We start from the raw sequence: 60,948 nt of genomic DNA, 5'->3' as shown, positions 1-60,948 counted from the left end.
TGATATAATATTTAAAATATTATAAAAATGTTATTGTTGTAAATCATTAAATATGAATATAATGTAAGAAAAATGATATTCTCAAAAAAATAGAATTTATATGAGCCATGTGTTAGAAAAATTGATTCCGACCAAGTACGATGCCAAATAATCGAAACCCATATAGTATAAGGCAATGAAAATGTTTTATTCATGGCATTTCAACTTTTTATGATTTACATGTCCCCCTAATATAATCTCTTTATGGGTTAATGAGTTCTTCATAGCATTTTAGAAAATCTAATTTGCTTGCTGACTACTAATCGCAACATTTTAACTCAAGTGGATTTCAGCATGATGAATACAAGTAAATTCAATTGTTATAATTATCAATTAAATAGTGCCCATGAAGCAGAGGAATAAACCAATGAAATTCTCAATTAACTCAAGATGGAATATTGACGTAAAGTTTCAATTAATAGGATAAACTAATGAAATTCTCGTAAAACATAGTCATGTAACTTAATGGAAAAAGAGGTACTGGACGTCAAATTTGATTTTGATGGAATATCTATATCTAAAATATACTCAAGAAATAATGGATGGTAATTAAACAACAAAAACAATTCCATCATCTTACACTAAATTAATAGTTTATTTTACTCAGATGAACACTCTTTTTATTCAATAAAACAAAGCCCATCATCAAACACAAAATTAACATTTTATTTTACTCAGAAACAAACAAACTTATTCTCAAAAACCTGGAAAATTCAAATAACTGTGTTCTTGTCTTGCAAAACTTATGCAACTGGTTTCAGCATATACATTTTATAGACAATATGCATCTAGTTTTAGCACATAGATTTTACAACCATGTTATTCTTCTGTCACACTCAACTTATCCATAAAATGCTTCTCCAATGTCTTATGCTGCATCTGTAACAGTTAGCACAAACCAAAGTGAACTTCATAACTCAATCTAAACTTCGTTCATGTCGGCCTTTGAAATCATACTGCACCAAACAACTATACAACTTACAAACCATACATGTTCACGTTTAAGAATTGATAGTACCGACAAATTAAGTGTGTGGTTTATACCTTTCCTATATATCATGTCACCATTAGTTCTCCAACTGATTTCCACTTTAGCACCCCCATAAAGCTGAATGCAAATCTCCCTTAACAAACAAAGAAATTTTGATAATTAGGAGAGGATGCAAATGAGACATGTTACCTTTACACAGTTGTTTGCCTTTTTTAGTTGCGTACGAAATTGTGACAGTTGAACTCGTTGGTCTAACCAAGTCCAAAACTAAGTTCATACTTTATTTCATAATTAGGACTTGAACCTGAAAGCATTAGTCGCTAAGCATGATCAACCCATCAGCCGGAAACTTTAGACTTGTCCAAGAACACATGCAACAGTATATAAAATTCATAGTAGAGATTAAAAACATCACATTCTTTTCAGAAAACCATACTGCACCAAACAACTATACAAATTACAAACCATACATGTTCACGTTTAAGAATTGCTAGTACCGACAAATTAAGTGTGTGGTTTATACCTTTCCCATGTATCATGTCACCGTTAGTTCTCCAACTAATTTCCATTTTAGCTCCCCCATAAAGCTGGATGCAAATCTCCCTTAACAAACAAAGAAATTTTGATTAGAGGGAAGTACTAAACATTGGAAGAACAATAGTTTTGCTAAAATATGATACAGATTTGTGAATGTCGGAAAAAAATGCGACAGATAAATACTTGTAAGATCGCTTTATAGCATACGTTCTTAAGATAAGTGATACATTCTCAAGTATCTCTTAGTTTACTTGTAAGATAAAAATTTGCAGCTGAAGAAAACTTCCTCAAAGTTGTATTTCCATCTTCATCCATGTAGGCGTAAAATAAAATAAAATAGTTAAAACATTATCAAAAACCACCATATAATTAAGCAGTTAAACTAAAGACTTTCTCATTGTCCAACTATTAGTTGTTTCTAAAACAAATTTAACAATGTACATAATTAGTTTCTTATGAGAAAACACAAATGTTAATTCTAGCATGTACAAAATAATAATATCCATATAAAACACAGATATGAGGGAATTACGTCACAGTGCCTTTTTTGCTTATTGTCTCTAAGTACATCCACCACCTGTGTTAACAATTCAACCCCCAAGAAAATCAATATAGATGAAGCTAATTGTTGCAACAAAAAGAATTAGGAAGAAACATAGTTGTTGCTGCTGCTGTAGTGGAATTAAAATGAAACTGGTCCGAATATTTCATATCAAAAGTTTTATCCAGTTTGGTTAAACCAATGGTACTATCATTCTCATTTTTCGCGTAACTCATCTGAATCAGAAAATTTCCCATCAAATATAAATTCTGAGAGTTTGAAGTTAAGAACCTGTCAATGAAGAACTCTTTCTTCCAACAGCCTTTCATTTCTAGTGCATAATTTTCGGTGATATTGAAGAGGCAATTTGAGACCATCTGATAAAACATACAACATATTAGTATCAAATTGAATCAAACTATCGGCTCGAATATAAAACAGACATGATTACATGAATTGGACTTTACCTGAAAGACACTGAATCGATGCAAAAAACAAATCTAATTTACCTGAAAGAGAAATGAAAAAATAATCAGATAAATAAAGGTTTATGTTAGAGCCAATATAATTGTTAATATCAATAATCAGCTTGTATGGAAATTTAAGACTTTCGAAATGGAACATGAGATAAAAGAGCTACTTGTTGGCTGAATCTCTGCTTACTCCGCTTTCTAAACGGAGCGTAAGATCAAAGAGCTACCTGTCAAAACTGAGCAGAGTTTACTCCGCTTACTCGCCAACTGAATCTCCTGTCGTGTCGCTCGATCTGATTGTTAGTGTCTTCAACGACCTGATAAGAGGAAATCATACATGATAAGATGCTATACACAATTCAAAAGAGCACATACCATAAGTTGTTTATTTCGCCGTTTCGTAACATTTGCAGGGTGGTAAAAATATCTCAAGAAAATGACCAGCCAGCATAAGAAAACAAAAATACATTGTGTAATTGACCGATAAAGCTCAGAAAATGATTTTGCACTAAACTATCATGACATATATTGAAATTGAACCTGGCGAGGAGTTCTGATGAAACACATAACAACATCTTCTTTAAGGGAAGTATTAGAATCTGATCTCACAGGTTTAATATCATTGAATGACGACAGAGTTCCTGATACCATGGAATTCATCTTTCGTTTCTTCAATTCAGAATTCTGCATAGTAAAATATGCATGAAGTAGCATGTATTTAGCATCAATATGCTGCAATCGATCATGAAACGAAGAGATCAAAGAAACTAATTCATTACAACGAAATCAGAAACAATCAATATTAAAATACAATGTAATTAGAAAGTCGAGTTAATTACGCATCAAAAGAAAGCAAGACCCCTTGTAGCACTGATGCACATTATAAATCCAAATAGATCCAAATATATCCCATATCAAGAATAATCATTGTTTGTTCAAATTCCACCGACTCAACACTATGGTAAATCATGGAAGAAGCACTATATTGATAGCGATAATCTCAACCGGAGAACAAAATTGATCAAAATACCTTAGAAGTGATCTCTTTCGTGCCAGCCTGAACAACATTATCAGCAAAAGCAGCAACCAATCACAACTTACCAATCCCCTGAAACAATTCAACACAGCCAACCAATCAATCAACAACCCAACCAAAAACAAACTAACTCAAACAATTCAATCATCTGAGAAACAACAGAGAAATAGTAATTTTGCGAATTGCTCCTCTGAAAATAAGGCGCAGGACTGGATCCAAATCCAACATACTTCCCCCCCTGCGACGGCGGAAGCCCTTCCGGCCGTGAATCATTCTCTGCCATCCTCTTCACGAAAAAACCCTTCTTATTCGCTACAGAAGCCTCCAACTGCGACCGCGTGTAAATATTCTCTATACAATATCATGCAAATAAACTATTAGTTTGTGTCCATGAGAACCATCAACTAAATAATTAACACAATAACACACATTGAGACTATCTGCAAAAACTTAGAACTAATCTTTAAGAGGATGATTCACTACACTATTTGTTCCAACTTATATAGCATAAGCACTTATTGTAGTATAAGCACTTTTTGTAGAGAAAAATGATGATGACGACAGAGATACTCATTAGATCTTTCAACCACAAAAAACCCTAAATACTAAATCAAAACCCTAACTACAAAACTGACATGAAGAATCAAGATCTACTCACTCGGTATCGATTCGGTCTCACCACAGCTACACAATAGTTTTTCACCAAAGAAATTCCTACCCGGTTCAGTTTTCCGAGTTTCAAGTTGCATTGTCAAAAGGTTAGGATCCGTGTCCGACTTCCTTTTTGGGTCACGAAGGCGACGCACTGGAGCCATCAGAAACCCCACCGCAGGCGAATCTTAGCCCTTCCACGTAAGCTAACATCACTAAACCTGAAACAACAAACACTAAATCAAAAACAAAATCGAATCTGTCTGAAACTCAATAATGAAAATGAACAGTAAACATGAGTAAAATTTGAAACCCTAAAAATTAGGAAGGAGGAATGGAAAGTAGAAGACGTGAATGTCTGTAGAAGCTGCGGCAGAGGATGAAGAAAGCAGAAGAGAGAGAAGGAAGAAGAAGGAAAGAAGGAATCACTTGCAGAGAGAAAGAGAGTAAGAAGTGACGTTTTCTTTTTGGTTTTGCAGAGCACATGATTTGCTTTGGCAAATAAAAAGTTGATAAAAAGCAAAATGAAGACATTTAATTGGACCAAATGAAAAAGTGTCATAAAAAGTAATATTTGGACACAAAATAACCCTGAAATTAATAGGTGTTATTTTTTTAACAAAGGGCAGAATTGGATTTTCCAGGTACACTTGTTTTCTTATTTTATAGATATCTTTTTAGTTTAAATAACTATCTTATTTTTTTTTTTGTTTTAAATTGTAAAAACAACTAGTTTTCCCTCACAAATATTTAAGTTGAATAACATATAAAACAAATACAATCAATAAAAAAATAAAAGATAATAAGAAAATGAATAAAAATGTAAAACTAATTAATCATGAAAAAAATTATATTGCAGATATTATTTACTTGCAATTTTACTTACAGTTTTGACACATTTGCATTCATAAAATAATAAGAGAAATATATTTTTCGTCTCCTATATTGTATTCGGTATTTATTTTGGTCTCATAATCATAAAAAACTTTTTTCGGAGTCCCTCAACAATTCAAAGTGTATCATATTTGTTATTTCTATATAATCTATTAGTCAAAGTCATTAATTAAGACTATGACGTGGAATATTTGACGCGTATGTGTCATTATTTATGCCACTGTGTATGTCATATGAAAAATTTGCGACGAAAAATCTAAAAACTTTTTGGTCACTAAGGGTGAAGAAGATGACGAAGCTCATTAGGGGTAACAAAAAAACTCAGATCCATAATTGGCGCCCTCTTCTTAACAAGGTTTTGGTCCTAACAAAAAGACAAGATCCACAATCGATGTCCCTTCTCAATGAGCTTTTGGCCACAACATAAAAACCCTTAATTATAATTTATTTCCATTGTTTCTATTTGATTCCTCTCAAGTTCCATGTGTTTTGTTTCGATTTTGTCATGTTCAACATCCAATTTGAATTTACATATGTGTTAGATTTAAGAACCGAAACAAAGACGAACTAGAACAAATGAAGAAGACAAAGACACTTCTACGAATCAAGAATCGATCAAACTCAGAATGGACGACACCTTTACGAATGAACTTGAACGAGATGAAAGCGTACAACGTATCATAAATGAAATCAAGATATTGATGATAGTTTTCACACGATTAAACATCAATCAATGGAGATCCCCAAACCTTAATTTTAAATTCTTCCCATTTTCATATGGTTATACCTAGAAGGATATTTTACGTTGTCATTGATTTAGGGTTTAAATAATTTTAAATAGATAAATAAATTAATAGAAGTTAACTTGTCAAAATAATTGTTAAAAATAATCATAATATTCAAAACTTGGTTATAATTTATGTTGTTGTATGTTGTATAAATTAAAAATATATTAATGATAAATAATTATTTATCATTCTAAACATAATAATTCTTTCAAAAATTATTAAAGTTTTTTTTCTTCCGAATTTTCTTTTTCGAAGTCCTCCTATTCTTTTCCCTTCAAACGTGCAAACTAAGTCTAAAAATAAAACTATAACGCTTTATCAAAAGAGAGATATTGAGCTTTTGTGATGATTAAACTCCTGTAAAATATTTATACATATTTATTTTGTAATATTAATAGTTATATATATATATATATATATATATTTTTTAAAAATTACAAAATATAAATGAATATTAACTGAAAAAATTCATGTATATTTAGTTAAATATTATTTTTTGTTTAAAATAATATAATAAATTCATTTTAAATTATATTTAATTATATAATATTTTAAATTTATAATAAATTTAAAATAGGGATTAATTTTATGCATCGTCAGTATACAAAGTTTTACATTATCAATCCATCACTACTATTTATAATTATTACTTTATATATAATTAAGAAAAGTCAAATATGATTTAAGATCTCACGGTTACGATTCATTGTCAGTGTAAAAACACTTTACATTGTCGATGTATTCTAATTAAATTTTTTAAAATAATATTATTTAAGTAATATTATACTTCATTTCAATATTATTGTAATATTTTTACTACAATATATGATATATTTACTTAAATAATATTATATTTCATTTCAATTATATTATGTATTTATTTCAATAATATTATGTATTTATTTCAATAATATTATATTTATTTCAATAACATTATATATATTTATTTCAATAATATTTCTTTGAGCAAAAATAACTCGTGGTTAATAGTTTCATTTATGGTCTTCATGGTTTAATTCTAAATCACAAAAGAGATATGTAGAGTAAGAAATATGCTAGAGATTGTATTTTCTTTTGTTGCCTTAGCTTATCATGCTCAAGTAAATTTTAAGATTTCTTTTTCTCCTCTTCCCGAAGTTGCCTTTTATCTAGGTTAGTTGGACTCCCTTAAGGTAGTTGTTATTCCTTGACAGCTCTTACAAGATAAGTTATACACTAGATAGAATCAGCTTAAAAGAGGGCGGTTGTTACCTTAATGATGTCTCATGTCCTATGTATAGAGGTTCAATTAAGTTAGTTTTTCATCTTTTTATTACGTGCGATTTAAGTTTGTTTGTGTGGTATAGAATCTTTAAGCGGTTAGGTTGGGAAGTGGCCATTCCTAGTGATCCTAAAATTTTGTTTGAACTTTTCTCTCTCTTTAAATGGTAGGTCGAAGAGTAGATGTAATTATGCTATGGTTTGGCATGTAACTATTTGATCTAATTGGACAACTATGAATGATACCATTTATTTAGGTTTTTCAACAAATTGGAAAGAAGTGGAGGGAAAAAATATTTTCTTGGCATGGAAGTGATTTCTAGGTAGAAATATGGCGAACACATGCTCTTTCTCTAACTGATTTAGAACCATATCCACTACCTACATATCGAGAATTTTTTGTCTAGGTTATGTTGATGATGATCCTAGTGGCGTGAGATATATAACTTGTTCCTTGTTGCGTTGGGACTTTAGTGCTTTAAATTTTCTCTTTAATTGTTTTGATTTGCCTTTTTAGTAAATCGGATGTCTTTGTTGTGTCTTGTGTTGTCTTTGCTTGTAGTGAGTTTTATTAAGAATATCTTATACTTTTTAATTTCATTCTTTTTGTTTTTGTTAGAATATTTATTTCTTTATTTTATTAATATATTATTTTATCATTAAAACAAAATGAAATCAATTTTGTTTATTCTTCATTTGAATGTTAAAACCATCATTTGTATTCATAAACGCACGTTGGTTAGACTGAAACTTAAAGTGGTTAAACTAGTTATATTTCCAACTAAAAAGTTCTTTGTCATACGAAACCTAACAATTGTTGATTTTTTTGAAAGGCAAATAAAATATATAAATAAAAACGAAATATGCACTAACGGCCAAAGTACATAGAGATCCGCACGAAGAAATGACACAAGAAGTGCCAATCCATGCCAAAATCACCAAAATAACAACACACAACAAAAATCCAAAAAGAACCAACAAAACAATTCGAACCACTAAAAACGAGGGGGTGTCAAACATAGAAAACAAAGAACCTAAATTCAGACAAAGCTAGATCTCTCCAACAAAGCATACCTACAAAACAAAGAACCCATAAAAAACCAACAAGAAAACATTCAAAGGGAGGCCGAAGTCACTCACCCCACTATTGGCTTAAAAACAAGATAGGGTTCTCAAGCCAGACAGTGAAGGTACAAGAGTTCCTCACAGTCCTTCCTAGAAAGCATTTCCAAGCCAAAATAATACTCATGTCTTCCACGTCTTTTGATGTCACCAAAAACCAAAGAAAATGACATTATTCATAAATTTCCAAATTGTCCAGACCACGACATTTCAAATCATCAACAACCCCCGTCTAGTCGTATGTCCTTCACTCATAGGAGTAAACATCTGTAAAAGAGTCAAGACATCCCTTGGTAAAGCCACACACTAGCCCAACCACCTAAAATCCTATACCATACAGAGGAATCGACCTCACAAGTCACAAAAAGAATAGTAGACGACTTAACAAACTGAGAACAAAAAGGCAGAAGTAAGTTCATAAGGTCAATTGGATTCCCCTCTTAAGTAAGTTATCTCGAATAGGAACGTGATCCCTTAGAAGTTGCCAAGAGAAAAATATAACTTTAGAGAGGGCCTAACTAACCCAAATAGAAGGAAGAACTAAGTCAACAGAAGGAACCTGGTGGTCCCGGGGAAGTTGGCAGGAGATAAGAATAGAGTAAGCAGAGGACACGAAATAAACACAATCACTTGAATCATGCCACTTCCAGATATCACTCTCCAATGGAAGTCTAAAACCGTTATTCACAGACTAAAGGTCACTAAACAGATCCACCTCATAGTCAAAGAGAAAAGATCTCTTCCACTTGAGGTCCCAAATCCAGTTCTCCCATTCCCACCTACCGATATTCCCAATATATTTGGAGGTCTGATCATAAATAGAGAATAATCTAGGGAATTTGAGCCGAAGGGGAATATTTCCTGCCCAAGGATCATCCCAAAAGGAGGTAAGGATGCAAGAGCCAACTTTCAGGGAGAGCTCATTCCTGAACTAGTCACAAGTATCATTAGCTTTACTTCCAAGAAAAGAGACTCCTCTCAACCAAGGCGAAATACGACGCAGACAAACAACTCTCCCACCCAAGATGGATGACACAGGGGCTACCCCATAATTGGCAATGAGGATATCATGTCAAATACCAAGCGCCCACAAATAAAATGCCACCTCCACTTACCCAAAAGGGCCAAGTTAACCAACCGAAGGTCACAGACCCCAAGGCTCTCATTCTTCTTAGGCTTGTAGACATCTACCCATTTAACCCAAAAAATTTTAGATTCCCCTTTCACTCCTCCCCAAAGAAACCTCCTTTGGATCTTCAGTATCTTCTTCCAAACCTTGATAGGTGTCATACCCCAAAATTTGCCCATACTATTTCTCTTGTACAAGTTCAAATCAATACACAAAGCTCCTAGACACACTCTCCTACACAAGGCTCTAAAGCTAGGGCTTGGTTCATTCAAAGGAAACTCAGTGAATCAATGGCTCCAAGGCATCTCCTATGGCTCAATATATCTCACACTATCTCTATGACAAGTATCAAGGCTCATGTCAGATAATTGGTCACTCAGTTGTTCAGAAAGTCAACAGTCGATTATCTTGACCTAAAAGTCAATTGTGGTCAAAACGAAGTCAAAACTCCTGATTTTTTGTCAAGATCCTCATATTGAAGTATCATTCACCATTTGATCAATAATTGATCATAGTTCATCAAGAAAAAATAAAAAAATCAACAATTCTAGAGTTCCTAAATTAAAGTGGAAAAATTTGATGCTTTGAGTAAATGGGCCCATCACTTGGTTTCTAAAGAAGTCCATGACCTTATGATATCATTCTATTATTTTTATTATTATTTTATTTATGTTTATCTGAATACCAAATAAACTATTAAAAAATGATGATGAAATAAAAAGATTAAATTATAAGTGAAAGATAAACCTTTCTGAAAAGCCAAGGACTGAGGAGCCGTGTGAAGATTGATAGAGATCTAATTTGGCATAATTTTTAACCAAAATATCAAGATTATATATGATTGGCAAATCAAATCTCAGTGATGCAAATTGGAAATATATGATTCAGTTTTGTAAACCTAAGTGACTGCTATATATGCTTAACAATTCCAAGCCGAGAGGAGGTTTTTTTTTGGCTGCAAGAAAATTCGGCGGAAGCTCCAAAAGCCGCGGAAGCAAGTAACATAAAGGTTGGAATTCAAGACAAATTCAAGGATCCGAAGCATCGAATAAGAACCCTTGAAGGATTCCGAAGCTGTGCAGGCCGTCAATTTGCACCAACACGTTCAGAAGCACGTTGGGAAATCCACGGTTTGCAGTGTTTTAAAATTCGATTTTGATCTCTCTGATTCTTTGCATATGAATGCATATAGGCCTTATATTATTGATTATCATGAAGTTATGAATGTTTCTGGACAACTAATCCTTGTTTTTCATGCCTAAATCGCAACATGCCATGGGTGATGGTTAGGGTTTTGTTTTTAGGGTCTCTTAACATAGGGAAAATTAGACGAAATTATTAGTACCGTTGGTTTTAGAAGATGATTTCCGGTTGGATTATGTCCTTGGGGATGATTTACTATGCGTATTTGTTTGAGTTGAATGTTTGCAGGATGCAGCCACGATACAAAACCGTGGCCATAGGTGTCTGAAATTCCAAAAAATCCAACGAAGAAGACGAAGAGATACAGCGCGTTTTTTTAAAAAAATTTAGGTGGTTCCTACGTTATTATTACGCTACGAGTCAGCTCGGTTAACAGCAAATCGCATATGGTGTAGCGGTAGCAAGGAGCGTCCTGGGTTCTCAAATGCAAGGGCAGGGGTTTGATCCCTGCTTCTTGCACTATTTTTGAAGTATTTTCTTGAATATAATTGCCTGCAGATCCTATACGTACCGTCAGCAAAAGTTCACCATGTGCATTCGCCTCTCCACCATCAGATCTTGCTGGCTTCATATCTAACGTCTGCGAATCTGCGCATCCACCATGGACTATCACGTGTGCGCAACACTGGATTAAAAGCTAAGATTTTTAATTTTTTTTATTTATTATTATATAAACCTATTTATACTTATTTATATGTATTTTTTTTAAATTAATTTTCTTCTAACCTTTTATAATAACAATAATATTTACATATTGTTTAATAATATCTTTTTATAATATATTTACTTATTTTTCTTTTATATCATTTATTTCATTTAAAATAATCACTTAATTTAATTTAATTATTAAAATACTTTTAAAATTCACATGTATTTTATTTAAATGCTAAAAAATTTTCCAAAAATTTATTTTTACTCAATTAAGTCTTTTGCCCCGATTTAATTAATTAGGTCGCAAGACCAATAATTAATTAAATCAATTTATCATTATATCTCATTTGAATTTTAATCAGGATTGATTCTACACTGAAGAATTCTTTTGCCATGCCTTTTTCAGAGTTACCAACAGGGTTTCTCCCGATAACGCGCCACGCCACGTCGAATTCAAAAGTTTTTAATGGTCAGAGTCAATGCTTCAAGGCAAACCTTTGCCTATTAACCCTGTCAGAGTAAATGTCAAGCTAAGTGTCCTTTCTCTATTTTACTTTTAATTTCATTAGTCTATTTTTTATGGTTAATAAAGTTCGCCTTCGAACCTGATAATGCACTCACCCTCCTTTGTTTGCCATTTTTCCTTTTCAGGGATGGTCGAATGCCAAAGCCACGTCGTTGGTAACCCTAAACCCTATTTTTATTTCATGATTTGTTATTATTACTTATGTCAAACCCTGTTGGGATCCGCTGGTTTCATTTTTCCTTCCCCTTTATTGCTTTATATACTGCGTGGTTAGTAATTTAGGGAGTGCAACTCTGAATCAATTAGAATAACTAATTACAAGATAAATAACTGAATCAAACCACGTGATTGTTGCACACACGCACGCTTTTATGGTAATCCTCTCTGTTGCCTTGTTGCCTTGTTGCCTTGTGTGTTTTTTGCAGAATAGCCAGTCCCTCGAATATGAGGATACCTCAGCCATGTTGCCTCGATAAAAGGTCATGAGACCCTAAAATGATGCTGCCTTCGATACACTAACATGACCTCGACCCTCGGAAGTTGCCCACGAATAAGGCTGAGGTATCTTCTGTTGCCTACGAAAAAGGCTATTCTAATCATTCCCTTTAGACTGCCTGCCTTTCTATGGCATGGGTCAGTCTTTGGGCGAATGATATCTCGACGACCCTTCAACCTCCAAACGAAAGGCTTCCCTGCCCTCTTATGGCAAGGATAGACCCTTTCACTCTGAAAGGCTAAAAGAAACTTATCATCTAAGTTTAAGGTAATTGCCCCTAATTGCCTTGCAATGCTCAATTTTCATATTCTTTCTCACAATTCTTCAAAAACTGGCTACGCTCATTTACGAGCTAAAGTCCACTTTTTTTCTTTCATCTACTTTTTCTAAAGACAAACGAGCAAGCAAAGCAATTAAGAGCCCATGGCAAACCATGGATGCAAAGGGTGCCTTACACCTTCCCTTTGCATAAATTACCCCCGAACTTAGATTTCTTTAAAAGGTTTTTTTCTGTTTCTTTTTGCCTTTCCGATTTAGTTTGGATAAAATAAAAGTCGGTGGCGACTCTTGCTTACCGCGACATTTCGATCGATAAAAAGTCAGTTCACCGTATTACAGAACTGGCGACTCTGCTGGGGATTTTTTCGATTAAAAGAGGGGTTACCTTAAAAGTTTAGGATTCACTTAATTGTCTTCTATTGTCTGCTTTGCTTGTTTTATTTTTCAGGGGCGTTTTGGGAATTAAATGATGGACGAATCCTATTCCCGGATTCAAGAACACTTAAGATTAGGAGCGGCATAGTCATGGAGACCCCCCTTGTGCATGCTTGGGGTTGGTCAAAATGAAGTTCGCGCTTGAGTTAGGCCTCCACTGGTTATTATGTACCTCTTTTGCATGAGAGAGGTTTATGCATGTATCTTTGGGTGCGTCGGAGCTCAAGGACCTTTAGTCACCTTTAACCCATCCTGACTTTTAGGAACGTAGTGGGAGGGCTATTCTTGGTGCATGCCAAGTTATGGTCGCTACCCGATACTACAGCTCAGATAGGTTTCTTCCTAAAGTATCATTGTGTGGTATGCATGTACCATGTTCGAGGGTGCTTTAGAGGGGGCTGACAATTCTGAGTCACTTGGTAGAACCCGTTGCTGATATCATCCTTATCCTTAGAAATACCTTTGGGGAAGGGTATCTCACATGATCTAAACTCCATGCAAGCCGAGCCTAAGGAAAATTGTGTGACTTGTGTGACTTATGTGACCTGCGTGACTTGTCTGTGTTTGCTACTAACCTTTGTTTCCTTGCAGGTTTTGTTAAAAGGACTCGTTTGTCCTTACTATCTCACACTATGCGTAATGAACTGCATTCGCATAACATCATGACATCATAAGCATAACATGATTTAACTAACCCTTTCAAGGATCTTAGGAATTTAGGGCGCACAATTTGAGGTGCTCTTATCAAGGACTGAATTCCTATCAAGGGGCAAGTGGATTTATTTTCCTCTGGCCACATACCTTCCAATTCAGAGACTCAACATCTATCAAGGGGCAAGAGGATTTATTTTCCTCTAGCCATGTACCTTCAAATTTAGAAGTTCCCGAATCAGAGGCTATGACCAACTGGATATGGTGAGCTTGATTCCCATAGAAGAACATCCAAAAAAATCAGAGTTCTTCAAACGAAGAAGCGATCAAATCATGTTCCAATGTTGCTAACTAAATTTCCAGAGATCCTTGGAAGTATTGCATCTGCATTCATAACATTGCATCACAGGTTTCCACCACAGGTTTCTTACCACCTCACTGTTTATTTCAGCATCATGAATCTCGAGCAATCAGTCAAAGACCTTCAAGCTCAGAATGCCCAGTTTCAAGATCTGATCCTGAACCTGTCCAAGGGGAAAGATGAACTGAAAGCACTCCTGACCAAGAAGAAGAAGAAGGGTAAGAAGACTCTGGGGAAAAAGCTTAGACCGATCTCGCAACTCAGGGATGCTGAACCCTCTAAAGACAGTGATGAGGATGAGCAAGATGATGATGCTAGTATCAAAACTGATGCAAAAAGTAACCATGATTCTGCCAAACCCTATGAAGAAGAAGAGGACTGTCACCATGAGGATGAACATCCTGATGACAAATACAAGATGTTAGAAGAGCGTCTGAGAAGCGTGGAAATTCAGAAGGTACCTGGGCTGGATTTTGAAGAGCTTGGACTCGTTCTTGGGGTCGTTATTCCTCCAAAATTCAAACCTCCCGCCTTTGCTAAGTATGATGGAGTCTCCTGCCCTAAACTACACTTGAGGTCTTATGTAAGGAAGATTCAACCTCATACTGCTGATAAGAAGCTCTGGATCCACTTTTTCCAAGAGAGCTTATCTGGAACTCAACTCGAATGGTACTATCAACTGGAGAGTACCCACATCCGTACTTGGGAAGATTTGGTTGTTGCTTTCTACAAGCAATACCAATATAATTCCGATCTCGCACCAACTCGAATGCAACTACAAAACATGTCTATGGGCTCTAATGAAAGTTTCAAGGAGTATGCTCAGAAATGGAGAGATTTAGCTGGAAGAGTCAAACCCTCTCTAGCTGACAGAGAATTGGTCGATATGTTCATGAGTACACTGAATGGTCCTTTTTATAGCCATTTGCTGGGAAGTTCATCACCTGGATTCACTGAACTCATACTGATTGGGGAACGTGTAGAGAGTGGCATTCGAAGTGGTAAGATTCAAGTGGCTGCATCCTCAGGTACTACAAAGAAGCATTACAATGGGAGTTCAGATTCCAATGCTGTGTATGGGCAGAAAAGGAGAAATCATGACCAATCTATTGGGGCAATTCTGAGCTCCACACCGGCGCCTCAACAAGGTCGTCAAAACAAACAAGATACACCCAGACGTCAATTCACAAAGATCAATATGTCGCTAGCTCAAGCCTTACAACATCTGCTAAAGGCAAATTTGATCACCCTTAGGGATCCTCCTAAGAATCCTAACACCTCTGCTCCTAGTTATAAGCCTAATGCGAGGTGCGCATATCATTCTAATAGTCCTGGACATGACACAGAGAATTGTTGGCCGTTGAAGAACAAGATCCAAGATATGATCGACGCTGGTGAAATTGAGTTCGACTCTCCTGCAACTCCTAATGTGATCACTGCTCCCATGCCTAATCACAACAAGATTGCTAATGCTGTGGATGGCTAGAAAGATAGACTTTTAGATCATTAGATTTACTTTTGTTTGCAATTCCTATTCTGTTTGTTTAAACATTCGACTTATGATAGACATTATCTGTTTTAATAATTATCATCAGTGCATTGCATATGTTTGTTTTGAATACATTATTTCGTTATCATTCATTTCAAATCACGTATTTACTTTGCATATGTTTTGTGTTTATTCAACTCCTGCTAAGTTGTAAGCCTTTTGAGGGAGGATGACGAAAACGATACCGCGACCTCATACAGTATGCTTTTAAACGGACTATGCTGACGATGTACAGGCATTGTTTCAATTCCTAAACAGTGGAGATATAAGGATGTTAATCCCTCGTCAACCCCTTTGAGCCTAAGGAGTAGAAGTTTCTTTCTTGTACTATTTAAAACCCTTGATCCTAACCAGGGGCAGGGTAGTTCTCAGTTAATTTGGCTGTGCATTCTATTTTAAGAGAACCATTCAGTACACCTTTCAACAAAGGTTTCAATCACAAACGTTCAACCGCACGCATCAAAGAAGTGTTGGAAATGTCAATCAAAAGACAATGACGGTTCATCAATCAAACAAGGCAGTCATTATCTTTCAAAAAGGAAAAAACGAAAAACATATATACAAAGAAAAACATGCTAAGTCAAAAATAAAAAAGATGACTTAGGCAAAAATCAAGGCATCCCGCTGACTGTAAGCTCACAATAGACAGTTCAGGCAAAAGTTAGGGATATCAAAAAAATGAAAACAGAGAAGTCAATAAATTCCTGAACAACACAATGTTGTGACTACCAAAAGGAAGAAGTGACTGCCAGCTCAAAAAATTCTCTTTTGAACCATCATCATTACTAAAGGTGCAAATCCAAAAGTCTCTTGGAACCTGAATGCATAAGTTGAATTAACTGAGCTTAGGACTGAAGATCATCACGAAGAGGGGTGGGTACAATCAAATTTTGAGCCATCATCCTTTGTTTCTTAAACCGTGAACCAAGCCACGTTACAACCTTTGAAAGTCCTAATTGAAGCATGGTTAGTTCGAAAGCATACTGTCACAACAAAAGGTATCCTGACTCCTTAAGGTTTACCAAAAATGTTGAGATGATATTTCGTTTTTACAAACATCACATTATTACAAATCTCATATTTTTTACAAGTATCATGTTTTACATCTCATGCTTTAATGTTTTTCAAAAATCAAGACAAACGTATGCATTGCATCTCATGAATTCATTATTAGACAAATTCTGCTACATAATTTCAAATGTTAGCATCAGAAAGAATTTGCACAGGGTACAACTAATGACTGGAAGTTATCCCGACAGACAAGATTACTCCGAGAATCTCTCAAGGGGGTCAAAAAACAGTCGGGGGCATGATTACTAGGGGCACGTCTCCCATAGTACGCATCTCATAAAGTCCTCGCGAGGCGAATCTTTCCAAAAGTTCCTACTAACTGGGGCAAATCTATGCAAGTCCAGTTCAAACATCTTGATCAATACTCAGTGGCGTGTCCTGAATCGAGTAGTAAGTTACTATGATACTGGGGGCAACTTTCACAGAGCCAGGTTCATAAGATCATATCCCCACAAAGTAATCATTAAGAAGATGTCTTCAAAAGTTCTCGTCCCGACACAGGGTACATCAAGTTACTGATCATCCCCAAGCAAGAATCATAAATCCCCAGCTGTACTTCTTCAAGACAAAATCAAACAACAAAATCACAATGATACAGAGATTTATTTTCTCAAGATACTCCAAATAGCATAAATCACTTTCATACATCATGTGTCATAGTAAATTCATACATAACATACATACGCCTCATTGCCTATGCATAACACTTTCATTCATAAACATTACAATACATGCATCACAACATTGCATAAAACTAATGTTCCCTTTTCAGCCTACTTCTACAATCAAATAAACATTGTCTTCTAGATATAGTGCAGAGATAATCAAATCAAAGATTTAATTCTGACGCTCATTCAAGATGGAGATTTAGTTCTGATACTTAATTTTGGATACCTTCCAAAGATAGCTCAGAGATAATCAACACATATATCTAAATTCTTATACTTAGTTCCGGATATTCTCCAGAGATAGTTCAGAAATGATCAAGACAAAGATTTAGTTCTGACACTTAATTTTGGATATCTTCCAAAGATAGTTCAGAAATGATCAAGACGAAGATTTAATTTTGACACTTAATTTTGGGTATCCTCCAAAGATAGTTCAGAAATAATCAAGATAGAGATTTAATTGTGACAATTATTTCGAAGATAGTTCAGAGATAATCAAGACAACGATTTAGTTCTGATACTTAGTTTCGAGCATCCTCCATGAATAGTTCAAAGGACTTAGGTCTAATTCAGTCACTACGAACAGTACTGACACGATCAATCTCCAATAAACTTTCTCTCAAGGCTTCGATGGCATATTTAAACCCATCTCCGACAAAAGTCCCTACTTCAGCTAGGGCAAATTTCTTGGTATTCTAGTGTTCAATCATCTTCCACCTTCAGATACCGACTGGTGCACAAACCACTCTACATCTTCAGGTTTAAGATAATTGAACAGAGGCAGCTGTCATACCCCAAAATTTGCCCATACTATTTCTCTTGTACAAGTTCAAATCAATACACAAAGCTCCTAGACACACTCTCCTACACAAGGCTCTAAAGCTAGGGCTTGGTTCATTCAAAGGAAACTCAGTGAATCAATGGCTCCAAGGCATCTCCTATGGCTCAATATATCTCACACTATCTCTATGACAAGTATCAAGGCTCATGTCAGATAATTGGTCACTCAGTTGTTCAGAAAGTCAACAGTCGATTATCTTGACCTAAAAGTCAATTGTGGTCAAAACGAAGTCAAAACTCCTGATTTTTTGTCAAGATCCTCATATTGAAGTATCATTCATCATTTGATCAATAATTGATCATAGTTCATCAAGAAAAAAATAAAAAAATCAACAATTCTAGAGTTCCTAAATTAAAGTGGAAAAATTTGATGCTTTGAGTAAATGGGCCCATCACTTGGTTTCTAAAGAAGTCCATGACCTTATGATATCATTCTATTATTTTTATTATTATTTTATTTATGTTTATCTGAATACCAAATAAACTATTAAAAAATGATGATGAAATAAAAAGATTAAATTATAAGTGAAAGATAAACCTTTCTAAAAAGCCAAGGACTGAGGAGCCGTGTGAAGATTGATAGAGATCTAATTTGGCATAATTTTTAACCAAAATATCAAGATTATATATGATTGGCAAATCAAATCTCAGTGATGCAAATTGGAAATATATGATTCAGTTTTGTAAACCTAAGTGACTGCTATATATGCTTAACAATTCCAAGCCGAGAGGAGGTTTTTTTTGGCTGCAAGAAAATTCGGCGGAAGCTCCAAAAGCCGCGGAAGCAAGTAACATAAAGGTTGGAATTCAAGACAAATTCAAGGATCCGAAGCATCGAATAAGAACCCTTGAAGGATTCCGAAGCTGTGCAGGCCGTCAATTTGCACCAACACGTTCAGAAGCACGTTGGGAAATCCACGGTTTGCAGTGTTTTAAAATTCGATTTTGATCTCTCTGATTCTTTGCATATGAATGCATATAGGCCTTATATTATTGATTATCATGAAGTTATGAATGTTTCTGGACAACTAATCCTTGTTTTTCATGCCTAAATCGCAACATGCCATGGATGATGGTTAGGGTTTTGTTTTTAGGGTCTCTTAACATAGGGAAAATTAGACGAAATTATTAGTACCGTTGGTTTTAGAAGATGATTTCCGGTTGGATTATGTCCTTGGGGATGATTTACTATGCGTATTTGTTTGAGTTGAATGTTTGCAGGATGCAGCCACGATACAAAACCGTGGCCATAGGTGTCTGAAATTCCAAAAAATCCAACGAAGAAGACGAAGAGATACAGCGCGTTTTTTTAAAAAAATTTAGGTGGTTCCTACGTTATTATTACGCTACGAGTCAGCTCGGTTAACAGCAAATCGCATATGGTGTAGCGGTAGCAAGGAGCGTCCTGGGTTCTCAAATGCAAGGGCAGGGGTTTGATCCCTGCTTCTTGCACTATTTTTGAAGTATTTTCTTGAATATAATTGCCTGCAGATCCTATACGTACCGTCAGCAAAAGTTCACCACGTGCATTCGCCTCTCCACCATCAGATCTTGCTAGCTTCATATCTAACGTCTGCGAATCTGCGCATCCACCATGGACTATCACGTGTGCGCAACACTGGATTAAAAGCTAAGATTTTTAATTTTTTTTATTTATTATTATATAAACCTATTTATACTTATTTATATGTATTTTTTTTTAATTAATTTTCTTCTAACCTTTTATAATAACAATAATATTTACATATTGTTTAATAATATCTTTTTATAATATATTTACTTATTTTTCTTTTATATCATTTATTTCATTTAAAATAATCACTTAATTTAATTTAATTATTAAAATACTTTTAAAATTCACATGTATTTTATTTAAATGCTAAAAAATTTTCCAAAAATTTATTTTTACTCAATTAAGTCTTTTGCCCCGATTTAATTAATTAGGTCGCAAGACCAATAATTAATTAAATCAATTTATCATTATATCTCATTTGAATTTTAATCAGGATTGATTCTACACTGAAGAATTCTTTTGCCATGCCTTTTTCAGGGTTACCAACAGGGTTTCTCCCGATAACGCGCCACGCCACGTCGAATTCAAAAGTTTTTAATGGTCAGAGTCAATGCTTCAAGGCAAACCTTTGCCTATTAACCCTGTCAGAGTAAATGTCAAGCTAAGTGTCCTTTCTCTATTTTACTTTTAATTTCATTAGTCTATTTTTTATGGTTAATAAAGTTCGCCTTCGAACCTGATAATGCACTCACTCTCCTTTGTTTGCCATTTTTCCTTTTCAGGGATGGTCGAATGCCAAAGCCACGTCGTTGGTAACCCTAAACCCTATTTTTATTTCATGATTTGTTATTATTACTTATGTCAAACCCTGTTGGGATCCGCTGGTTTCATTTTCCCTTCCCCTTTATTGCTTTATATACTGCGTGGTTAGTAATTTAGGGAGTGCAACTCTGAATCAATTAGAATAACTAATTACAAGATAAATAACTGAATCAAACCACGTGATTGTTGCACACACGCACGCTTTTATGGTAATCCTCTCTGTTGCCTTGTTGCCTTGTTGCCTTGTTGCCTTGTGTGTTTTTTGCAGAATAGCCAGTCCCTCGAATATGAGGATACCTCAGCCATGTTGCCTCGATAAAAGGTCATGAGACCCTAAAATGATGCTGCCTTCGATACACTAACATGACCTCGACCCTCGGAAGTTGCCCACGAATAAGGCTGAGGTATCTTCTGTTGCCTACGAAAAAGGCTATTCTAATCATTCCCTTTAGACTGCCTGCCTTTCTATGGCATGGGCCAGTCTTTGGGCGAATGATATCTCGACGACCCTTCAACCTCCAAACGAAAGGCTTCCCTGCCCTCTTATGGCAAGGATAGACCCTTTCACTCTGAAAGGCTAAAAGAAACTTATCATCTAAGTTTAAGGTAATTGCCCCTAATTGCCTTGCAATGCTCAATTTTCATATTCTTTCTCACAATTCTTCAAAAACTGGCTACGCTCATTTACGAGCTAAAGTCCACTTTTTTTCTTTCATCTACTTTTTCTAAAGACAAACGAGCAAGCAAAGCAATTAAGAGCCCATGGCAAACCATGGATGCAAAGAGTGCCTTACACCTTCCCTTTGCATAAATTACCCCCGAACTTAGATTTCTTTAAAAGGTTTTTTTCTGTTTCTTTTTGCCTTTCCGATTTAGTTTGGATAAAATAAAAGTCGGTGGCGACTCTTGCTTACCGCGACATTTCGATCGATAAAAAGTCAGTTCACCGTATTACAATAGGTATCTTTAAAAAAGATAAGAAGAAGATAAGGATGACATTAAGAACGGAATTGAAAATGATCACTCTCCCACACAGAGAAACATACATATACTTCCATGAAATGAGCTTACTAGATGTAAGAATAACTAGAGGTTCCCACGAAGATGTAAGACAGGGATTAGCTCTAACCGCGAGCCCAAGGTACTTAAAAAGAAGCGACTCATGGTTCTAGTGGAGAAACTCATAAGCAAGGTCTAAGAAGGCTTGATCAAAATTAACTCCAATGAGGGAGCTTTTGGTGAAATTCACACGAAGTCCTGAGGCCAGCTCAAAACCACGGAGAATAACCTTGATGGCCCAAAGGTTATCTACAATAGCATCTTCCAAAATAATTGTGTCATCTGCATACTGAAGATGCGAGACCACCAAGTCCGAGGACCCTACTCTAAAACCAGAAAAAAGGTTCAACCTAACAGCCTTAGAAATCAGACCACTCAGACCTTCGGCAACAAGGAGAAAAAGAAAGGGGGCTAGGCGGTCTCCTCTTATGTGCAAAGAGATTCAATGACATCTTATTTTTTTTCATTTTCCATACATACCCTTATCTTATTCCTTCCTTTTTTTTTTGTTTATTTTTTAAAATATAATTAATAATTCATTATTGTTATTATTGTTGATAGAGACATTTCATTTTTTTTTACTTATTAGTGTTGAGAGTTTATGTATCTTTTACGAGCCTGTTTGTTTCAGCCTTTAAAAAAATAGATTTTTTCTTTGAATTTTTAAAAATAAATTTTTTAAAATCGTTTTTCAAAATGTTACAAATCTTTCTATAATAAAACACTAATTTTAACATCTTATAATATAAACATATATTATTGAAGACTAAAACTTAGTCAAAGTCGCAATTTTTTCAAAAAGTTGTATTTTAAAAGTGATTTTTATGAAAATCTATTTGAAATAGTTTCAAAATTAAGTGATTTTTAAAATTTTGATATCCAATTTTTTTCCATAAATAGATGAAATACCTAAAATCACATTTTAAGAATAACTATTCAAACTAAATTTTCATTTGAAACTTTTATAAAAAATTTCTTTGTAAAGTATTTTTAGACAAAATTATATAACCAAACAACATTATAAAACTATTCTATTTCTCTTATCTTTCTCTCTTCTCAAATTCTTTGAACAACCAAACACACTAAAAATGATAGAAAATATAAAACTAAACCACTAATAAACTAATTAAATTATCACGTAAAAAATACCAGCAACAACAAAAAAATCTCACGTCAAGAATGACTTAAGCCATCTATAAGTTTGAGCTTTTGATAGTTTTGTCTCAAATGGCCAACTTGATTCTACGAATATTATAACACCACGTCTTAAAAATTACAATCTATATTGTCACCTTTTTCTTTAATAATCTAGAAACACTATGGTTCAGACCCTGTGGACAAAAGTTTCAACTTTCACTTGTGATTTTCTAATACAATAACAGTTTAAGTAGGGACTTATTAAGTATGAAAAAGACATCTTATATGGAACCATTAATTATGCTCATCTTTAAATTATTATAATTATTATTACTATTTAATCATTCACAACCATTAATCTATAATGCACTCACTATAGCTACCAATTATTAACTAGTAACTACCAAAGAAGCAATAGAACTATCTAAGATAAAAATATTCAACTAAAGAATAAAATCATATAAATAAAAGTTAAATTACAATATTTCAACAACCACCTCAAAATTATGAAACTAAAACAAAAAATCCCCCACACTAATTTTTTCTATTTAATATAATATAAAAATATATAATCCACAATTTAAGATATATATTTTTACATGGTATCATTCATGAGTTGTTGCTCCAAAAACAAGATGGTTTCATCATTCCAAAAAATGTTTGATGAGTCCTCATTTTGTATCCATGGTGTGTTTGGCTCCATGAATTGGAAATCAGTTATTTCTTGAGAGGAGAATAATCCAGATGGGCTTGTGATGCAATCTGAGAAGCTAGGTTGATGAGAAGGTTGATAATAATCTAAATTAGGGTTATCCTTATTATCAAAACTTGTGTAACAATAATTATTATTATCACCCAAATTTGATATTGTTGAGATATTATTCTCAAATGAATCTGAAGATGTGGTTGTGTAACTGTTCTCTAGGGTATAACCTTGTGTCATATGTGGTTGTGAACTCACAAATTCATTGTTTATAGAAGTAATTGTTGGAGTTGAACCCATTGTAGCTTTTACGCCATTATTATTGTTGATGTAGTTGGATGAAGTATTGTTGACGACGGCCTTGGTGGTGGTGGAAGTGGCGGCTGATGCGGCCTGAATGCGCTCTACTAGTCTTGGCATCCAAAGATAACGCATGGTGTCTTTGAATTGCTTGCTATTCACGTCGCATTTGAGTTGTTTGGCTAGCTTTTGCACACGAGTTCTCCAATAATTCTTTATTTCGTTGTCTGTTCTTCCAGGTAAATATTGTGCTATTTTTGACCATCTGATCCAATCAATCAATAAATATGATTTATTAAAATAATGGAAAAAAATGTAAAATCAATCAAATGATACCCAATTTAACTAGAGAAAAAAAAAGGAAAGATATATTTTTCAAATTTTGATTTAGACTAATTCATTTTTACAAAACTGATTACAAGATGAAAATTTTATTGGACTGGTAAACATATTTTTAAATCACATCTCATCTAAGTTATTACTATCTAAGTTATTACTTACCGATTACCCCAACGAGTATGAAGCTCAAGAATCATTAGTTGCTCTTCAAGTGTGATGTTTCCTCGTCTAACATCAGGACGAAGATAGTTTAGCCACCTCAATCGACAACTCTTGCCCGTTCGTTTAAGACCTAATGTAACAAAAGAAGGTAAATTATATTAACAAAGCTTTCAATATATAAATACATATCACAAAGAAAAAGCACCCAAATTTTATATTATAGTACTTTCTATTTCTGAAAAAACACCAATGATATGATTTTTGGTGGAGGTGTATCAATCCATTTTCTTTTTTCCTTTTTTCACAAGTGGGCATAGCAAGCAATTATAACCAACCAATATATTCATAAATTTCAAACTATTATCTAAACAAAATTATCTAAACCTAGCAAACAACATCTACATATGCCATATATCACATTTCACTATCATCATATATATCACATAGAGAGAAAGAAGGTTGAGTATCCATATTGGATATGAGTTAGTACCTGCTAAGTTTGCTAGGGTATTCCAACGACCTTCACCATGAGTAGCAATGTAATTCATGAGGGTTAGATCCTCATCCACCGTCCATGGACCTCTTCTAAGGTCCATCTCATCATCTTCACTACTCATAACAACGTTGTTGTTGTTGTTGTTTCTTCCTTTTACATCCATGGATTAATACAACTCTCAAAACAAAGATATATATGTAGCTTGGTTTGGAGAGAGAAAGAGAGAGAGAAGGAAAGAGAGAGAGAGATTCTTGTTGGATTATTATTACAAGAAAGGTTAAGGGTGAGGGTTTATATAAATAGTCGACATGGATGATGAAATTGCATGCGGGTAATAGGATAAGAAAAATTCAAGAAAACGACAGACTCTATGGTTTGGTGGGGTTTGGGATGAATGGAAAAATAATGATTTTAGTTAAGTAAGGTTTGGAAGATTAATTAATTGCAGTTTGTAAGTATGACTCTTTTGACTTTCTTACCTTGTTTGCGTGCTCATTAGGTTTTTCTTTTCTTGGACTTGGACATGTATATAGCTCCTCACAACTCATGTTTTTTGTTTTTTTGTTTTCTTTCATTACTCACTTTGTCACATTTTATGTGTCATATAAATATATACTATTTTTTAGGCTCTTGTTTGATTACTCACTTTGTGATGTTATTATAATTATAGGGACTTTTTTTTCTTCTTCTCTTTCCATTGGGATGGGTCTGTCTAGCAAGAATAGACTGTTATGATTAAGGTTGTCGAATTCACATTTTCTTTGAAATATTTGATCTTCTTCATCCATAATTTATTGAGTTTAATTTAAATTTATGATTACATAACTTTATTAAGGTGATTTGATATACTTTTATTTTATAATTATCGTAATTTGATATATTGTAAATTGATTACAAACGAGTTATAAACTGGTTATAAGCTAGTTTTAATTAAATTGAAATTAGTTGTTAATTGAATTTTTATTGAAGTGATTATTGCAAATTGAATCGAATTATAAATGTGGTTTGTTTCAGTGCAATTCATGAACCATGAACACTTTTAATTTTTCATAATTTTAGTGTTTAAAAATCGTCGGCCTAGTCAAAGGTGTAACATCTTCGCTAAGAGTATGACATTTTTCTACTCCATTAATTGTTGTGTATATAAGCCCCTTACCATGCGATGTCGTAGTTGCGGTAGCTTCGTGGGAGGCTCCTTGAAGGAGGTCTCTAGTTCCTATTGATTTATAGGTGATTAAACATAGATACAAAGGTCATCTTGTTAGCCAGAGGATGAGAACATGTCTAGATCACCATTGAGGGTAGCTAATGAATGTTCAAGAAAGAGGGGAGCTAATGGTGACCCTTCTATTAGTGACCTCGTTTTTAAGAGACCTCGAAATAAGGGACTAGATTCGAGATGATTAATTTGTAAGGAAAATTTATTCCTACCCCAAGAACCATGTCTATGTTGTTTCTTTCCGGTCTCAATTCTGGAACGTTTATAGAGCTTCAGTCAAGTGTTTCTGAATAAAACTGCATATTTTGTGAGTAAGGCCGAAGTGGTTCGCCGAGAAGAAATGGCATACATGTCTTACCAAATGCGCATGGATATTGTTGTATTGGCTTTTTGAGCTGTATGGAAAGGTAAGGTTCTTTCGCCTAGGTTCCTTTAAAAGGAAAACATATGTGGTCCTTAGTGAGTGTCTTGGTCATCTCGGCGTTGATGTGTGTCTCTATCTCCAGACTAACCATTCCTTGGGTTTCCTATCCTTTGTTCCTTTATACATCTTCTACTAGAATATTTTCTTCATAATTGATATACAATTGTACCCTAGAGAGAAGATCACTCATGCTTCCAGCGCCTTCTAGATGTAATTTTTTTCTAGGAACATGCAGTCTGACCTCAATCATTTTTCAAATAACTAGCATTTTAGACCGTTATTTAATTCTCCTACCTCTATCGCCACCTTTGTGAATCAGTCACTATATTCCTAGAGGGTTTCCTTCTTTTTCTAATGGATCGCGCTGAGGACAACTGTTGTTTTTAGCTGTTGCTTTCATGTAGTGAACTGGATTGTAAATTCATCACACAACTTCTTCTTGAAGTTAATATAGATGTTTAGTAGGGTTTTGAACCACGTCACTGCAATTCCTTTGAGAGTTAGTATGAACTTTTTTGCATTTCAGCGGGTTTCTAGCATGTTGATAGTCGAGTATAATATCGATGTGTTCAATATGCTTGTCCACATCCCCGATTCTGTCGCAATTATGCAGCCTTGAGGGATTTTCAAGAGGCGGCATTGTTCTGGTGACCTGGAAGCCCTCTGATGTTGTGAGGAGGCGTCAATAATAATCTCATGAGCTATAGCTCTAAGATTATCGTCCGACACTACCTCTCGCTGCATGTGGCCATGTAATAGAACTATTTGTTGACTTTCTTCTACTCGCAAGAAATTTTTGGGTAGAAGGTGTGTATTGTTGCTTCTTAAATTGTAGATGCTAATGATGAGTTCATTCGCTCTTTGTATTCCAAGTGAGGTCTTAAGTTGTTGAAAAATTTGGAACATTGCTATTCCATGACCTTGCGTTTGCAATTCAGTTTACTTTGAAGTTTGGCCTTGAAGAAGCTGTTGAAAATGGTTGGAAGGAAGACAAGATCTGAAATGTGTCTCGGTTGATGGTTGGAGGAACAAAAGCTTGAGGATATGAGACGGTCAGAGAAGTTACTAGGACCAAATCAATTCCTCCTATGAGAAGAGATGGAACTTCTTGTGTGGGATGGGGGATCGACACAGGGGCATCAGTCGACAGTCTGACATTATGATGAGCGACTATTTAAGCTGACTTGGAAGATACCATTATTGGGTGGGTGAGTTAACGTAGATTAGGTCGACTGATTGAGTAGTCGGCTCCACAAACGACAATATTATTCCAATGTGGAATAAAAGATGGATGATGTGTGGATACAAAACTCCCAGATGCGACCGTGTTGATCTCTAATATGGTGGAGCAAGTTGTATCTGTGAGGTTAGCACTCCAACGTGCAAATCAGTAATATCAGAGTGGTGAAACTTTACAATAATGAATGATATTATATCACACAGACGAATTTACATACGACGAACAGTTAAAGCCACTCTCAATTGACACGACTTAGAATGAAAAAGATTGTTGGATTGAATCCAATAGTCGGCGGCGAGCAAGTTTTTTGAACACGGTGTGTGACTCTTTGACGAGGTCCAAGTGTCCATAGTACTATTGCAAAGATATATTAAATTGGATTCGACCGGTTTTTATGGACCGTTTGGCTGACCCTGACCCGGACACGTATAAAACTAATATTGTTTATAGTTGGTTGTGATATATGTGCACACAAAAAACCGACCTAAACATGTATAAAACTAAAATTAAAGTTTACAGTTGTGATATATGTGCACAATAAAGATGCGACATTGATTTGTTACATGAGAACCACGTGGTATATATAAAACTAAATAAAGCTTATGTGCTTGCTAGTGTCATGCTACACGATTGTTGCTTCGCTAATTAACATATTTTTACAAATGCAGATGCGCTACATACTTGATGCTTTCATTCTTTTGGTGATGATATTGCAATGCTTTTGTCACTTGTAATGTGAAAACATTAATTTATTTAAGATCTTGTTCACTATGTTCTTAAAGTAAACAGATGTATTTTATGAAGATGAAACAAAAAGATACTTAAAGTAAACACTCTCGTTGGAAAGCTAAGAGAATGTTTATCATAGTTTTAAACAAAAACAAAAACAAAAAACAAAAATTTAATAGTATTTCTTATATATATATTTTGAAATTAGCTATTAAAGAATTTTTAAAAATAAAAATCAAATAATAAACTGGCTAAAATAATTTTTTATAAAAAGTATTTTTAGTATTTTTAACTTTTCATTACAATTTTTTTAATTGATAAAATTTTATAAATAATTTTAATAAAAATTATATTAAGATTTTTCTTAAAGTGTGACTTTTCTCTCATTTGAGAGTTTTGTTAAAGTAAATTATATTAACATTTCCTAATTGTATTTCAGTTAAGTTAGTTATTTAAGTTTATATTGGTTTGTTGTTTCAAGCAACCTATTTTGTATAAATATCTTGTGATCATTCAATACAGGGTTAAGATAAATATTTAATGCAATATCATACTTAAATTGTATTATGGTATCAGTAGTATGAACAACTAAAAGACCATTCTTCTTTTTCACCAATTCTTTCCTTTGAACTTCAACAATAGAGGTTCATGATCATGAAACATACCACATAAAACAACGACAATAACACAATAATGATAACTATCAAAACAATCAGAACACCAACAATCATTCCACAAAGAACTTGACTTTAGTTTTTTTTGTCATTGATGAACTCATACTATCTTCATCCTGCCGAAAATCCTGGTGGAGTTCTTATTTCTCCACCATTATCAAAAAATAACTATGAACATTGAAGTCGTTCGATGAAAAGAGCTCTTTTAAGGAAGAACAATATCAAGTTCATCAATGGCAAACTCACGACACCTCAAGAAGATGATCCTCCCTTTGATACATGGGAAAGTTACAACAACCTAAATCCTAAATCCTAAATCCATGATCCTCTCTTACCATCTAAAACCAGTGAGATATGAAATATGCCATCTATTACTTGAAAGATCTGAATGGCAATTTCAACAATGTCAAATCCTAAATCCTCATGGTTGAGCCTCTTGTTAGTTGAAAATATGGAGTAATGAAACAGTCTATAGGAGGGTGAATAAACCCTTTTAAAACAATTTAAAATTTGACTGATTCTCCAAAATGGATTCTCATAGAGTTTTCAAAAATATATGTGGAAGGTTTAAAACAAAAATGTGAAGATTATACTTTATTAGAACTTGATCATATTATCACTTAATCAATTTACAAATACACAGATGGTTTTGTGATGATAAACAAAAGGTAATCAATCAATTCGGTTGTATATTTCACGAGGTGTGTTTATACAACGATTCAATATCAATGAATTCTCACTTCAATATTTTCTCAAAATTTAATCACCACTAAAGCTCCATTAGGGAGAAATTCTAACAAAACCTAACCTTACGTAATAAATTGTTACAAATTGAATAAGCGATAAACTACGCTAAAAATTGAAAATCTAAGCATACAACATCCTATGAAAAGCTAAATGCAAGAGAGAGAGAGAGAGAGAGAGAGAGAGAGAGAGAGAGAGAGAGAGAGAGAGAGAGAGAGAGAGAGAGAGAGAGAGAGAGAGAGAGAGAGAGAGAGAGAGAGTACACCATGATATATAGTGGTTTGTTGTTCATACTTGCTTTTCCTACTCCAGTCTTTGATAAGTGCTAGATTGTAGTTATTTATGTCTATAGTTTTACGATACTTATCGTCTCTTTTTCCTCAACTAGTGTGTGAATTCGCATGTTTTAGTTAGATTTGTACATATTGTGTATAATTTGTGTTTTTGATTCATATATGTATGGTTTGATAGTTTTTATGTCTTTTTGTAGGTATTCATGCATGGTTGGAGCATTGAGTAATAAAGGCCAAAGGCTAAGCTTCAAGAATGCAAATTTTACAAATTCATCAAAGAAAAAAGCTCAAAATAAGGATGATTAAAATCATCAATTTGGTTGTCATTTTGTCATTTTTAGATAAAACATTGAATAAGCTTTCCAACGCTTCGAACCGGGCACAATTCGGAGTTACGATTCTCAAGTTATGGTGAAAACAAAATTTGGTTTTTTTCTGCTATCACTTAGCGAGCTTAAACTCACTAAGCGAAATCGCCTGGGACAACAACTCGTTAAAAGGGGGCAAAAAACACATTTTTAGGTTACTGTTTTGGGGTATTTGTTCCCAACTCCATCAACCTTCATTTTTTGGTAGAGAGAGGCTTAGAAACATCAAATGGGGTTGCATCTTGATGATCGGAGGTCGAATTTCTCATATATTGTTGTTGACAAACCACAAATAACTCTCTTTTATAGGAACCTGCATAACATCAGAACTCTTCAAATAGTATTCATGAATCCACTTGATCCATAACGAGTCATTACTGATGTCTTCCTTAATCTTTTTGCATTTATGTTTGATTTGGGTTATTATAGACATATATCTCACAAATCTTGATTAAGGATGGATATCTATTAGTTTCTAGATTTTTGAGATAGATTTAGAGCTAATAATCTTTATGGGTGTCGAAGCCTAGCTTCCGTGTTAGTTGTGTCGGTTGAGAGATCGTCGGTACAAATGATATGGATGTCTGCTAAGTTGTTGAGGTTGACTGAGAGATCGTTGCCGAGATGATATAGTAGTTCTCTCTACTTTGGGTTAGAAATGACTTAGGGTGTGAGCGATGCTTGATGATAATGATGAATGTTGTAGGTTGAGTATAACTGGTCGATAGGTTTAAGTTTGTGATAAGTAGATTATATGCATGCTTGATAAGTTTCTTCTCTCTAAAGAATGAATTCTTTATATGTTCATATGTTATATTTTCTGTTTTTACTTAAAACCCATTTAACCCAAGCTCAAGAACTAAGAATCTGTCGAACGAAAATTCAGTAGCACTAATCTCTGTGGACACGATAATTTCCCGGATAAATATTTCCAAATCTTTTGTTGCTTGCCGCTTTACCGCTTCAATAGTCTTCAATGGTTTCCTATAGGAACCTGCTTTGTTCCTTTTTATTTTGACAAATATTGCAAGAGTTCATACAATCACTAATCCACAATAATGCTGAGAAAAATAAATAACCTATCTGGATCTTGACTTGTATACGTTGTAATGCTAAAATCATATGTGTAATCTTTACTCGATTCATGCTTCTCGAGTTTTCCAGTATCACCAATCTGCTCACAGTCTTCGTGTGTGGCAATCGTCCCGTGAACCCACCGATTTCTTGAGCGATGAACTGTATAAAGATTTGAGAAGAAATATGCCTTGTCTATTGCCTACACAATCAATACCAAGGACACCTGAAGAGAAGAACATCATTCTTTTCATTGGAATTTATCAGCACCAATGACAATAATCTCAATCTTCAAGAACGATTCGTTTGAAGACAAATTCTCCCTTAATCAATTACAAATCTCTCATTATCAAGATCTAAAATCAAAATTAGAGGTTGAAGATAAAATAAATTCGTTTACAAGAGTTTATGAACTTTATAAAAGAGAGGATGTGGATTTCACAAAAACACTATGAAAAAATGTTTTAAAGTTGTAAGGTTGTGTAAGTTGTATGTGAAAAATTATGAAAAATATGATTTTATATGTGCTTAAGATTAAACACAAAAATGGATGGAAAACGTTAGTTAGATTCGAGTCAACAACATTCCATGATTTGAGTCAAATGAGCAAGTAGTTCAAGTATTATGAAGTACTACACAAAATTCATCTATCTTTAATAATTGAATAAAGTATAAGAAATTTCTAAAAATGTTTGCCTTTAAAATATTCATCTGTTTTAAGTTTATAATAGTACATAATATTGAAATAATTTTACTTTATGATTGCAATTGGAAAATAAAATTAAATATTTTATAAATCTCACATACAACAGAAAAAATATTTAAAATACAAGTTTTCTTAATCATTTACATGCTTTTTTTTTATTTAATTTATGTAAGTGGAGGAAATGATTTTTTAATTGTGGTGAAAATTTTCTTATAGATTATGGTGAAACTTTTCTAATTTTGATGGAGTATGTGAAAAATCAATATAGATAATTATATATCATGTGTTATCAGCCAATCAAACTTATTTCAATAAAGCAAGTTGTTAAATATGCATTAATATTACAAATCAACATCTATAGAGCAAAGAAAAAAAATGATATACTAAATGATATATCATATTTGAACTCTTTTAAAATTATAATGCCTGATCAATGGATATTAGTTAGACAAAATATTTTTTAACGATTTCTAAATATTTATTTTTGTTATTTTTGTTTAGCCAATCATGTACCACAAAAGATGTTCCAACTTTTAAGGCATGTGTAAATATTTGGATTTATGATAAGAGTTATTATGAAATGTTATTGTTGATAATGATTTTGTATAATTTAATCCTTATTATTATTATTATTATTATTATTATTATTATTATTATTATTATTATTACTATTATTATTATTATTATTTATCTGTATTTTTTTATTGCTATGGCTCAATATTATTTATTATTATTATTTTAATTATTAACATTGTGTCAATTATTAAATAATATATTATTATTAATTATTATTATTATTTTAATTTTTAATATTGTGTCAATTATTAAATAATATATTATTTATTATTTAAATTATTATTTAATATTTATATTATTATTATTGCATTTATAATGATTATTTATTCTTTATGAGAGTCGAATTAGAATTAGGATTTTTACTTAGATTTAACATTGAGTTGACATGTGGCTACGGGTGTCATTATGACAACTTTTAATTTATATATGTTAAAATTAAGATTAAGATAAGATTAAAATTTAACCCCTTCGCTAATTTCCGTTACTAAATTGCATATTTAGTATTATATATATAGAGGGCATATCATATGAGAATGACTTTTTTATATGAGAATGTGAGAATGAATCTGAACCATTGAATTTTAAAATAAATGGCGGAGATTATGTGTGAATATATTTTTCTCTCTCCTCCATTATTAAAATAAATGATGTAGGAGAGAGAAAAAAAATATTCACTCATAATCTCCACCATTTAATTTAATATTATAACACCGTCAATAATTCTTTACCACATATCCGTATAAAAAAAGTTTATTGTTCAATTGAAAATTATTATTATATAGACAATGTATATATAATTTAACATTAATTAGAGAATTATATATATTAAAGGGGTAAAATTTTGAGGTGCATACCGAAATTTTTCTCCAAAAATTCTTTGTTTTTTGTATTTTTTGACAAGGGGTAAAATTGAAATAAGAGAATTTGTTGGGATGTCAGGTAGAATTCTTTACAATTTTCTCTCACAAAATCAAACAAACAAAATTTAATATTTCTTCTTAACTTCTGTTCTCTCAACTTCTCTCTTCTTTATTTCACTTATACCAAACACATTCTAAAAATATTTTTGAATGATAATATTTAATTAAGAGAAATGCTAAGTGTACACTAAAAAGCTACACCTACACCTTATTCATATACCATTATACATACTCTTGTTTTTTTTAATAATTTTTCTTTGTATTTTAATTTTGTGTAACACTAAAATGATTTGAAATATCTACGGTGTAAGCATGGTGTAAGCATTTTGAGTGTAAGCATAGTAATGCTCTTTAATTAATTTATATTTATAATAAGATTATATGTCTAGAAGATTCGAGCTAATATTTCTGTGATTAAGGCTTTATTCATTTTCATAATCATGATTATGCCTATCAAAAGGACGTGTTAGCTAGCTAGTTAGGTTGTTGAATTTGTTTACATTTCATAGGTTACTCTCTCTCAAAAGAGATACTATATGGAATTTCATAAAGTTGATTGAATTTTTCTGCTACAGCTAAAACTTATTCTCCAGAGATATATTTGCTTTAGGAAGAAAAATCACACTTCAAATATTTGTGTGCATGTATGTATTTGCCACTAAGCCCTTATCAGACTTTTATTTATTTATTTATTTATTCTACCATTTAATATAGAATCTATCCATAAAATGGTGGAACGTATATGAACTCAATTAAATAAAGAAAACAAATATTTGAAAGTGTATGTTAGAACTAATGTTACTAACAGTCTTTTTATTTTGTTGAAAGAGGTTATGAAGCTGGGGTCTCTAATCAAATGTTTGATTTACTAGACCAATCCATCACAAATATTTTGGGGAAAATTTTCTATCTCTTAGACATCTCAAAAGTATTTGAGATTGAAAAAATATTTTTTGAATTCTAGAATTCAAAAGCGTATTTTGAGACACATAATTGTGTTAATACGAGAAACATGTGACAATGGATATTTAGAAGAGAGAGGTATGTTAGTTTCACAGCTACAAAATAGAAGACAATTCGGTTCAAAGGGGATTGCATATAATTTTGAGATGCTTTATATGCAATCATGATGTGAAAACTATATATCACTAATTTTTTAGATGCACGTACACCTTTATTTTTGTGGAATTGGATGGAGCGATTGTTTGACATGAACATTGATAGAATTATTTATGAAAGTATATTCAAATTTGCTGGTAGAAGTTGGAGCTATAAAATTTAGCATCTGATCATGACTCTCGTCATAATAATTCTTTAAAAAACTTAACATACAAGAAATGATATCAGGTTTTAAAATGGTAAAATTGACTTTTATAGAGACATTCTTCATGTTAAACAATTGATCTATATGACATCTACTTCTTTCAAATGATACATGTACTCTTCAATTCACGAGTTTACAATTATTAAATATTTTGATATCAAATATTGACCTTCTCTCGCACCTAGAATCATGCAAGTTAAATGATGTTTTTCTAGTCATAATTGGATTAAGTGCAATACAAATGGAGTTTCAAAAGGAAATCCTAAAAAATCAACTTGTGGTGACATATTTAGGGATTGTGAGATATTGGATTGAACTCTAGTATGGCCGAAGGGTAGCTTCTTGGTTCGACAGGGTTAAGCATGAAGTCGAAGGTTGTTCACATGCTTGTGTCGAAGATGCTAGGGTTGTTAGCATGTTAAATTAGGTTTTAGTGTTTAAACCCTAATTTGTTAAGTTAGCTTGTTTATTAAGTTGGCTTGTGTAATGGGCCTTGTGGAAAAAACCCATTAGTTAGTATGTTATGTTTTATTATAAATAGCATACTAGTCTCTCATCATTGCTAAGCTGCAAATCCTAATTTAGGGTGAGAGAGGTTATTTGTTATTCTTGTAAATTTGTAATCTTGTTTTAAGAGAAAGTAAAAGAATAGCAGTTATAACCAATATTTGTGTTCTCCTCTTCTTCCTTGTCCTTTATTCATCCCTTATTTTATACTTTGTTCGTGGCATTGAATTCACAACAAATTGGTGCGGTGAACGTGGAGAAGATGCCTTCAACAAAGTATGAGATTGAAAAGTTCACCAGAGTGAATGATTTCGGTCTGTGGCGCTTGAAGATGAAAGCCCTACTGGTTCAGCAGGGTTGTTTAGAAGCGTTGAAGGGAGAGGCAGCCATGAATGCAGAATTGACGGCAGCGGAGAAGACGGATATGATCGAGAAAGCACACAGCGCAATTTTGTTGAGCCTTGGTGATAAGGTTCTCCGTCAGGTATCAAAGGGTACGACGGCATCAGGGTTATGGGTGAAACTTGAAAGTTTGTATATGACCAAATCGCTGGTAAATCGACTCTACCTGAAGCAAGCTTTGTATTCATTCAAGATGATTGAAGACAAAGTATTGGCTGAGCAGTTGGATATGTTCAACAAGCTGATTCTTGATCTTGAAAATATTGATGTGAAGATCGATGATGAAGATCAAGCGCTGTTACTATTGTGTTCTTTGCCTCGATCACATGCTCACTTCAAAGAAACTCTCTTGTATGGAAGGGAGTCCCTGACGTTTGAAGAAGTTCAATCAGCCTTGTATTCTAAGGACTTGAATGAACGAAAGGAGCATAAACCTTCGACTGTTGGCGAAGGTTTGGCCGTTAAAGGAAAACTCTTACAAAAGGATGGTAAGTTCGACAAGAAGAAAGGCAAAAGTCAGTCGAAGTCTTACAGTGGCGAAGCATCTGGAATTCGATGCTACCATTGTAAGAAGGAGGGTCACACAAGAAAGGTGTGCCCTGAACGCCTGAAATATCATCGAGGTATGTATAATGGCAACGCTGCCATTGTTCAAGATGATTTCGAATCATCTGATGTTCTTGTGGTTTCAAGCAGTGACTCTAAGAAGGAGTGGATTATGGATTCAGGTTGCACTTGGCACATGACTCCAAACAAAGACTTGTTCGAGGAATTATGTGATCAAGATGGTGGATCAGTATTGCTGGGAAACAACAAGGCTTGCAAGATTGCAGGTGTTGGATCTGTGAGATTCAAGCTCCATGATGAGTCAATAAGGTTGTTGATTGAAGTCAGGTATGTTCCTGATTTGAAGAGAAATCTGCTTTCTCTTGGTGAATTCGACAAGAAAGGATATGTTTTCCAAGGAGAGAAAAGTATCCTAAGAGTCATGAAGGGTTCGAAGGAAGTCTTGAGAGGCGTGAAGAAACAAGGCTTGTATACCCTTGAGGCTGAAGTTGTAAGTGGTTCGACAAATGTTGCATCCACGAAACCTTTGTCGAAAACAGAAATCTGGCACATGAGATTGGGCCATGTCAGTGAAAGAGGTCTGGTCAAATTAGGGAAACAAAATCTGCTTGGTGGAGACAAAGTCGAAAAGCTGAAGTTTTGTGAACCCTGTGTACTTGGAAAATCTTGCAGAGTGAAGTTCAACAAAGGCAAACAAAGAACACATGGATCCCTTGATTACATCCATGCTGATCTTTGGGGGCCTGCAAGGTGTCCATGACATTCAGGAGCAAGGTATTTTCTATCCATAGTAGATGATTATTCTAGAAAATTATGGGTATTCATCCAAAAGACTAAGGATGAAACTTTTGAGAATTACAAAAGTTGGAAGACTCTGGTTGAAAATCAGACTGGCAGAAAGGTCAAGAGGTTGAGAACCGACAATGGCCTTGAATTTTGCAATGAGGCATTCGACAGTTTTTGTGTTGCCTCTGGTATTGCAAGGCATAGAACTACTGCAGGTACTCCACAGCAAAATGGTTTGGCTAAAAGGTTTAATCGAACTATTTTGGAGAGAGTCAGATGCATGTTGACTAGTGTGGGGTTAACGAAGGTGTTCTGGGCTGAGGCTGTTTCGACAGCAACATATCTGATAAATAGATGTCCTTCGACAGCGTTAGATATGAAGACACCTGAAGAAGTTTGGTCGGGACATCCACCAGATCTCGACAAACTAAGAGTATTTGGCTGCGTAGCCTATGCTCACATTAGGCAAGACAAGGTCGAACCTAGAGGTCTGAAATGCATGTTCATGGGATACCCAGAAGGAGTCAAAGCTTATAGGCTATGGTGCCTAGAGCCAGGTCACAGGAGGTGTATCACCAGTCGAGATGTAGTTTTCAATGAAGCTGAAATGGCTTTTAAGAAAACTGACGAAGTTGGTCGAAGTACAGAAACATCTGACGAAGAGCTGGAACAGGTAGAGATTCCTGTTGAGGTGGAGCATATTGATGCTGAATTGCATATCCCTGATGAAGTCAAAGAAGAAGCAGAAGATGCTGAGGAAGTTGAGGAAACTGACGATGACTACCTATTGTCGAGAGATAGGTCGAGAAGAGTCATAAAGGCACCTCAGAGGCTTGGGTATGCAGATCTTATAGCTTATGCCTTAATCTCTGCAAGTGAGGTTCTAGACGAAGAACCTAGAGACTACAAGGAAGTTATGAGGAGTCGAAATAAGACTGAATGGTTGAAGGCCATGGATGATGAGATGAAATATCTTCATGATAATCATACTTCGGAACTGATCAAGAAACCTGTTAGGGCAAGGTTAGTCAGCTGTAAATGAATTTTCAAAGTTAAGGAAGGAATTGAAGGAGTGACGTCGAAAAGATACAAGGCAAGGTTAGTTGCAAGGGGTTTCACTCAGAAAGAAGGTGTTGACTTCAATGATGTGTTTTCTCCTGTTGTGAAGCATAGGTCCATTCGAATGTTACTTGCCATGGTAGCACAGTTCGATCTTGAACTGGAACAGATGGATGTGAAGACTGCGTTCTTGTATGGTGATCTAGATGAAACGATCCTGACGAGGCAACCTGAAGGGTATGTCTAAAAGGGGAAGGAAGATTATGTGTGCAAGTTAAAGAGATCTTTGTATGGGCTGAAACAATCTCCTCGACAGTGGAATAGGAGATTCGACAAGTTCATGGCACGCATAAGTTTCCTTAGAAGTCAGTTCGACCACTGCGTTTACTTCAGATTTCGACCTGGTAATTCATTTGTTATTTTGTTGCTTTATGTGGATGATATTCTCATAGCAAGCAACAATGTTGAAGATGTGACGAGGGTGAAGGCTGAACTCAATAAGGAGTTCGATATGAAGGATCTGGGAGCTGCTTCCAGAATTCTTGGAATTGACATTCGAAGAGATAGAAAGAAGTCTAAGTTATGTTTATCTCAAGAGGTATACCTACGGAAGATTCTTGAAAAGTTTGGTATGTCGAATTCGAAGTCAGTTGTGACTCCAACAAACCCTCAATTCAAGCTGAGTATTGATCAGTGTCCCAGTACTGATGTCGAAAGAGCCTATATGAATAGCATCCCATATGCTAGTATAGTTGGTTCTTTGATGTATGCTATGGTCTGTACTAGACCCGACATAGCATACGCAGTAAGTCTTGTAAGTAGGTACATGGCGAATCCTGGAAAGGCTCACTGGCAAGCATTGAAGTGGATTTTAAGGTACATAAATGGGTCTCTGAAAAAAGTCCTAATTTATGGTGGAGCCTTGGGTGAAGATGGTAAAGCAGCAATTGGAGGATATGTCGACTCTGATTATGCAGGTTGTATGGATTCCAGGAAATCTATTTCTGGATATGTTTTCACTATGTTTGGCACAGCAATTAGTTGGAAAGCAACACTTCAGAAGGTTGTTGCTCTATCAACCACTGAAGCGGAGTATATTGCATTAACTGAAGCTGTGAAAGAAGCATTATGGCTTGAAAGTTTTGCGAAGGAGCTGAAACTTCAAGGTCGAGGTATCACTGTTAAATGTGATAGTCAAAGTGCAATACACATGTCGAAGAATTCAGCCTATCATGAGCGAACTAAGCACATTGATGTGAGGCTGCATTTCGTCAGAGGAGTAATCGAGCATGGAGAAGTCCAAGTGCTGAAAGTTTCGACTGAAGACAATGCTGCTGATATGATCACCAAGACATTACCGAGTTGCAAGTTTTTCCACTGTATGCAGTTGCTAAAGCTGCATGAAGAAAGCTAGTTTGTTCCCTTGATGTTGTAGAGTTAGATCCAAGGTGGAGATTTGTGAGATATTGGATCGAACTCTAGTATGGCCGAAGGGTAGCTTCTTGGTTCGACAGGGTTAAGCATGAAGTCGAAGGTTGTTCACATGCTTGTGTCGAAGATGCTAGGGTTGTTAGCATGTTAAATTAGGTTTTTGTGTTTAAACCCTAATTTGTTAAGTTAGCTTGTTTATTAAGTTGGCTTGTGTAATGGGCCTTGTGGAAAAAGCCCATTAGTTAGTATGTTAGGTTTTATTATAAATAGCATACTAGTCTCTCATCATTGCTAAGCTGCAAATCCTAATTTAGGGTGAGAGAGGTTATTTGTTATTCTTGTAAACTTGTAATCTTGTTTTAAGAGAAAGTAAAAGAATAGCAGTTATAACCAATATTTGTGTTCTCCTCTTCTTCCTTGTCTTTTATTCATCCCTTATTTTATACTTTGTTCGTGGCATTGAATTCACAACAGGGATAAATTAGAAACATTTTTGGAAGCTTTCTCAGCTATGATTTCAGTTTGCACTTCGTTACAAGTTAAATTCCATGGAATCATATTTGCTATCGAATATGCCAACAGAAAGAATTAGGGAAAATTTGGCTTCAAATTGATACAATGTTAGCCATTCGTGTATTTTCTTATGTGAATAATAATATCATCTCTTGTCATCTTTTAATTAAACGGAAGAATACTTTACATACTATGGATGTGTTTGATTTGTTAAAAAAATGAGGGATTGGACAAGATAATTTTTCTTGTACCCTGTTTTATGCAGAAACTAATATTGTGATTGAACAAAATATTACTAGACAAAAACGTGAATTCTTGTCCCTTAGTAAACCATGAAACAACTTTTTATCCAAAACACAAATTATCAAAAACTATCTTAACATCATCTTTTATATATCGATAAAGAATATTATAGGAAAAAGTTATATTATTGTGTTCAATGCATAAATAAATCAAGCAAAATAGAGTAAAAAAATTGTCCAGTACTTCGATTATCAAACACACTGTAGTACAAAAAATATCTTGTACTGCTTTGTACTATCTGTAATACGGTGAACTGACTTTTTATCAATCGAAATGTCGCGGTAAGCAAGAGTCGCCACCGACTTTTATTTTATCCAAATTAAATCGGAAAGGCTAAAAGAACAGGAAAAACCTTTTAAATAAAATAGGGTTCGGGGGGTATTTATGCAAAGGGAAGGTGTAAGGCACCCTTTGCATCCATGGTTTTCCATGGGCTCTTAATTGCTTTGCTCGTTTTACAACCAAAAGTTTAGAAATGTATAGAAGATGAAGAAACAAGGACTTTAGCTCGTAAATGAGCGTAGCCTTGAAAGTGCTTAGAAAATAGTAGAAAGATGTTTTTAAACCAGAGCATGCAATTAAGGGCAAATTACCTAGTTAGATGAAAAATGTTCTTTTAGCCTTTCAGAGTAAAAGGATCTATCCTTGCCATAAGAGGGCAGGAAGCCTTTCATTTGGAGGTTGAAGGGTCATCGAAGCATCCTTTGCCATAAGACTGTCCCATGCCATAGGAGGGCAGGTAGTCTAAGGCAAGGATCAAAATAAGCCTTATTCGTAGGCAGCCAGAAGATACCTCAGCCTTTTTCCGTAGGCAACTTCCGAGGGTCAAGGTCATATTTGTGTATCGAAGGCAGCATCATTTAGGGTCGTATGACCTTTAGTTATCGAGGTAGCATGGCTGAGGTATCCTCATATTCGAGGGACATGGCTTATTCTGCAAAAAAAACACAAAGGCAACAGGCAACAGGCAACAAGGCAACAAGGCAACAGGCAACAGAGAGGTTACCCCAAAAGCGTGTGTGTGTGCAACAATCATGTGGTTCAATTCAATCAAATTATCTTGTAATTACTGACTCTAATCCAGTTTAAATTTGCACTCCCTAAATTACTAACCACGCATAATATAAAGCAATAAACGGGGACGGGAAATTGTAACCAGCGGATTTGACAATCAATAACAAAAATAAAAGACATAAGAGATGAGATTCAGGGTTACCAACAACGTAGCTTTGGCAATTTATAACCTGACAAGGAAAAATAAACAGAAAGTCGAGAGTGAGTGCGCTATCTATTCGGGGGCAGACTTTTAAGAAAAGAAACTAAAAACCACAGATAAAACAATGAAATAGGGAGAAGGTACTTAGCTCTGGCCTTTTGCCTGACAGGGTTGAGGGCAAGGTTTGCCAGAAACATTGACTCTGATCATCATTTGTATTTGATCTGATATGATTGCTAGGCGAAAGTTACCTTGGAGGCAAACCCTGAAATAAGGCAGAAAATATGTGAAGGCAGGGCAAACCCTAAAAATAAATTAATTAAAAGAATAAATAAAATTAAATAAAGCAGCACACTTATCTTCGAGGTTTGTTGAAGGCGCGCATTCGAGGCGAATTATATTACCAACCCTGATCATACACAACAAAGGAAAATAAAATCAGTGTATGGCTTGTTCTTCGTGAACCCTAATTAGGGTACGAAGTTGAATAAAAGAAAATAAATAATTTAATTAATTATTGGTCGAACGACCTAATTAATTAAATCGAATAAAATCGGATGCGAAATATATTTTTTGGAAATTTTTTGTGAATTTTAATGAATTAATATGAATTTTAGAATATTATAAAAATAAATAAAGTTATTAAATAAATATAAAGGAAAACAAATCTTATATTAATTTAAACAAATTAATAAAATAGATTAAAAATAAACATGTAAAATGTTTTTATAAAAATATGATATAATTTTTATATAACTTTTATTATTTTTTAAAGAAAAAAAACAAAGTATAAAAGTATATATAAATAAAAATAAAAGGCTGAGTAATAAAAATTAAAAAAAATTCAGAATTCTTAACTTTTGATCTGGTGTGACGCTCGCGTGTGGTTCATGGTGGACTCGCAGCTTTGCGTGCGTTGGATCAAAGGAAGATGCGATCTGGGACAGCTGGAAGGTCGAGATGGCGCAGGTGCACGCTAGTGCGTGTTTCATAACGCACTGGATTCAAAGGAATCCAAGGGAAACGCGCGCACGCCTTATTTTGAACTGGCCAATCAGAGGACGACACATCGTCGTCTTCTTCCTCTAGCTCCCACTTTTAACACCGCTTCTTTTCAGAAGCGCCATAGTATGCCATGTTCATACCTGAAAAATAACGAATAGGGGCAAACAACAACAGAAATTTTTCGCGATAGGTCCGTTAGTTTCGTATGGACCTTGCGAATTCACTCATGGTCTTAATTAGACCTAATTTCACCTGTGGAGAAAAGCCCTAAATCGAGAGCATGAACCCTAACATGGCAATATGATCATAACAGCACAATAACGCACCAAAGTTTCCAGAAACGATAAATATAATGTTCTAAACGCAAATATGCAATTAGTTTTGAGAATGAATGCCTGAATATGTTGAATCGAAGCAATTTAAGAATCGGTTAAAGGTGACTCACAGCGCTTGATTCGTGATGTTTTGTGACTTGAAAACGATTGGGAATCGTTTAGTGATGATCAAGGAACAAGTCTTGATCAATTGTAATCCTTGAATCGGCCTAGAATTCAAAATTGGTTCTTGAGTTTTTGATGAATTTTTGAACTCGGGATTAGGTTTCTTGTGCTGCAAACCTCCGTCTTTAGGATCTGAATAGCTTGTGTATATATACTAGAGTGATTAGGGCAAGAGAAATTAATCAAATCTTCCTTGAATCATTGATTTGCATATTGGAAAATTTGATTGGAAATATGCCATGAAATCTTTCTATTTTTGCCTTAATTGAGTCAATCTTGTTCCAATCATACAATGCACGAAATTTGATTGAATTTTGGAGTAAATGTGGATTGGATTTGATTCAACACAAATTTTCTTCCAAATCTTTCAAATTTTCCTTAATTTCATTGAATTTTAAGTGAATAAAATTCTTATAAAATTAATTAAAATCACATAAATTCGTGGAAAATGATTTATGGGCCCTTAATAGTATAAGGAACAAGTTTGGATCCTAAAAATATAGGCCCATTAGCAAAAAAACTTTCAAGTTCCTTCACATTTTTCCCTCCAAAATTACCTATCTTTGACAAGGTGTATCTCCCTCAATTTTTGAGGTATGGAGGTGTTCTAGGACATTTTGAAAACCTCAGGGAGTCCTCTAACCAATGCTTTTGGTCCCATGTCAAAATCCTTTTCCATTCTTATTTTATGCCCTTTTGAAAAAGATGTCTTTTTGTTGACTTTCGAAAAGGACCTCTAATGTGTGAAGCCATATCTCTTAAACCGTTGACCTATGGACTTTAATTCTTGGACCATTAGATAGAGGAATGAATTCCATTCAAAATGAGCTTTGGTGAGAATTTTTCTGATGAAGTATGAATATTTGGTGATTTTTCAAAGTTTGGTTGACTTTTTCAGTTCATGTCCAAAATAGTAACTTTTGACTTTTGTTGATTTTTGATCTTTCCTTGATGAACCATGATCAATTCTTGATCAAATGGTGAATGATACTTCAATATGAGGATCTTGAAAAAATAATCAGGAATCTTGATTTTGCTTTGACCACAGTTGACTTTTTAGGTCAACTAGTCGACTATTGATTTTCTGAATTTTTGAGTGACCAGAAACTTTGGGATAGGCCTTGATACTTATCATAGAGGTACTGTAGAATATATTGAGCCAAGATAGATGTCTTGGAGCCATTGATTCAATGATTTCCTTTTGAATTAATCAAACCCTTAGTTCAGAGCCCTTGTATAGGAGAATGTATCTATGAGCTTTGTATTTTGATTTGAATTTGAATAGAAGGAATAATGTGGGCAAATTTTGGGGTATGACAGCTGCCCCTGTTCAATTATCTTAAACCTGAAGATGTAGAGTGGTTTGTATGCCAGTCGGTATCTGAAGGTGGAAGGTGATTGAACACTAGAATACCACGAAATTTGCCCTAGCTGAAGTAGGGACTTCTGTCGGGGACGGGCTTAAAGATGCCATCCAGGTATTTAGAAAAGATATATGATGGAGATGGGCTTAAAGATGCCATCTGACTTGATGAACTCGAGAGTTAGAATGCGTCATACGTTAGACTGTTTCTAGTTTGCATCCGTAGATGTCCGGAAGACCGTGCGTTAGGTCGAAGAATAAATCGTGCGTTAGACTATTTTCAATTGCATCCTCAGATGTCTGGAAGGCCGTGTGTTAGGCTGAAAGATAAGTCGTGCGTCAGACTAATCCAAATTGCATCCGTAGATGTCTAGAATGCCTTGCGTTAGGCTGAAAACTTTTTGTATTGAGGAATATTTGTTGGAGAGTTGGTCGTGTCAGCACCGTTCGTAGTAACTGAATTAGACTTTGGAAGGTGATCGTGTCTACACCGTTCGTGATGATAGAATTAGATCTTTTTGTCGTGTCAGTACCGTTCGTAATAACTGAATTAGACTTAGGAAATAGTTGATTGTGTCCACATCGTTCGTGATGATGGAATTAGATCTTTGAGAGTCGATCGTGTCAGCACCGTTCGTAGTAACCGAATTAGATCTTGGAGAGATAATCGTGTCTATACCGTTCGTGATGATAGAATTAGATTCTCTTGTCGTGTCAGCACCGTTCGTAGTAACTGAATTAGACTGGGAAGGTCAGTGATCGTGTCTACACCGTTCGTGATGATAGAATTAGACCTCTGAGAGTTGACCGTGTCAGTACCGTTCGTAGTAACTGAATTAGATCTTTGAAAATGATCGTGTCATTACCGTTCGTGGTAAATGAATTAGATCTTGGAAGATGACCGTGTCAGTACTGTTCGTAGTAGCTGAATTAGATCTTTGAGAATGATCGTGTCATCACCGTTCGTGGTAAATGAATTAGATCTTGGAAGATGACCGTGTCAATACTGTTCGTAGTAGCTGAATTAGATCTTTGAGAATGATCGTGTCATCACCGTTCGTGGTAGATGAATTAGATCTTGGAAGATTGGAGATTTCGTTCATTTGTCGGTACCTGTATCCTGTGTCGGGACGAGAAATTTTGAAGATATATTCTTGAGAATTGCTCTGTGGGGATATGATCTTGTGAACCCGGCTCTGTGGGGAGACATGGGTGTCTTGGAAGTTGCCCCCAGTATTATAGTAACTACCATTCTTGGATTTGATTAGGACACATCATTGAGTGTTGATCAAGATGTCAAACTGGACTTGCATAGATTTGCCCCTGCTAGTAGGGACTTTGGAAAGATTCACCTCGCGAGGACTTTATGAGATATGCACTATGGGCGTCATGCCCCTCGTAATCATAGGCCCAGGACGATACCCCATGTTGATTGGAAATAGATTCAGATTTACTTGGATGCATGCCCCTGATTGTTCGAGCATCCATGAGAGATTGGCCTTTGAGAGATTCTTCGAATCTTGACTTGATTGCCCCAGATTGATCGGGAGATAATTTGAAATCCACTTGGGATGTATGCCTTTGACTTTTTGGCCTTTGAGAGATTCTTCGAATCTTGACTTGATTGCCCCAGATTGATTGGGCAAAGCGTGCCATGCCCTTTGTATACGTAGGAGACATTGCTTCTCGGAGTAATTTTGTCTGTCGGGATAACTTTCAGTCGTTAGTTGTACCCTGTGCAAGTTCTTTCTGATGCTAACATTTGAAATTATGTAGCACAATATGTTTAATAATGAATTCATGAGATGCAATGCATACGTCTGTCTTGAATATTTGAAAAACATTGAAACAAGAGATGTAAAGGCGCGATTTTTGTAAAAAAATGATATTTGTAATAATGTGATGTTTGTAAAAACAGGATATCAACTTAACATTTGTAGTAAACCTTAAGGAGTCGGGATACTCTTTTTTGGTGACAGTATGCTTTCGAACTAACCATGCTTCAGTTAGGACTTTCAAGGGTTGTAACGTGGCTTGGTTCACGGTTTAAGAAACAAAGGATAAAGGCTCAAAATTTTATTGTACCCACCCCTCTTCGTGATGATCTTCAATCCTAAGCTCAATTGATTCGACTTATGCATTCAGGTTCCAAGAGACTTTTGGATTTGCACCTTTGATGATGATGGTTCACAAGCAGGGAGAACTTTTGAGATGGCAGTCACTTCTTCCTTTTGGTAGTCACAACTTTGAGTTGTTCAAGAATTTATTGACTTCTCTCTTCTTCTTTTTTTTTCATCTTTTTGATATCCCTAACTTTTGCCTGAACTGTCTATTTTGAGTTTACAGTCAGCGGGATGCCTTGATTTTTTGCCTAAGTCATCTTTTGATTTTTTGACTTAGCAGGCTTTTCTTTGTATATATGTTTTTTCATTTTTTTCTTTTTGAAAGATATTGACTGCCTTGTTTGATGATTGATGAACCGTCATTGTCTTTTGCTTGACATTTCCAACACTTCTTTGATGTGTGCGGTTGAACGTTTATGGTTGAAACCTTTGTTGAAAGGTGTACTGAATGATTCTCTTAAAATAGAATGCACAGCTAAATTAACTGAGAACTACCCTGCCCCAGGTTATGATCAAGGGTTTTAATTAGTACAAGAAAGAAACTTCTACTTCTTAGGCTCAAAAGGGGTTGACAAGGGATTAACATCCTTATATCTCCACTGTTTAGGAATTGAAACAATGCCTGTACATCGTCAGCATAGTCCGTTCAAAAGCATACTGTATGAGGTTGCGGTATCGTTTTCGTCATCCTCCTTACAGCTTAGCAGGAGTTGAATAAACACAAAACATATGCAGAGTAAATACGCAATTTAAAATGAGTGATAGCGAAATAATGTATTCAAGACAAACATATGCAATGCACTGATGATAATTATTAAAACAGATAATGTCTATCATAATTAGAATGTTTAAACAAACAGAATAGAAATTGCAAATGAAAGTAAATCTAATGATCTAAAAAGTTCCTCCTTCGAGGTATTAATCAATCTTTTTGTGATTAGGCATAGGAGTAGTGATCACCACAAGAGTTTCAGGGGAGTTGGATTTGATTTCTCCGTCCTTGATCAGATCTTGAATCTTCTTCTTCAATGTCCGGCAATTGTTTGTGTAATGTCCAGGACGGTTGGAATGGTACGCGCACTTCGCATTGAGTTTATCACCAGGAGTGGAGGTGTTAGAATTCTTAGGGGTATCCCTCAGAGTAATTAATCTGATCTTCAACAAATGTTGTAATGCTTGAGCCAACGACATTTTGATTTTGGTGAATTGACGCCTAAGTATGTCTGGCTTGCGTTGTTATTGTGGAACTGGTGTAGAGATTCAGAGTATCCGGGGTTCGAGCTTCCGGAATGTGTATCTGATAAGAATGTTTCAGAATGTTCGAGGTTCGAGCTTCCGGAATGTATATGGCGTAGGACATCAGAACGAGTTATTCATTAAACCATATCTGAAGAGGAATGCCAGAACGGGTCGTACGTTAGACCATATATGGAAGTAGGAAATCGGAACGGGTCATACATTAGACCATATCTGTTGAGGAGTAACAGAACGAGTCATACATTAGACCATATCTGTTGGAATGTCAGAACGAGTCATACATTAGACCATATCTGTTGAAGATACCGGAACGAACGGGTCGTACTTTGGACCATATCTGATAGAGAATACCGGAACGGGTCATACATTAGACCATATCTGATAGAGAATGCTGGAACGGGTCATACATTAGACCATATCTGATAGAGAATGCTTGCTTGTTAGAGTCGATGAGTTATTTGACGAAGTTTTGGAATGTAAAAGGCTTGTCAGAATGAATCTTCAGCTTGATTATATCTGAGAGGAATACTTGTCGAGGCGGAACCTGAAAACAAAGTTAGAAATATGCGATGTCATGAATGCAAATGAAATGTTTTCAAGGATCTTTAAAGAATTTGGTTAGCAACTTTGGAAAATGATTTGGTTACGTCTTTGTCAGAAGAATTCTGGACTTTGTCTTGGAGTGTCCTTCTTTGAGAATCGAGCTCACCATATCGAGTGGGTCATCGCCTCTGATTCGAGATACTTCTGAATTTAAATGTACATGGCTAGAGGAAAATAAATCCTCTTGCCCCTTGATAGGTATCGAATCTCTGAATTGGAAGGTATGTGGCCAGAGGAAAATAAATCCTCTTGCCCCTTGATAGGGATTCAGTCTTTGATAAGGGCACCTGAAACTGTGCGCCCTAAATCCCTAAGATCCTTGAAAGGGTTAGTTAATTATGTTATGCTTATGATGTCATGATGTCATGCGAATGCAGTTTATTTGGCATAGTGTGAGATAGTAGGGACAAACAAGACCTTTCAACAAAACCTGCGAGGAAACGAAGGTTAGTAGCTAACGCAAACAAGTCGCACAAGTCACACAAGTCACGCAAGTCACACAATTTTTGGCTTAAGGCTTGCATGGAGTCTGATCAGGTGTCCTTCCCAAGGGTGTTTCTATGGATAAGGAGATTTCAGCAACAGGTTCTATAAGTTATCCAGAATTGTCAGCCCTTCTAAAGCACCCTCGGACATGATGCATTCGCCCCATGCAATGATACTTTGAGAAAGGACCTATCTGAATTGTAGCATCGGGTAGCGACTAGTTCTCAACATTTGTCAAGATTAGTCCCCCCACTACGTTCCTAAAGGCCAGGATGGGTTAAGGGTAACTAAAGGTCCTTGAGCTCCGGCGCACCCATAGACACATACATAGACCTCCCTCATTTGAGAAAGGTGTGCATATGCTATGGAGTCCTAACTCAAGCGTGAACTTCATATTGACTCATCTCCCACATATGTGAAAGAGGTCGCCATGACTATGCCACTCCTAATCTTAGGTGTTCTTGAATCCGGGAATAGGATTCGTCCTTCAATTTTCCCAAAACAGCCCTGAAAAATAAAACAAGCAAAGCAAACAATAGAAAACATTTAAGTGATTTCTAAACTTTTAAGGTAACCCCTCTTTTTATCGAATTTAATCCCCAGCAGAGTCGCCAGTTCTGTAATACGGTGAACTGACTTTTTATCAATCGAAATGTCGCGGTAAGCAAGAGTCGCCACCGACTTTTATTTTATCCAAATTAAATCGGAAAGGCTAAAAGAACAGGAAAAACCTTTTAAATAAAATAGGGTTCGGGGGGTAATTATGCAAAGGGAAGGTGTAAGGCACCCTTTGCATCCATGGTTTTCCATGGGCTCTTAATTGCTTTGCTCGTTTTGAAACCAAAAGTTTAGAAATGTATAGAAGATGAAGAAACAAGGACTTTAGCTCGTAAATGAGCGTAGCCTTGAAAGTGCTTAGAAAATAGTAGAAAGATGTTTTTAAACCAGAGCATGCAATTAAGGGAAAATTACCTAGTTAGATGAAAAATGTTCTTTTAGCCTTTCAGAGTAAAAGGATCTATCCTTGCCATAAGAGGGCAGGAAGCCTTTCATTTGGAGGTTGAAGGGTCATCGAAGCATCCTTTGCCATAAGACTGTCCCATGCCATAGGAGGGCAGGTAGTCTAAGGCAAGGATCAGAATAAGCCTTATTCGTAGGCAGCCAGAAGATACCTCAGCCTTTTTCCGTAGGCAACTTCCGAGAGTCAAGGTCATATTTGTGTATCGAAGGCAGCATCATTTAGGGTCGTATGACCTTTAGTTATCGAGGTAGCATGGCTGAGGTATCCTCATATTCGAGGGACATGGCTTATTCTGCAAAAAAAACACAAAGGCAACAGGCAACAGGCAACAAGGCAACAAGGCAACAGGCAACAGAGAGGTTACCCCAAAAGCGTGTGTGTGTGCAACAATCATGTGGTTCAATTCAATCAAATTATCTTGTAATTACTGACTCTAATCCAGTTTAAATTTGCACTCCCTAAATTACTAACCACGCATAATATAAAGCAATAAACGGGGACGGGAAATTGTAACCAGCGGATTTGACAATCAATAACAAAAATAAAAGACATAAGAGATGAGATTCAGGGTTACCAACAACGTAGCTTTGGCAATTTATAACCTGACAAGGAAAAATAAACAGAAAGTCGAGAGTGAGTGCGCTATCTATTCGGGGGCAGACTTTTAAGAAAAGAAACTAAAAACCACAGATAAAACAATGAAATAGGGAGAAGGTACTTAGCTCTGGCCTTTTGCCTGACAGGGTTGAGGGCAAGGTTTGCCAGAAACATTGACTCTGATCATCATTTGTATTTGATCTGATATGATTGCTAGGCGAAAGTTACCTTGGAGGCAAACCCTGAAATAAGGCAGAAAATATGTGAAGGCAGGGCAAACCCTAAAAATAAATTAATTAAAAGAATAAATAAAATTAAATAAAGCAGCACACTTATCTTCGAGGTTTGTTGAAGGCGCGCATTCGAGGCGAATTATATTACCAACCCTGATCATACACAACAAAGGAAAATAAAATCAGTGTATGGCTTGTTCTTCGTGAACCCTAATTAGGGTACGAAGTTGAATAAAAGAAAATAAATAATTTAATTAATTATTGGTCGAACGACCTAATTAATTAAATCGAATAAAATCGGATGCGAAATATATTTTTTGGAAATTTTTTGTGAATTTTAATGAATTAATATGAATTTTAGAATATTATAAAAATAAATAAAGTTATTAAATAAATATAAAGGAAAACAAATCTTATATTAATTTAAACAAATTAATAAAATAGATTAAAAATAAACATGTAAAATGTTTTTATAAAAATATGATATAATTTTTATATAACTTTTATTATTTTTTAAAGAAAAAAAACAAAGTATAAAAGTATATATAAATAAAAATAAAAGGCTGAGTAATAAAAATTAAAAAAAATTCAGAATTCTTAACTTTTGATCTGGTGTGACGCTCGCGTGTGGTTCATGGTGGACTCGCAGCTTTGCGTGCGTTGGATCAAAGGAAGATGCGATCTGGGACAGCTGGAAGGTCGAGATGGCGCAGGTGCACGCTAGTGCGTGTTTCATAACGCACTGGATTCAAAGGAATCCAAGGGAAACGCGCGCACGCCTTATTTTGAACTGGCCAATCAGAGGACGACACATCGTCGTCTTCTTCCTCTAGCTCCCACTTTTAACACCGCTTCTTTTCAGAAGCGCCATAGTATGCCATGTTCATACCTGAAAAATAACGAATAGGGGCAAACAACAACAGAAATTTTTCGCGATAGGTCCGTTAGTTTCGTATGGACCTTGCGAATTCACTCATGGTCTTAATTAGACCTAATTTCACCTGTGGAGAAAAGCCCTAAATCGAGAGCATGAACCCTAACATGGCAATATGATCATAACAGCACAATAACGCACCAAAGTTTCCAGAAACGATAAATATAATGTTCTAAACGCAAATATGCAATTAGTTTTGAGAATGAATGCCTGAATATGTTGAATCGAAGCAATTTAAGAATCGGTTAAAGGTGACTCACAGCGCTTGATTCGTGATGTTTTGTGACTTGAAAACGATTGGGAATCGTTTAGTGATGATCAAGGAACAAGTCTTGATCAATTGTAATCCTTGAATCGGCCTAGAATTCAAAATTGGTTCTTGAGTTTTTGATGAATTTTTGAACTCGGGATTAGGTTTCTTGTGCTGCAAACCTCCGTCTTTAGGATCTGAATAGCTTATGTATATATACTAGAGTGATTAGGGCAAGAGAAATTAATCAAATCTTCCTTGAATCATTGATTTGCATATTGGAAAATTTGATTGGAAATATGCCATGAAATCTTTCTATTTTTGCCTTAATTGAGTCAATCTTGTTCCAATCATACAATGCACGAAATTTGATTGAATTTTGGAGTAAATGTGGATTGGATTTGATTCAACACAAATTTTCTTCCAAATCTTTCAAATTTTCCTTAATTTCATTGAATTTTAAGTGAATAAAATTCTTATAAAATTAATTAAAATCACATAAATTCGTGGAAAATGATTTATGGGCCCTTAATAGTATAAGGAACAAGTTTGGATCCTAAAAATATAGGCCCATTAGCAAAAAAACTTTCAAGTTCCTTCACATTTTTCCCTCCAAAATTACCTATCTTTGACAAGGTGTATCTCCCTCAATTTTTGAGGTATGGAGGTGTTCTAGGACATTTTGAAAACCTCAGGGAGTCCTCTAACCAATGTTTTTGGTCCCATGTCAAAATCCTTTTCCATTCTCATTTTATGCCCTTTTGAAAAAGATGTCTTTTTGTTGACTTTCGAAAAGGACCTCTAATGTGTGAAGCCATATCTCTTAAACCGTTGACCTATGGACTTTAATTCTTGGACCATTAGATAGAGGAATGAATTCCATTCAAAATGAGCTTTGGTGAGAATTTTTCTGATGAAGTATGAATATTTGGTGATTTTTCAAAGTTTGGTTGACTTTTTCAGTTCATGTCCAAAATAGTAACTTTTGACTTTTGTTGATTTTTGATCTTTCCTTGATGAACCATGATCAATTCTTGATCAAATGGTGAATGATACTTCAATATGAGGATCTTGACAAAATAATCAGGAATCTTGATTTTGCTTTGACCACAGTTGACTTTTTAGGTCAACTAGTCGACTATTGATTTTCTGAATTTTTGAGTGACCAGAAACTTTGGGATAGGCCTTGATACTTATCATAGAGGTACTGTAGAATATATTGAGCCAAGATAGATGTCTTGGAGCCATTGATTCAATGATTTCCTTTTGAATTAATCAAACCCTTAGTTCAGAGCCCTTGTATAGGAGAATGTATCTATGAGCTTTGTATTTTGATTTGAATTTGAATAGAATGAATAATGTGGGCAAATTTTGGGGTATGACACTATCATATATTATTCTGTCAAGTACTTAACATTTTGCAAATCAAACACACCCTATACATTCTAGTAGATTCAAAATATCTTAAATTTTCATAGAAGAAAACACACTTGCAGATAGATTATTCAATGCATGTGTTGATTATAACATTTGGTGAAATTTAATTTTTATTTGTGTTTTTGAAAGTTTTTTTAAGAATAGGTTGGACATATTCAACTAAATTTTTGCTAGTTTTTTGATGCGATTGATTTTGTCTATGTTATGTTTTGTTTATTTTTTTAATAATGTTTTTATTAAAAAACGTTAAAATTATTTAAATTTAAAATATATAAATTAATTTATGTTAAATAAAGAAAACACAACCGAAAAAAATTGGAGAGATTCTCAATGCACCCATTGAATTTTTTAACCACCTGACGAAATTTCAATTATGTCCCTTGCTTCCGTAGATACACGTCCAGAAGCACCTTTTAAAAAAAAATGATTTTTTTCGTGGGTACATCAACGGAAGCATTAAAAGACATAATGAACGTTGGAAAACTTTAAAATATTGCAGATCAATAAATCTTCTGTAGATGTATCTACGAAACGTGTAAAAAATAGAGTATTCCGTAGATGTATCTACATAACCTTCTGCTATATTTTAAATCAATGTTATTTTACTCCAATACTCCCATATTTTTAACATCAAAACATAGTACATGAAAGTAGTGTAATGTAATGGCAATGGTATATAGCACACATAAATAATACGTCGTATAAATCATTTAAATGGTGTCATACATAATAAAAAAAGTACATAAACATAATAAAAATACATACATCAATAAAATCACAGGTATCACTAATGCGTGTGCCAGACAACATGCTAATCTACCCTGCCTCTGCCTTTGGCCCCGCCTCTGCTGCCTACTCTGCCTTCATCGTCAAGTGTCCCACTGGGTCTGGCACGATGTCGACGGTATAAAAATGCCCTTTCTGCCACCCCATGATACCATCCAGTACACGATTGTGATCATACCTATCAGGGAAGAAACTTGCGGCAATGCCTGCCTGCGCCATGTCAAGTATCTCACGACAACGAGGAAAAATACCGTCAGTATGGTCCAACTAAGACTGATGAGTCTGCAAGATCTCCTCATGGGATGGTCTGAGTTGTGATCCTGGTGCTATCGGGAGCATGTATGAATGTGACACCGTGAAGTACCAAGTGATGTACCCGTCTACGCAGATCCAGTATCTCTTTGATATGGTCGTTCGAGCCTCGTCAGAAACCATGTGATGCTCCTAGTTTGCAAAGACCTTATATATCTTCCGATGGGTCATCAAGATAGGAGCGAAGACAAGAGGATTGCGAGGTATCATTTGACAGTACCCAAACTGCCGCAGGACGCGCTCTGGAAGATAATGAACAGTGATGGTTGAACAGGCAGCCAACCATCCAAAATATAGGGCAACGTCATCCCACATAATTGTCTCGCGGTGAGTAGCATAGCATTCGTATCGGATGTCCTCTGCAGCCATGTGTTCAATAGCGTGTCGTAAGGATCGAAACCTGGTTCCCTCTAAGGGTTATGAAAGCTTTAACACGTAGCATGGCCTCAGTGAAGTTAGACACCTCTCCCCAGCTAATGATCATGGGGAAATGCTGTAATATCCAACCCTGAAAAAAAACACGGGGATCAAACATTATTACAAATATATATTGAACAACTTTGAGAAAAAAATAGAATGATATAAGATTGTTACCACGAAGAGGGAACAACTGCCAGCCACAGTCATTACCTTCCACATGCATATCCCTCTCCCAGCCCATGGTAACTGTACGCTAGTGTGTCTGCTCCTCAGTTGTACTCATGGATACGTGTGGTATCCGATAAGTACCTTAGATAAACGACATCTGTTTACGATGAGCCGATGTCCACGAACAGTTGAGTGCCTAACAAAAATAAGAAGTAACACCTCAGAACTCGCTGCCTGTGTATATCCTCCTCTACTGACTCACCATCAGCCTACTGTGCCGCAAGTAGCTCAGCCTTGTACTGCCACGTCAAGAAGGAAAACCTCACGTGCGAGCCGCAGGCCCTCTTCACATCCTCAAGTGCGTCCTAAGGATTAGCGTCGAGCTCAGCAATAAGAACCTCCCTCGCTTCCTCCTTGGTCAGCCTACCGTGACTAAGATGGGTTCCCCTAATAGGTATATGCAGGACACAGACAATGTAGTCAAGCGTTATAGTAATCTCCCCATGTGGCAGATGGAACGACAAAAGTCTCTGAGTGCCACTTTTCTGCAAGTGCCATTAGCATCCCATTATGTATCGTATGGTACTCAATCTGACAATAGTCCTTCAGCCCAAAAGCTACAAGGACATCCTAGAACTATAGCTCGGTAGGCTACACGAGATTGGCAATCTTCCTGATGTGGTTGTAGAACTTATGGGAAGCTCTGTCCTGAAATTTTCCAAAAGAAAACACTGTTAATAACAAGCAAAGTTAAAATAAAAAATAAAAAACTGATGACAAAAGAGTAATAAGTAATAAGTCTAATAAATTTTACCTCTTTGTCTCAGATATGTTTGGCTGAATAATTTGCATACCGTGTCAATAGGGATTAATTTCAAGGACCCTCTAGATAGACGACATGCGTCTCAGCCGCATCAGCCTTCTCGTGCAGCTCAGGAGATGGAACCGGAGATCCAGCATCGGCTGGAGGTGGCACACGAGTAGAAAAATCTCCCAAGCGACGTCTGCGGGCGGAGGATGTCTGTGAGGAACCCTCACCATCATCCCGAGGCATCCGGGATGAGGTAGTAGATGTGGAAGGCCCCCCAGCTGTAACGGATGTAATAGGTAACTCTGTTACAACAGATGTATCAGGTGCATCCGCTGGAACGGAGGCTCCATCAGTCACCTGTGACACCATCTACATCCGTGCACGTCGCACAGAAGCATGTTGTGTAGTCCCCCAAATATAATGCGGTATGGATGATCGGCCCTAATGTTTGCATTGTATTACAAATAAAATCGAGTTAGATACAGTTTGTTAATTAAAAAGAAAAGAAAAAAAACAAATTTACCTCCGTAGATGCACATACGGAAAACTCTATTATTGAAAATACTCTAAATAACTCGAAAACTCAAAAACTTACCGATTAAATTGAGTTGTGAAGTTGTTGGAATATGTTGATCGTTGATGTTGACGTTAACGGTCGAATTCGAGAGAGAAAAAAAGAAACTTTGGTGGAAGTTTGATTTTTGAGTTGAGATATTTGGAAAGTTTGAGAAGATTAAAAGTGAAGAATGAGGGAGGAGATGTGTCTGACGCGAATATAACATCAAATGCTTCCGTAGATGCATTTCAGGAAGTCTTCCGTAAATGCACATACGGAACAAAACAACTTTGAAACAAAAGAAAGGTGCTTCCAAAAATACATCTACGTAAGCAGATGATATTTTTGGCAACACGCATGGTGCATGAGAGATCCAATAGACCACGTCAGAGATTCTAAAAAAAATATGAGGCCAATGGAATAAAACTTTAATAGTTAACTCATTCAATTATTTTGCTTATAAAAAAAAATTTACTAAAAAGATGTATTATTAGAAACATATGGAGCACTTTGTTGGGAACCATGCCACTAATAGAATATTTTGAGTTCAATGAGAGTGACACTTACATAAACATCCATTGTTTCATGGTATTTTGTCAAAAGATGGCCGGGTTTTAAGGATTCATAGCGTTGACATTTATTTCGAACAATGTTTTCTTTTTATCAAACAAATTGCAAACACTTCATTCTATGTGTTTAAGTGTAATAATTGGACTTCAAAATGACCATTTTCACAAGTTGATGTAGAAGAATTTGTTATCGGTCTTTACTTGTCCTCTGCTTTGTTATTATTATCCATAGCGTCTTTGACTAAAATTACCTACGTGCACGTGTTTGCTTTGATTAATGTCACTAATTTTCTCTTTGACTTTTTTTGAGTTAAGGCTGCAAAGCGTGTATTTCTTCTTCCCTTCTTGAGAAGTATACTTATGTTAGGTATAAAAGGTGTAGAACAAAATGGAAAGTAGTGCAATAATACTGAAATACAGAAATATAAAAAGAGAAAAAGAAGTAAATAATTCAAAGAAGACTGAACTAAATTCATTGCATGAATATACCTTATCATGAGATTGATATTGATAAATTGTTTGACGACGAAGTTAGTTGATAGTTTTGTCGATTGTTAGGATGAGTAATCGATTGTTAGTTGATAGCTAAACTCTCAATTGTTAGGATGAATAACTGATTGTCAGTTGATAGTTAAACTCTCAAGTATTAAGATGAGAGATCGATTTTGAAAATAACCTTGTACTCTCAATTGACTTTTGTCGTTTGAAGTGTTATTGTTATGTTGTTTATCTAATATACGTTCTTAATGCTTTTTATTGATCAATCACCAATAAAAAAATATTTATGATTTATTTTGTAAAATATTAGTGAAATTAGTACATTTGAATTAAATATTCTACTCACACTTAGAGATAGGAGTGAGACTTTGAAACTCATATATACATAATATGTAAGTGTTAACCTTAGATTGTTACCTATCATTAAGGGATTGAGAAATTTGTCTAAGTTGATGAAGTCTGTTCACATGCTGATGTCGAAGTCATGCATGCTATAGTCGAAATATGTTCTAGCATGCAGTAGTCGATAATGCTAGGTTTGTTAGCATGTTAAATGTGGCATGTTTCTTTAGCCCAATTGTTTAAGTTAGATTGTAGCCTAAGTTAACTTAGTAGTCTATAAATAGAGTAGTTCTCTCAGGTTGTTGAGAGAGGTTGATTATTGTTATTAACTTGTAATCTATAAACCTTAATAGAGAAAGTGAATAGAAAAACAGTTACAACCAATCCTAATTTCTCTTCTTCTTCTTCCATCTTCTCTCTTTCGTGAAAACCTAATTCGGTTTCCTATGTTTGTTCAAGAAACTCAATCTTTCTCATAGCTCTAGTTTGTTCTTGACGGCACTCCGATACAACAAACTGGTACGATGAGCGAGGAGAAGAAGATGTCGTCAATAAATTATTAGATTGAGAAATTGACTAGTGTGAATGCATTTGGTTTGTGGCGCTTAAAGATGGGAGTCCTTCTTGTTCAACAAGGTTTATTAGAAGCGTTGAAAGTATTGGAGAGGTTGGATGTTGTGTAATCGGAGAAGGAGAAGACGCCGATGATCGAGAAATCCCATAGTACCATTGTATTGAGCCTTGGTGATAAGGTTCTCCGACAGGTTTCGAAGGAGAAAACATCGGTGGGTGTATGGACGAAGCTTGAAAGTTTGTACATGACCAAATCGTTGATCAATCGCCTCTACCTGAAGCAAGCTCTGTATTCATTCAAGATGAGTGAAGATAGTGTCTTGATAGAGTAGTTGGATACATTCAACAAGATAATTCTTGATCAGGATAATATTGAGGTTAATATCGATGATGAAGATCAAGCGTTGTTATTGTTGTGTTTTTTACCTAAGTCTCATGCTCACTTTAAAGAAACTTTCTTGTATGGAAGAGATTTGTTGATCTTTGAAGAAGTTCAATCTGCCTTGTACTCCAAGGATTCGAATGAACGAAAAGAGCCTAAGCCATCGTATGTTGGTGAAGGTTTGTCCGTTAAGGGGAAATTCTTGAAGAAAGATGGCAGGTTTGAGAAGAAGAAGAAGGGTAAAGGTCAGCAGAAATCTTGTGGTGGTGATACTCCTGCAATCAGGTGTTATCACTGTAAGAAGGGGGGTCATACAAGAAAGGTGTGTCTTGATAGACAAAACAATCATAGTGTGAAGGATAATGGTAATGCACTTGTGGTTCTAAAATTATGTCTTCCTTGCTGCCAATATACGATATTATTATTTCCTTTTGAAATGGCTTCACAATTTCTTCAACAATGAACAAGTAGCCATCTTTCACCACCTCATCAAATATTTGATCCATGCTTGTGTTTATAGAGACCATCATTCATTTCATCGTCCTTTTCACTAGTTATGGGAAAGAAGATACCAAAATTACATCAATGACCCTAGATAAATCATTATTTGAGTTATTACTAATGCTACTACAACCTTTGCTCCTAAACATTTCCCTCTCAACCGAGACCTAGACAATATTACCATTTTCCTACCTCGAGTTTTCAAGACAGTGAAACCACAACTCATATCTCTCTTCGTGGTTCTAATGTTTAGCCATATTTCCATTTTCAACACCCTTCATGATTTTGTCATAAGATCAATGGATTAGCTTCCAAGCATGCACACGACCAAAGGCTCATATAAATGGTCCTCCCCAAAAATCTAGAATCAATCAATATCATTTGATGGAGGAAACCAAAAGCCTTCATAAGGAACTGTCCCATAGGGAGTCTGAATCTTCTTTGAAATCATACGGTTATGATTAATGTAAGCTTAAACAAGCAAAAATTGGACAACTATTCTAAATAAGGCCGCCTCCTTAACCACTTCGCCCTTACACACTTAGTGCTTTGGGATTGCAGACCGTTATGTTTCTCCTTCACCATTTCGCCCTTACAAGCCTCGTGCTTGGGAGACTCTGGATTATTATATTTATCCTTAATCACTTTGCCCTTCCATACTCGTTCTTAGAGGGTTATGGAACATCATGAATATTATATCCCAAGCCCATATAACATCATTTAACTCGGCCCACTGTCTTGCAAGCACGAGAGAAGCACATGAGACCTCAAAGTAGGTTCACCGAGCTAAGGTATGAGTTCGGCGTGGGTAATGTCGCCACATCTTGAGATAACCTCGTGGGTGAATCACCCACCACATTCTTTATAAATTACATATATCTTACCTTTTGTGTATGATATCATAAACAATGTTTGTACTATTGTACTCACAACAAGTACATGAATAACATTCTAGTCGGTCACCACCTCGAAATAAGGGTGGGACTTTGAAATTCATTTTTTTTATGTAAATCACCACCTCGAAATAAAGGTGGGACTTTGAAATTTACTAAAGATTCGAAGAGTCCGTCTAAATTGATAAGGGTTTAATCATTAAAAAATTAAGGCTAAATAAGTTTAAAAGAGTAATAATATAAAACAATAACTTCAGTTAACAAGGTTAAAAATGACTGCAAGAAAAACCCAAAGTTAGATTCATCCTTAACCTCATTTTATTGTCATTTTTAGCAACTTTTAATTGTAATATTTATATCATTCCGAGCAAATCTTAAGATGTGTATGAATTATGAAATAAACTCACTTAGCTAATATGCTGAACGTGAAAAACATGTTTCTATATATTCATTGCAATAAGTATTTAGGATATTGGGCTCTTATGGCTCTTATTTTAAAGATAAAACATTCATGTATTTCTCATGAGACAA

General features: G+C 35.1%; 1 protein-coding gene across 1 annotated transcript; it reads right to left on the bottom strand.

The window, feature by feature from the left end:
* Positions 1-23,207: 23,207 nt before the first annotated feature.
* On the bottom strand, positions 23,208-25,093 carry LOC131602152 (MYB-like transcription factor EOBI). The gene is made up of 3 exons (XM_058874169.1): positions 24,717-25,093; positions 24,227-24,356; positions 23,208-23,990 (listed from the first exon to the last, which is right to left on the bottom strand). The coding sequence occupies exons 1-3, from the start codon at positions 24,883-24,885 to the stop codon at positions 23,318-23,320; spliced, it is 972 nt and encodes a 323-aa protein (XP_058730152.1). The 5' UTR covers positions 24,886-25,093; the 3' UTR covers positions 23,208-23,317.
* Between the last annotated feature and the right edge of the window lie 35,855 nt (positions 25,094-60,948).

This window comes from Vicia villosa, linkage group LG1 (genome assembly GCF_029867415.1).
Source record: "Vicia villosa cultivar HV-30 ecotype Madison, WI linkage group LG1, Vvil1.0, whole genome shotgun sequence".
Taxonomy (NCBI): Eukaryota; Viridiplantae; Streptophyta; class Magnoliopsida; order Fabales; family Fabaceae; genus Vicia; species Vicia villosa.
The sequence above is the reverse complement of the archived record's forward strand: the minus strand, read 5'-3'. Positions and strand labels throughout refer to the sequence as shown.

Bases quoted from the DNA above. Each gene is read 5' to 3' on its own strand.
- LOC131602152 (XM_058874169.1), bottom strand. From the start codon at position 24,885: ATGGATGTAAAAGGAAGAAACAACAACAACAACAACGTTGTTATGAGT. The intron at 24,357-24,716 runs GTACTAACTCAT...TTGTTACATTAG, and splicing joins TACCCTAGCAAACTTAGCAG to GTCTTAAACGAACGGGCAAG. The intron at 23,991-24,226 runs GTAAGTAATAAC...TGATTGGATCAG, and splicing joins CATACTCGTTGGGGTAATCG to ATGGTCAAAAATAGCACAAT.